Below are 72,089 nucleotides of genomic sequence, written 5' to 3'. Positions count from 1 at the left end.
ATCCTGTAGTTTCCTTGCGTGAGGAGAGCAGAAATATCAACATGCTAATTCTCTGGTTAAGTCCGTCAGAATTCAGATGAAAAGTTAGTGATCAATAAAAGTCATCAGAATTCATCCTCAAGGGGCCATCAATGTCTGTACAAAATTGAATGCAATGCATCTAAGACATATAGATCGAAAAGTGGAGCATTTTATTAATCCCAATGGGATTAATGAAGGAGCCGATGTGGCGAAAAATCAATGCAAAAATGTAAGTGAACATTTTACTTGACGTTCCATCTGTTGCACTCATAAGCGGTATAATTCTTTTATTATTTAGAGATATTTTCCACCCATTTTCCCCCCTTTGTACTTCCTGTCAGAGGAAGTATGTGACTTGGAGACTTCAAGACGCAAAAGACACGAAATGCCTCGTTTTAAAACGAGAACCTCACTCCCCGTAAACTACAGCGATAGCAACAGATAACACCGCAATATGTTTGCGTGCGGTGCAGATGGAAACGATTAGACTCTGATCACGTGAAATCAAAAGACATTTTAAAGTTCATGGACACTTTTTGTCAACTAAATCATTCCAAAGAGTTGAAAAACACATTTACAAGAATGGAAATAAAGTTGAGGTAGTTTCCTCTGATAAATTCACTCCTCTCCCCCTTTTATGTCGAGTTTGGCTGCTTACAGTTGCAGTTCTGCTGTATTTATAGAAGGTAGACTGTGAGTGTGTGTTGCTGTTGTTAAGTGTGTGTCTCCGTATATATAGAATAACCCAACATACATACAGTGTAAACGTGGCTGCAGTATTTCTTCACTCCTGTACATCCTGGAGAGAAACACACAACGCTTTTATGAATCCACTTGGATGTCGAGTGTTTGTTCCTTCACTCGACCACACATCCCTCTGTTTCCTGCAGTGCTGTGCTCAGAGCTCTCATCTGACCCGCGAGAGGATTTGAAACCATGCTATAAATAACGTCATTACAGGCAGTGGTCGGGAGGGGGGGGGTGGGGGGGGATAGTTTTGGAGATATCGCCCGTAGAGATGTCTGCCTTCTCTCCAATATAATGGGCCTGGCACTCGGCTTGTGGTGCTTAATAGGCCCCAAAAAGAAAAAAATACATTTGAAAACTCAAAAGCAATGTCTCTTTCAGTCACTCATATGGATTGACTATGTTGTAATTTTATTATGTTGTTCATTCTGTTCTACCGCACTTCTCCCTCTGAATTTACAGAAATCCTAACCCGGTGACTCAAGGTAATAATCCACAGATTGTTGCGAGTAGAACTTTTAGTGACATGAAACTGCTGACTGCCATATTATATTTAAGAGAAGGCAGACATCTGTCCTATCTGTAGTACACACTGTTCATATCAGGCTAATCGGTTGTAGAGAAAGCAATGACTGCAACTTGGTTAGATATGATCTTTTCAGTTCCCCGGGGGTGAAAAAAAAAAAAAAAAAGGTCCAAAATATATAGCTTTGGGTGCCCAGATTACACCTGGAAAAAATGATAATGAATATTCACCGCTTATCCGGTGGAGCCTGTGACATTTAAAAAGGCTTTCAGTGCCTCCCAACTATGTGCTGACAATAATGTCCAAGAACTAAAACTGTTGGAAAAGCTATTTCCACAGAGATTACTCATCCTTTTTTAATTCACTAATAGGTCGTAAACAATATGGAGGATGATCTCAACACCATAAGCAATGATGACAATATTTATGATGCGTTTATTTGAAGGATCAATGCTTTGATTTTTCATAATTCATGTCTTTATTGGATATTGATAGAGAGACCACGGGAAATGAGGGAGTGAGAGAGAGAGGAAAAGAAACTGACACGCAATAAAGACCCCATGTCAGATTAGAACAATCAATTATATTTAACAAATGCAATTTAAAAAGCTTTTTTGTGGGATAAGGCTATAAAAGTGTGCTGAAAGGACATTAACCTGGTGTACTTTTACAGGAGAGAATAACCCAGTGTCTTCCTTAGACAGGAAGTTTTAGGGTAAAATAGATTCAGTGGCATCATGTGGCCATCAATTCTGTCGTTCAGTCACTTTAAGTATTTTACAGCTCACGCATGATGGTATCAGTCCAATTCTCTATCTTGGCTAGAGACCAGCTGTATAGCAGCACGCCTGCCCGTGAGGTACCAAAGTGAATTTTGCAGGAGCAAATGCTTATCATTTTGATGGGACGAGATATATATATATTAAAAAAAATGCAATTTGTAAGATCAAAAGAATATCTAAATGTGTCCCATTCTGGAGATGGAAAACATTCTGTTCCATCGCCCCCTCCCATTACAGAGGGTATACTGGATGTCTGGCACGGATCTGAATAGAGGGATGCGTTACATCAAGAAGAGGCTGACATCCAGGCAAGAGCCAAGCAAACAGGCAGACATGTGACTCCTTCATCAATGGGTAATGACGGCATCCTTCTGGTGCGAGAGTAGGCCATGCTTGATTCATGAGGACAAGCACCAGTTAAATCTGCAGCCGATTGATATTACGGCCACTAGGGGGCGCATAATAAAGTTGTGATGGTTAATAAGTGAGCAAAACACTTTACAGCAGATACAAAAAGCAGCAGATACAAAAAGCAGCATTCATAGCGCTCATATGAAGCTTAGCGTAGAGTCAGGAAGACTCTCTTTCACAAATCTCTCGTTCTCTCCGTCTCTGCGGCTGATTGTGGACGTTCACTTTTACCATCAACCAACCAGATTCTGCCACGTGTTTTTTTGCATATCCGATCACATAGTTGCTGTCAAAATGTTAAAAACTGCCCTCCTCTCTTCTGCTGTCAGTTGTCGTGAACCGATGTGACCCTCCTCCGGTCTCCATCATATCCCGTACCCAGTCGCATCATTGGATCTTCAGCAACTCCCTTCATGACTATAATTTAATATACTACGATGGACTTGCATGTGTAATACATTATTGTTTCACTCTCATGAAGTCCCTCGTGGATGAATTGGAGTTGTGTTTCCAGCGACTTGATGATTGTTGATCTGATATTCACCATACCTGAAAACTCATAAGGGGTGAAAGAGGTGACATTGCACACCACATCCACGTCGTTTGATGAAACCTGAAGCTTTTAGAACTACGGTCTTTTGATTGTTCTGACCAAAATTCTAAACTGATCTCATTAAAAACAAAGAAACGCGTACGGTAATAATAATAAACATTTTGGACAGAACCAATACGGGATTGAGGTTTCATACCTAGCCCCACCTTTTTAGTAAACAACAAACATTTTAATAACAATAGGTCCTCCGCTCCGACTACGTCAGTATTCGGGGCCCTAATAATAATAATAACAAATATACTTTTTCATTATATACAATATGGTTAAAGTCATTCATGAACCAACTTCCTTTTGTTGGCCTGCTTAGCCATGTGCCTTTCCTCCTCTACCTCCTGCTTCCTTCTCTCTGCAGCAGTAGATGTTGCGTGCTGACATTCAAGCTAACCCTAACCCCCCAATGAAGACGCTGTAGACATCTTAACGCTGATTCAACCAAGACTCGACAACGTCACATCGAAGATGTTTTATTGCTCACAACAGATCACAATCTCAAAACGCTGGCCGGCAAGTTGAACCCCCCCCCCCCTCCCCCTCCGCCTCCCCCTCCCCCCTCCTCCCAAACAAAAACTCTTCGGATCTACACGATTCACGTGGATGACATATTTTGATTTCAAAACGGCGAAGTTTAGAGGTATGATTCATTGTCCTTTCGGCTCTGCTTTGGTCTCCACCAACTCCTGAAATAAATATCAAGCTCTTCAACTGATAAATGTTCTTTTTCTTCCGGTAGCACACGATGGGTTTATATCTGCAGGCTTGTTTGCTGAAAATAAATTGTCTGCACCCGTTTTTCTGGCACATTAGCTGCATAGTTTGGTATTAGTGCTCTCGTCAATTAGATACAAAATATCAATTCATTTTTATAATTTGAGATTCTTCTTTTAAATTGTGGACTGATGATTGCGTTATGAACAGATCAATGTTTTTCACGTCAACACCTTTATGCTGTAGACACATTGTCAAAAACAGAATGTCCTTGCCTTTACTTTTCCCTCAGTGGATACAACAACTTCAACAAGGCAACACATTTGGTGCGACTGTACAATGTAAACTTTCAACTGCCACTGACTCTCACCTCGTCTCTGGAAAATCAATTTCAGGCTCATTACAGAAGGATTTGCCGGACAGAAAAATTGCCCAATCTTTGCAAAGGCATTTGCGGTAAATGAAGTCGTTGACTTGATAGGATCCCATGATTATTGTCAAATGGAATTATCCTATCCCACTGCTGAATGCCCCATCGGCCATTAGGTCCTCCGTGCTGGACTGAAATGACGTCGTTGGCTGGAGACAAATGGTCAGATTTCATTTTCTGCCTGGGTAACGCCCCATCCAATTTCTTTCAGCCTGGAATCCATTTGTTTGCCAGTTTGAGTGCATTCAAGGCTATTAAATCTGCGGCTCACAGGCAGCGCTTCAGGCACCGACTCTGCTCATAATAACAAATTAAAATTTCATTAGGAGAAGCTAATTTCAAGCGGAGAAAATTCCTTTGACAAGTTGGATGGTTTTGGGACATTAAATGGAAACAGGGCGAACATATTAAAACGACCAGGCTGTGTGCACACATCCTCATAGGCCACTGTTACAATAACACAAGTGACATGTTCGTCAGCGCAGATTACTTGAGTCGCTGTCTCGGAAATACGCACGCACAGAATGCCAGGTTATATGAAAAGAATGAGGAATAACGTTAAATAAAAAGAAAAGGAGCAAAAATAGTATTTAAATCTCCAGTGACGAAAAAAAAAAAAAACAGCGATCAGTTTTACTTCCTGCCCACAGCTCGATTTTCATAGGATTTAGCCTCAACGTAACTCAACAAACATTAGCTATGGCCTCATGAAAGGTCATCACCACCCTAACAGAGGAGGAACTTATTCTGCAGAAAAGTGACTTTATCTCAATGAGCTCGTCTTCATTTCCGCACCACTCACCCTGCCTTACTTTCCACTCCAGCAGTCATGGAGTCTGCGTGACCTTTTATACTGTCGTTAAACACCATTGTACAGCACAAACACAGTGAGCCGAGTTGTCATTTCGGCACACACAGCAAATAACTCTGCAGCACATGGCGGCACAGCAAAGCTTTCCAGGCAAACATTGCTCACGGTGTGAAAAAAAGGATGGAGCAAAAGCCTGAAGGGAAAGCAACAGTTTTATTTCTCTGAGTTGCTGCTGACTATTGATTTTTGTTTCTAGGGCCTATATGCCCGTAACCAGCCAGCTAAGATATTTCTCAATAAAGAAATATATCGTGTTCCAAGCGATGTAATGGGTTGATAGCACCGCCCAAACTCTAGATGGATGTGTTGTACATTATTAATTCTATGAGAGAGAAAGTTTGGCAGTGGAAATTGCTTTACTTGGGGGTTGGGGCATGTCAGCTGCAGCATAGTCTCTCATTTCAGATGCAGGTTAAGATTGTTGACAGTGAAAGCTCAGCAATCTTCATTAACTTGTTTTTTGTTCAAGCAAAGCAATTTCCTCTGTCATCTTTGTTCCCTATCACAAACTAACTGTAAATATGATTATTTGAGACCAGAGCACGAGATGAACTAACGATCTAAAAACACATCCATCTAGTATTGTTTTCTCTTCTAGAGAGGCACCCTAGTGCATTTTTTTAAATCAACCATAGGGGCCTCCAAGAGGGCACTTTTGCTGCATTTTTTTTCGTACATTGGGACACCAAGGGGTGTTGTTCTGTAGATGGGTGAAATAAAAAAAGATATCAACTTTAAATCAATTACCGGAAGCATCTCTGATTGGACCACAGCATTTCAGAGACATTTTGTAAGCCTAAACATTAATGGTTTGTCTATATTAGACACAAAAGAACCTTGTTAAGAGAAATAAAGAACATTTCAAATCGTTATTTAATCAGGTACTAGTTTGCAAACAAGGATTTCTTGGTATGCAGTAATCCTGTTCTCATTAGAATTGGTTGATCAGACCAATTGTGAAATCAAAACAGGTAGCTGCATTTTCAAAATTGACAAACCGGAACATAATGCCTACAAAATACAGGTAGGCTTGCAAATACACTATAGCCTAAGTAGCAAGATTATTCAATTCAATTCAATTCAGTTTATTTTGTATAGCCCAATATCACAAATTTGCCTCAGAGGGCTTTACAATCTGTACACATACGACATCCCTGTCCCACATCGGATCAGGAAAAACTCCCCAAAAATAACATTTCACAGGGAAAAAAGGGAGGAAACCAAGAAGTATTCTTAACATCGAAACCAACTGCAACGCTCTGACTTCTTGTCTTAACACTGGAATAAGGAATCAGCTGATGTACCCATGGGCATTAGTAAAGAGTCACTAAACATTGAATATAAGCCATTTTTCCTTGGAACTGAGTGGGACCAAACGTTACAAGAGCGAGGCACGACAGTGACCCCGCTGTCAAAGGAATGGAATGCATGGAATTTCATGGACACATTGCATTGATGTGAATTGTATTTCTTTGTGCACGTGACCAGACGCCCACATTTAGTGAGTGCCTCACATGCTTGGAATGGATGGTACAGTTAATGCTATTTTCCACCAAACAAATAGACACTGGAAAAGTGCCCTTCTGCATCAGTGTGACAGCCAATGTCATACTATTGAAACTCATTACCACATTTTATAGAAGTATAAAAGAAGCTTCTTTTACACTTGACAAAAGCCCAGTAACACCCACGAACATCTTTACACGCTAATTTCGGCCCGTTTTCTTTTGCTTTCGTTCTCATTTCAGCCATAAATGTTGTCCGTCTTCTTCCAAGCAGTGCTCGAACGCAGCGACATTAAAAGAGAAACTAAATTAGTAGCAGATATAAAAAGAAGTCACCAATGTTACCGTTTACTAACCCTGTTTTCAGGTCGATCTGATCTCACCTGAAGCCCTTTTGCCATTTCTCCATGTCATTACCATACATTTTAGGCTTTTCACATATGAGTTATATGCCAAGGCGTTAACGTGAAACAGGTTAAGTTCAGGCAAAAATAACACATAATTAGGTTTCGAAAAAACATCATGGTTGGGCTTTAATATAATGAGGTGTACTAAGTAAAATACGTACAAAAGACAATGAAACAGAAGTACGGAAATATATCAAAACGCAATGTAAAGTATCTTTGGAAAAAAAACTCCAGCCCCTTTGTTGCAAGTAAGGTGTATGCTTCTGAATAAATTACTTTTGATGAAATAAATCGATGGTTTTAATTTAACATTGCCATTTATCTTTCTCAAAAGTAAAATGTGTAGGATTTGGCGGCATCTAGTGGTGAGGTGGCAGATAGTCACCAACTGAAACTGTGTGCAAAGGGGATATGAAAACTACAGTGGATGACGCAAACAACTCAAATGGCCTTATCTTGAGCCACTGTTTGGTTTGTCCTCTCTGATCTACTGTAGAAAAATGGCGGTCGATTGTTGCGTTGCCTCCATGCAACGGTGCATCTAATAGAGGACACATTTCTTTCTTTCTACATTGATAACAAGCCCACTTACTCTACCCTGGAGTTGACATGTGCCTCCTCAAAAGGCATCAGGGCTAAGGGAATGCTGTTAAAGAGACCACAAGATGTGCGATCGGTCAACCTTGGCCACAAGAGACAGCAACTTTGACACATTCAAAGACTCTGCTAAACCCTGGATTACGATCAATGGCAACGTTATTCAACGTCCAATACGAATGCAGTTCCCAAGGATGCTGAGGTGGTTTGCTCCAACATCACCAACAACATCAAGTGAATTGAAGGACAGTAATCTTCACTATAACCAGATCTATTTGTTCGATCCAGCAGACTTTCCACTGCCAACCTTCTATTTGCTAAAGCCATTACTCTCCTCCGAGACTATGAAATGATTGTAAATATGATTACTTTGGGGTATGTAACTAGAGCATGACATGAACTAATAATGTACAACACATCCATCTAGTGTTGGTAACAGGTGAAAACCAACTTTATGAACTATAAATCAATTCCTGGAGGCATCTCTGGTGGGACTGCCATAGTGGAGAGGCATTACTTGAGCCCAAGAATAAACGATTTGTCAATATTGTACACAAAAAGAGCATCTCCCGGGATGATATTAGAAAAGCTCAAACTCTGAGCACTGCAGTCAAAAGTGCATTTTACTAAAGGACTAAAAACGTATCCTCGAACCGTAACTTATAAAAAAGACTCCATTACTCATTTAATGTTTTTAATTGTCTTTAACGTAATCTAATTGCGCATCTAAATGTGAGAGTTTATTAATACCCGATTGAAACTATACTAGAGTTTACATTAAATATTGCTGCTGCCGTCAGTTGTCATTTCAGCACAATCAGATGTGACCCTCATCCACCCGACTCACCCCCAGTTGGCTTCACAGTCTCCTCGTTCATCATCGTATTGCAGCAACTCCCTTCATCACCAGCACCACCTGTCTCTGGACTCCAGGGGGATTCTGCCTTATCTGACCTCAGCATCACTATTATGCTCCTTAAGGTTTGAGTCCAATCCCCAAAGACTTTGCACTCTTCATTTCTTATGCATGGGGTAATACATTATTGTTCAATTCTAATTAAGTTTCTACCGATTACACTTTCATGAACTATGAAACAAGATGTGAAAGTGTTAAAGCTGTAAGACGAAAACACCCAGACCGGGCGAACACCGCGGTAGCGACCTGTCAATCACAAGGTGGCCATGCCCTGAAGCATTCCTTGCTTTATGTTCTATTTTATTCTAAATGGGACCATAATTTGTTAAACGAACTCATAAATTCATGTTCACTATGTTAACTGAGGATATACATCAAGTGAGAAGTGGGGTCCTTTTCTCGTAGACTTCTACACAATCGGATTCAGAGGAGTTGCCCCCCCTGATTAGAAGACTTCAGCACTGGTTTCCCTTTTCAGAACCGGAGGTCCTTCTCCAAAAGGACGCTGTGAGGGGCGCGCCGTGCTCACGCTTCGCTCAACTCAGCAAAAAGCCGTCATGGCGAAGAGCAATCATTGGAAATAATAGGTTTTAAAACACAGTTGCTCGTTGCCATGTGCAAGCTGTAGCTCACATGGCAACTGATCCGGAGCTACGGCATCGTCAAAATCGTCCAGTCCACTCATACCAAAGCGTCATTTGGCTCGACATTTAACTTGCCTCACTGTGTAACCGTGTAGATTGGAGCTTTTCTACAGGGAGGCCTGCACATGAGCTAAAGGATATGACCCGAATACGTCCACCCGGGGTCCCTCGTGCATCGCGCCTGCCACTGCGACGCTGCCACGGCCATGATTTTCCATTAGTGTGTGACAGCGGGGCCGTTTATAGCTCTAAAGCCCTGTGGAGAAGCAGGTTAGCTGTAATTATTCAGCTGATGGGTTATGAGCAGAGCAGGCCTGTCACACCTCTCCCTGGCTCCCTGGACTGAAGGAATCAGAAGCCAGGAGGAGCATTTGGATATTAGTCACACCGGCAGCAAGCGTCTCCTCAGAGAGGGAGAGAAAGAGATGTATTAGTGCTCATGGATTACAAACTCTCTATGGGCATTTAATTCAGCCCTACACCCAAAGGCCTGTGTGTGTGCGATAACCAGTCAGACCTTATCTCTCACCCCATATATTTGACTAATAGCTCTATTAAACTAGTTCACTCGCAGTCTCTTTAGAAATATATTTTTCCGTTAACAGTTGGCTGAAAGCTGCTTGTACCTTTTTTTTAAATTTTTTTTTTATTCATGACAGGCATTGACTTTTTTTTTCATTTCAGTCTCCAGGCTCATATATGTCCATATGTGCCAATATATATGTTCCATTTAATTCTGATTTTCATATCTCACATTAGTATTAGAGATCGGGCTGCACCTTTTGTTAGCTGATAATATCATGATAAAAATAATGGGGGTTGTTGTCACTTACGGTGCTCAGCGGCAGCACAACGGTCAAAATAAACAGAAGGGCTTTATGACTACTAATGACTACTTTTAATGACCATACAGAATATGGGCAGGATTGTATTTGTGTGACAACAGCTTCTCGGCTTCAACAAAATAAAAGAGCAATCGTTGTGGGCAGAACCACGTCTCTCCCATGAAGGAATGCGAACGCAGTCCATCCACGAGAAGACTATTTGTTCAACTCGAGCGTAACTGGGTTAAAGTGCATCAGCCCTGCAGACCGTCTTTGTTATAGTGGGAGCGGCACTGGTTTAAACATTTATTTTTCACCATCACACGAGACATGAGCTTCAAAAACACGGGGGATCTGGGGTTCCCTTTGGTTGCTCCGACAAGGAAAAACATGCTGGAGAAAGCAGGACATGTTGAGCTGCTTCACTGTGGCCCTTCCATCGCATTGGAAATGCCTTCTGCTTGTCCATCAAACCAAAGCACCTTTAGTCCAATTCCTAATTTAACCAGCCTAATTACTATAATTGTTCATAATGCATTATTCAGGGACTTGGCTAATTATGTAAAAAGGGTACTGCAGTTTCGAATTTCATGAATAGACCTCCCCACATTATTATTATTATTTGTATTACTTAAAATGCTAATGTATTGAACGTTCGGAGGAAAGACGGCCCGGCTCACTGTAAAAAAAAAAATTATATTAATATTTTTAAAAAATATCAAAGTGAAGTTCAAGGTCTTGTCAGTATTGGTGAAATAAAATGTCCAAATGGTTGCTTTTGTTTTAAACATGCAACCATTGACCTGATGGAAAGTCAGAACACTGAGGGCATCTTATTCTGGAGCGGTCGATCGAACAGATGCTGGAAACCAATACCAATACCAGTATTGTCTTTACATTCCTCTCCCCGTTCTCTCTTTTGTGTAATCGCTTCATGGTCACGTTCTACAACTCTCTCTCTCTCTTTCTTTCTCTCTCTCTCTCTCTCAGTTCCAGTGCTGCTGGTGTTGTTGCTGCCACCATACGATGTGTGCGATAGCTTCAGTTTTGTTCATCTCTCCTTTGGAGTTCGTAATGAAATCTGGTGTGCTGTTCTATCAAAATCGGAGGGGAAAAAGCCCCGACTATGCTGCAAATCTGTCTCTGCAACAGCGTAACCGAGACGAATTCTCACGCATTTACTTTTCTTCTCTAAAGTATCAACAATTGCGCGGCAATTCTTTCTCTTTCCGCAGAAGGACGACCTTTGCGGACAGTCGAGCGCGCCGCTGTAAATCACGAGGAGGGACACCGAGGCGCTCCTCACTTTTCTCCATTAGTGGGTTTTTGAACGACTGCCTCTGGTCCACTTGTACCAAATCAAAAAAGCCCCGACAAGGACAGCTGCCAGGGGGTCTCGTGTGATTTGCAGCGATGCCATTTCCCCTCTGGCAGCGAATACAGATTCCAAACTATGACAGAGATTAAGCTACATTTCGTCTTTAGATTACGGCAATTAAACTGTCAGAGCTCACAGCTGCAATATTTCAACTGTGGAGACCTGCAGTTCTTCAATGCTGCGTTATGACTTCATTTTATACATCTTAAGGGTGACATCTGGTACAAAACAGGCCCCATTAACAATTCAATGATTCAACGTGTGTGCAGGGTTTCTGTGTAGCGGACGTCGTCGTCTTTGAACATAACATATGAGAAAGACTATTTTGAATATCAATAATTGATCAGAAACCTCGGGACCCTTTTAACCCACCGACTGCAGTAAAGGTCCTTACATTGATCATCTATATACCGTGTGTGCCATCCCGAAGTGAGCTGGCATGCAGTCATCCATTGTGTGTCCCTCTGACTAACAGCATCAGCCAAATGTCTGGAGTATAAATATCACAATGTCTAAATAAAGCGCTGCCCGCAGTAGCAACATGCCAGAGGGGAGTGGAGCAGCCCAGAGGCAACAGCTGGCACACATCTGCTTATGGACCACTTATAAATTATTAGGCAAAATGTCAGTCAGCCAGCTGTGGATTGCATCTGGTGGGTCAGATACTGGTAGGACGCGCGTGTGTGACAGTATGCGTCGTGGCCTTTGTAGGAGGAGTACAGGTACATGTCTGCAAGAGAAAAGGGAAGAACTAAAACAGATGTTATTCCCCATTAACATGCATGAGAGCTATTAGACACTGTGTGTGTGTGTGTGTGTGTGTGTGTGTGTGTGTGTGTGTGTGTGTGTGTGTGTGCGTGGTTCTACTCCTGTGAGCATAGTGTCTTTACCAGTGACAGTGTTTACGTATACGTCTGTGACTACAGAAAAGGGGAGCATGATTTTCCTCGAAAGATTCTTCCTCTCCTTCTAAAAACGAAAAACTATACGCATGGACTACTCATCATAACCGCTAATGAATTCATCTTCAAAAATGTGCACCCTTCCTAAAATGGTTTGAATTTGAATAGGATTTTGAATTTGTTTTTTCGGGATTGACTGCGACCGCCACAAGCACATGTGAATACACTGTTGTAAAATTGTTTGTTTATTGAATGAAAACCGCTGATGTGACGGATCTCTGGTGGTAATGCGACGCCACAGGCTGTCACCGACGACGACCGCAACGCAGACGGCTTTCTTCAGCGACGCCGATGGCTTCTTTAAGCACAGACAATTTCACACTTGAAAGATTTACACCAGAGCAACGGGAAATCCATCCATCTGAAGCCTTTGAGGTGTAAAGTAGTAAAAAAAAAACACAGAGCGTGTCAGCCTCTCCGGTACGGACGCATGTCTGGGAATACAGATGCTGGCAACCTTGGAGGTATGGATGGTGGAATGAATGAAAATACAGGTACGGCGAGCCTCCGGTATAAATATAAATGCTTCAGCCTTTGGAGGTACAGATAGAGGGAAAGTGCCTCTGGCCAAACACACACAATATAACTACAACAAAAATGATGGCACTGTTGCTAAGGGCTAGTAAGTCACCAAGAAACAATGGGAAATAAATGTGACTGGTCAGTATAAATGGAGCACATTTGGGGTTTTAATTAAAAAATCTTGCCTACTCAGTTACTCCTGGTTCTTTTAGGTCTTAAATCATAATTTGACTATTTTGTTGGTCCTGCAGCCACTTCCCCTTAAAAGAGGAGGAAAAGAGGAAAAGGTCAAGTCCAATTTAAGTCAATCTTATCTATACAGCCCAATATCACAAATTTGGCTCGAGGCTTAACAAATCTGTAAAACAGCTTGTTTTGCATTGACACGGTGAAATAGGACCGTGATGTATTCGGATGCATGTCAGTCATATGTTCTCATTTATTTTCCCCCCCAAAAAAGTTAGTATGAGAGAAATTACTTTTTGGGAAAAAAAAAGCACGGGACAAGGAGAACGGTTTCCTGTGTGAAACCAAAATGTTGACTTATTTTAACTTGCGTACTCATGTTAAGTTAAGTACACAGAGGTTTATTTTTGGAAAGACAGTGTGTGCATGTAACCCTTAATACCGACAAGTGGATTCTTAACCAAACACAACTTCCTTTCTAGCTTCTAAGTTGAAAGTTTTTCACCGACAAGTTGATAAAAGCATTTTGAAGAATCCCATTACGTACTGGTGTTTTCACAATCACTTGCACTAAAGTATAGCTTAGAAAATCTCTCACCATCAAGTGGCTCATGGCCAATTACTTTCCAAATTGCATGCAATTATAGCAATTACAATGTTAAAACATTTGAGGTAAAAGGACAAATTGTCGGATTACTAGAAGATTAAGAAAAACGACAGTCCTTTCTGCAGTGCATGTGAGGTAAAGACCACACGGCTTTGGCAGCTGGTAGTTAAGTAGAGTAGAATAAGATGCTTAAGTGAAGCAGGGTCGTCCTTCCATCGTCCTTCAATCAGAGGATCGGCGGTTCGATGTGTCCTCGGGCAAGACACTTAAGCCCAAATTGCTCCCATAGCTGTGCCTACGCTGTATGAATGTGAGTTACGGTGGCACCTTAGCCCCTCCCATCATTGTATGAATGGTTAAAGCGCTTTTAGTGGTCGGAAGACTAGAAAAGCGCTCTACAAGTGCAGTATTTACCAATTTAAATGAGGACAAAAGAGATTCAAGACTCAACATTAACTTCATTATCATCTCTATTCCACATGGCAACAAAAACGACGTTGCATCCGGCTCATATGTGTAGTAAACTATACGAACAAGAGTAAAAGTACGTTAATTACGTTCATCTAATACAAAAGAGAAACAAATTCCAGGTGCAAGTCCTTCAAGTGTGTCCAGTTTTATAAAATCAGTGATTCGGTACATTTAGAGCCACCAACGTACACGGATTTTCAGTCCGAAAAATGTATCGCCCAAAAGCCCATACATCCTGCAGAAAGGCAGATTCCTCCGTGTTCCTGTTCCAAAACATCCATCAAAAACGGTTTTGCTAATTTATCGCCTAAAATCACAAGCTGTGCAAAAGTAACTCTACTTTAATTCTGGATTATTGAGATGAACCCGAATCTTGGCACAGCTGTGTCCGGGTCATTTGACCTACCGATAATGCGTCTGCAATCCTCAGCTGTGTCTGGGCCCTCGATATATTGAAAAGGACAATGATTTAGAGTCGACCTGATTTGGACTAAATTTGAAATGCAGGGCCGACAGTTTCACCTTCTACGACTGTACGTTCTTAGAAATGTTTTCCTTTTATTCCCCCCGAGCGCAGTCGGAGCTTTTTCTTTTTGTTCTTTCCTGTATTAAGTTTTTTTTTTTTTTTTTTTGCACTTCAAGTTGCAGGGAGACACTTTTAGAACAATGATTCTTCTGGGCTCACAAACAATGAGAGCTCTGGAAGGCAACCTGTACGTGGTTGGTGGGGGAGACTATGGAAGGGGAAGAGAAGACCAAATTTAGATGTGGAGGGTTGCTTGATATGTAAATGGGACCCACTGTATGAATCTTTCATTCAGGCTTGGCTGAGGTAGGATGAGCATAGAGAGTGCCAGCAGAGCATGAAATATACATCATAAGTGTGTGTGTGTGTGTGTGTGTGTGTGTGTGTGTGTGTGTGTGTGTGTGTGTGTGTGTGTGTCTGCCGGTCTGTGGCTGCGCACTGTATGTTAATGAATCAGGAGCGTGTGTGTTTTTCCGTGTACTCTGACTTTCTCTCGCTCACGAGCGTGACCTTGCTTCAAGGTCTTCTTCGGTGCAGCAGAGAACTACAGCATCTCCGTAGAAGTGGAGAATTCTTTGCTTCACGCAGATAAGAAGTTGCTCGGATCACACAGTTTACAGCCGGCTAACAAAAAAGTGTAGCGAGAGTCAGCGAGAGTTCACTTCTACTGCACGAAGAATACAGACTTGTATTCATGAACTTTGGAGTGGTAAACAGTCCGCGCAGGTAATAAGACGGGAAGAAGCCAACTGTTAAAAAAAAAAAACTTATTAAAAACAGATTAACACGGCAGATTCTCTCATTGGAGAAAAGTAGCAAATGTTTGGTATTTTTGCTTGATGAACGACTTATACGACTAAAAACTACAGAATTCAGCCACACGGATGCATGAGGGGTAGATTTCGCATGTACAGATGGTTGAATGCTGTGAAATCACTGTTTGAAAACTTCACACGCCAAGTTGTGTCACGGTGAGAATACGACGTCTTCTCACTCAGAAGACAACACAGGTTATGGTCCAGACTCTGGTCATCTCACGCCTAGACTACTGTAACTCCCTCCTGGCAGATCTACCTGCTAAGGCCATTCGACCTCTGCAGCTCATCCACAATGCAGCAGCTCGACTGGTCTTCAACCTAAATTCACCCACACTACTCCGCTCCCTTCACTGGTTACCGGTGGCCGCCCGCATCCGCTTCTAAACATTGGTACTTGCGTACCGTGATCGGGTCCCGTCTACACCCAGGACATGGTCAATCCTCACACCCCAGCTCGTTCACTCCGCTCGGCATCTACCAATCGACTTGTGACTCCGTCACTGCGAGCTAATCACTCGAGAAGATCAAGACTGTTTGCTGTCCTGACTCCTCATTGGTGGAACGAGCTCCCCACTGACATCAGGAAGTCTCTACACCTTCCGTCGGAAACTAAAAACACGTCTTTTCCGACTGTACCTTGAATAATGTTACTTTCTTGATTCTTGTTGTTCTGAGTTTGTACTCATGGTTGAATGCTTTTAAGTCGCTTTGGATAAAAGCGCCAGCTAAATGATATATATATATATATATATATATATATATATATATATATATACACACACATACATACATATACACACACACACACACACACACACAAGTTGTAGATATCCCATGAAATGATTCAGGTGGTTATGCACTTAATCATGAACAAGGAAGTAGGGCAGGAGGGAATGGTGGTGGATGGGTCCAAAAAAAAAAAAAAGCCAGTCCTCCAACTGCACTCCTTTGACCAGTATATCATTCCCCGTGCACCTGTCACGGTACATGAACTGGTAAAACAGGCAGGCGGATTCCTTCATTAAAATCATTGCACATGGAGTTGATGATCCTCCAACATCCACGCGTAATAAAACAAAAAGGTTAGAAGTGAGCAACGACAACGCTATTTACTAATAAATTGCTTATTACTTGGAAAGCGTTTGTTAGCGAGATGCTCTCTAAAATAGTTTTATTATTCTAAATGCAGAGTACTGAATGGGAAGAATAGCAGCAATAGGAATAGATAAATAATGAATAGATAAATAATGCAAAAGACCACATCCCTGCAGAGCTGTGCACATTTTGTTTTCGGTGGCACACTGCCCTCTCATCAAGTCATGGAGGACTATAATTTGATGTGGCACATTTCAGCTCAAGGAACAAGCTAATCAGTCTGGAAGGCGTGCAAAAATAAGTCACTGATTAAAAAAATAAATAAAAGCTATCTATGATAAAAGTTCCTTTTTGCCCAATTTAAATTAGCCTTTTAGTCAATTAGCGCTCAAAGGAGAAAAAAACCTCTTATTTGACTTTGCCTGGTGAGATTTTGGCCCCCCCCCCGAGATTTAGCTCCAACAATGAGATTATTATGTTTGCCCTCCAGAGCATCGTGTTTGCGAGTGGCATAAACAATGCATCTTGCTGTGCCGACTTCTCTGCCTCAGGCGTGCAGCAGCTACCAATCCGCGCTGCCATGTAATCTCAGAGCTGCCATTCAGCAGCTAATAACCTCTGCGACTTGTGAACTCCGCACACACGCACACACACACACACACACACTGCACCGGTGTCCTGATGAGAAACTGTCCGGGCACTGCACACCGAGCTGAGGACCATTATGTGGTTCAGCACTGCAGAACTTGTCACACCAGGCAGAGCCACAGTGCTGCAGATGGGTTTATTTGGATCTGTACTATTCAGAGTGCTCACAGTCTTTTAACAAAAGAGCAGGTGGGGAATTCACAAAACATCCTTTGGCTAAAAGTATGTCCTTATTGGAAAAGTTACCAGTGCTAAAAATAAGGAGTTAGAGTTAGATGCACACCAGAGGTGTCACGGTTTCCTGTTTTTTTTGTGTTTCCCCTGTTCGGTTAAGTTTAGTTTTATTAAAAAATTCCCTGTGCACTGTCCCTCTGTTTCCCCGTGTCTCTCTGCATCTGGGTCCATCCACGTCTACCTTTTTGCCCTCATGTGTAAGTTCTGACAGTACAAACCAAGCAGAAAATGTGGGCCCAATTACACCCTGCTTTGTTTGACATGGCATGGATGAGAGCTCCTTGTAGAGAGGTCAGGGAGGCGGCCTTAAGAGTGGCACGCAAGGAGGTGTCCGAGGTGTCCTCTGTGCTCAGAGGAACTATTTGCCTGATTGGCCCACTAGTTCTCAACCAGCTAGCCACCGACCTGCTGGCCTCCAGACTGCTTCTCAGTCTGCCTCGGCCCCTAAACCTGTTCCTGGGAACCCGCCAGGCTTTGGGAGTGCCTCGTAGTCATGTGGAACGTTAACACTTGACATTGTAGGCCTGTAAGAAGTCCTGGAACTTACATTTTCATAATAATTATAATAATAATAATAATAATAATAATAGGTCTGAACTGACAAAAATAAAGTCAAGGCTACAAAAACAAATATTAAAATGACAATAAATCCAGATTGTTTCAAATAATAGTTATGACCCAGCTTGTTGAAGGATAAAATAGTAACTGATGTTTTACAAAGTATTTTTAAAAGGAGCTCTTTAGTCAAATATAAGTGAAATGGAATAAACAAAAAGAGGCAAAAAGGTCTAAAAGAGCTAATTTTATATAAAGTTCACTTATCTAAAACAAACACTAATGAACAGAAACAAATAATTAAATTTACTGACCAGATTTCAAGAATTCTTTCACCACTGAAACAGTTAAAAAGAAGCCAATGAGTTTGTATTGAACATAAACTAATTTATTCCATCTCATTATCTGTCATTCATTTATTTATTTTTTTAATCTTTTGCTGGATTTGAGCTAGTTCTTCCTGCAAATGGTTCTCCCTGCTGTGTAGCTAAATGAGCCTCCTGAAAATAATGACTCACACCAGACCAATATTCTTCATTTAAGCTTTTATTTTATTTTTGATTTGTTGGTGCTACATGTTATTTAATGTGTCAGCTTTACTTTATTGCTCAAGTTGGCACGGTCTCCCCATCTGAGTGAGGGTTTTCTTGGGATGCGCCAGTCTCCTCCCAGAGTCCAAACACAACTTCAAAAAACACTTTGGGACACAAACGCTGGTCTCTTGGTTGAAAATCCGGAGTTTGTTTCTCCTGAGAAGGCCAACGGGCTGGAAAGTCAAGAATACACACATTTTGAGCAACGGTTTTGGAAACCAAGCTACCAAGTCTGACTGATTTGAAATATAGGAAGATGCATTTCAACAAAATTCTGCACCGTCACATTAAAATCTATATTATTCAGGAGTCTGTATGTCGTATAAAAGAAAATCTCTGAAAGATAAACTAGGCCAATATTTCCATCTGTTAAAACGGTCTTGTTATTTGGTCAAACTTTGAATCGGGATGCATTGGATTCATGCATCCGCTTTGCCAGCGTGATGTCTTGAGCTCGTGGAAGCAAAATATAAGACAACAACTAAATTGATGAAAACGCTGTTCCACTGTAGAGACTCAGGCACCCCCTTTTTCATCGACCACTGAAATGGCTAAACCCCATTGATGAGGACCGACGAGAGCCAAATTACCGGACAACTGTCAGTCAGAGGTGCTGAACAATGGCCCATCCGACACCAAAGCAGTCCAGGGTCAACGCAATCCTCTATAACGGTTATTACGGGAAACAATATTTATTTCTTCGAAAAAAGGGGTCCATCAACACGTGTCAATTTCTGTCACATATGGACACTCTATATTTTTGTAATGACCTTTATTATGCAGCAGACTGTCATCTGCTCTCCTCTCCCGTGCCTCCATCCCTATCCAACCTCATATAAGGAAGAGACACTCATCACCTGATCCCCTGCAGATGAGGCCAATTAGGCCTCTTCCCGGGCACCTGTTCCCTGAACCACTCCCCCACACCCTTCAGCAGCTGAGCCTAACCAGCCACCATACAGTCTTTTCAAAGACTTCACAGGAAACAACTTAGTTAGGATTAGGCAACACAACGACTTGTCACGGGAGAACAGGGTTAGGACCCAAGAGCAGACCACAGGAGACAGGATAGGGATAAGGAACTTTATTCCGTAAGGATGGTTTAGCAATTACGACGTGAGTCCCGAGGATCGACGTCGGAGGTAGGCACAGCTAATCACGGTGTGAGTCCCGAGGCACGACACCGGAGGCAGGCGGGTCGCGGCGTGAGTCCCGAGGATCGACGTCGGAGGTTGGCACAGCTAATCACGGTGTGAGTCCCGAGGCACGACACCGGAGGCAGGTACACTGTGAACAAGGAGAGAGAGAGTTACCGAGCGTAACGAGCCAGTGGACAATCTCATGGAGCGGCAGTGGGAACTACCAGGGCAGAAGACGTAACAGACTGACAACCCAGGCCTGCACGACCAGGGTTGATATGGAGCCGGTGATGATCCAAACGGGAACAGCTGTGCACCACTCGGGAGAGTGGCCACGGGCAGCGTCTGAAGGTACACACCCACACAACGAGCACAAGGCAAAAACACAAACAGGGGATGACAGACACATGAGGTAAGGAGACTTGGGAGAACAGAGGTAAACACACAATGGGTCAGACAGGGATCCTGACACGACTTGGTTATAGGTTTAGGAAAATATTGTAGTTTGGGCTCAGGTAATAACGGAAGTGGCTGTTACTTAAGTACGAAAGTGAGGCCACCAATGCATCAACATTGACTTCTCGTTGACACGGGGCATGAACAACAGCCTCTTGGGCGAGAGAAAAGAATCGTTGAGTCGGGCTCAACTTTTACAAGAGCTCAAAATGATATCTGGCGTTGAAATTCACATTTCTGGCTCACTTAACATGAGCTAGTCTAGTGAATCCCTGTGCGGCATATAAACCGTGCGATAACTTCCAAACTTCTTTTCAGTCGGATCCCACAATGACCCCATATAGGATGCACTCTGGACGCCGTGTCCTCAGAGGTAAATTGTCCATTAACATTTCACTTCATGTTTGAGTCGTTTAGACTTAATATACTATGCTGTGCTGGGGACTCTCCTCATTCATCATACTCCGAAAAACATATTATTGTGTTTGACTTGTGCCTCAATATGAATTATTCAATGAGCTATTCATTACCCCGACTGGACCTGTGCGTAGCGGACGATCCACGACTCGAGCTCTTCTCCTTTCTCCGAGGAGCCGGGAAATCTCTCAGATTAATTGAATTGTGGTTTTGAGACAGTTGGTGTCCTCTTTCCATCTCGTCGTATTAAGGACAGAGACGACTGCACTCGTCTGCCATGATTCGTTTGGACTCGGCGCAGGTTGTCTTAGTTTGCTGCCAAAAGCTGATCACGACCGCAGGTTATGAGTTCGCTGCATGATTGTAATTTGTATGTAAAGTAAAATATATCACCATGCAGACTGACTCACAATTGGGACAAAGTGCCATCAAATTGTTGATTTGAAAAGAAACACTGTCATGCAGAGGGAGGGGGAGGGGGGGGGGGGGGGGGGGGTTCAGTGGCTACTGTCAGTTGTGACAGTAATGCTGCTTTATTTAACCTTTTTGGGGTTTTCTTGACATTGGTTTTATTTATAATGCAAAATCAATTCTGCATCCATCAAGCATATTTTATTTTGTAATTTTTTTTGGCCCAAACTTTCAAGCTCAATATGCATTTGATTCGTAACCCGTGTTGCCCTTTTAATAAACAAACGGTTACGAAATGCAGAAATGACCACAAAACATTGTCATTTGCCCAAATAAGTATTTAAGTTGTTACTTGCGTAACTCACTGTTAGACCTGTTGTGAACAAACAGATCTAAAACCACAACAACAACAACAACAAGGAAAGAAGGAGGGGCTGAATATAAAGTACTATTATCACCAATCATAGACAGAGCATAACAATCCAGTGTATATTAACCATGTTGTACGGCTCATTAATGCAACGTTTTTCGTAATATGTTCGAAAACCATGTTCAATTCTCATGAAATGAGTTAAAGTCCTGACGTTTCAAGCGGATAAAACAATGTTAAGCGTGTTTTCTGAGTTGTTTCAGATGTCTTTGAGTTTCCAGGACCCCCAAACAGAACATTGAACTATCCACTAGTTTGTCATCCTCTCACGACCATTCCCTTTTTTCTTCCTCAATGACCTCCACTAACTTAAGAATAACGTCCCGTGACTCAATGTCAATCACTCTGCCACAGGAAATCGGATCGTATTTCGGCGGACCAGTAATATATGGATGCACGTACCGTGCTGCTATTCGAGGTTAGTTGGCAATACGGCCGATTTATGGAAGCCCATTTCCGCCACTGTAAGAAAAAAATTAGGATCCTGTAAGTCATAATAATGAGACATTGCAATATGACGGGACACACACAAAAAAAAATAATAGAATGACTTTGTCACCACGCCGCGTCCTCGTTCTGTTACACGTCTGTTCCCTCCACCGCAGCAATGTCAGTCAGACTGAAAATGAAAATCCTTTTGCGACTCAAATTGGATTTGCGCTGATGAAGGTCATTTCGCTGGCAACGAAAGGGCAGACTAATTCGCAAAATAAGGATCGATCCTGCAGCTCATTTTCTTCTCCTGTTGATCTACAATATACAGTACACACACCGGGATTGTATTTCTCAGAAGTCCCAAACAATGTTTGACAATCAATGACAAAATACACATCTAATAATTGGTATGAAATCAAAAAGCGTGAAACCTTTTTAATGGGGAGTAATGTTTTCACATGATGTGTGTAAAGACGTACGATGGTGTATATGATATGTGACTAGGAGTCACTCCTCATTTTCAGTGCGTTTTCCTCGGAAATTAATGCTCGTTATATGCATACGTTTCTTTTGAAAATAAACTTCAGTCTTCACAGGAAACAACTTAGTTAGGGTTTAGTCTCAAAACTACTTAAAAGTTACGTGTCCAAGTACTCATTGACTTCTTGTTTCACACCAACAACGGTCTGCTGGGTAAAAAGATCCCTGTTTGTTGGACCAATTCCTCCCATCCGGCCCTGTGGGTATTTGTGTTCTTTTATACTTCCCTATGCATCAATACGTGGACATCACACAAATAATTGTGGGATATCTACGGATTACTGGTGTAATATTTTTGCCGGACGAGATCACAGTTTTTACAGTCGTAATCCATATTCGTTCACTTCTAAGTGACCAGGTGTAATATGATGTAAAAAGTTGTAATATATCCGCAAATGGGTTTTTGTTTTAATAAGAGTTTTTTTTTTTTTTCACGCAACAGTTTCATGATGCAGATATAAAGTTGTGGCGTCATCAACTTTATGTCCTTATGTATACAGAGGGGACTTTCGACATCCACCTGGATGTCGAAAGTCCCCTCTGTGAAGTCGCCGCCGGTCACAATTGTAAAAGTTTGCGGTTTACTTTTAATTATAAAATGTCAGTGGACAGCCACGGGGATTTTTACAGGCATTTAACTTGCCTGTGAATGACTTGCGATTCACTTGTAAAGATATTCACTGCGGCAAAAGCAATCAAGGAGTCTTTTAATAGCGTACATGTTGTATCTAATGTGTGCATGTATAAGAATGTCAGGAGGATGTTTGCTTTACGATAAAGGATGGAGAATGCACAATGATGCTAAAAAACGTCTTTGGAAAATAGATGATCTTGACGTACAGGATATTTTACTTGAAATGTGTGTAATGTTACAGTGAATTCAAGCTAGTGTGACTAAACATATTTTAATTAATGAAGCAAGTGTGAAATTACTACAATGAGGCTGATTCATTTCATAAAAAAAGCCCTTTTTATTTCTGCACCTGGACACCTTCGCTCAGCATCACTGACTGAAGCTGCAAAGTTTTTAAAAAAAATATTCCACTGCTCTGTTATAATCTCCCCTGGGCTGAAGATTCAAAGTTTCTTTTTTCCTCTCAAATGTCATTAAAAAAGGGCAGTTATGGGAGCATCTAGCAGGATGTACAGGCTGGTCTGGAGGGGATTTTAGAAAGGCCTCGATTCCTTTTCTTCTATTCTCTCCATCACGGTCTCGGTCACCCTTAGGGATTTAGTTCACCCAACCCGGCGCTGGCACTGAATACACAGAACAGAACACAGCTGATACTAAGACAGCAATGAGAAATATTAGGGATCTGCTCAGGGCTTATAGCAGCCCCACTGTAGAAAGATATAGCAAAGCAGCATTAGACGTGTGGCTTTTAAACCTGGAACGGGGTAAAGGAGAGGAGCTTGGAGACAGAAAAGGGAGGATAGGAGGAGGCAGATAAAAAGAGATTAAAAAAAAAAAAATACGGGGAGGGTGTGCAAAAATATAGCGAGAACACGAGGAGAAGGAATAAGAGGGGAAAAATACATGAGAGTTGGTTTGTTTAAGTGTGAATACTGGAGCGTGAAATGCAAAAGAAATTCCAATGCACGCAAAGAGTAAAGTGTTATGTTCAAAAGTATTAAAAAAAGAGAGGAAAGGTGTTTGAGGGAGCATATCATTCCCAAGAGATCTCCTAACCTGTGCACTCCAGCCTCCCCTCTCCCGAACATATCCACTATCTTTACAAATAAAAAACAGGATTATATTTTCTTCTTATTGCTCCGCAGTCTTATCAGGTGGCGGCAGCAGAAAAACCTCCAGAAATGAATATATAGAGCTGACGTCAAACAAGACTTTACTTATACAGTACCTTTTTATATATATATATACACACAAGATGCCAATTACATTTATTCTGGATGCGAGATATCTTAATGTGGTGTAAAGGGAGTCATTGTTTCCCCTCCTACACGCCTCCTACCTGCAAGCTTGTGGTCTCTAAATAAAAAGTTTGAACTCCACTTTGAAGTTCAGTTTGGATAATCAAATCCCTTTTGTTTATTCATTTTCCAAATATAATTCCCTGCTAAAAGAGGCGTGTGTGTACATGAAATATGCATGAAACGCAGGACGAGGCAGAGACGGAAAAATAACAGGCTGCAAAAGCCCTTCAGATTGTATCGGTAACCTTGGGAATGAAAAAAATGGAAAAGAGGATGTTAATGAGTGGAGTTAATGCAAAGTGTTTTTGGGGGACAACACTCTTATCCTTTCTTGAATCAAGTGCCTTCATATCACGCCCTCCTTTTCATTAAATTCCTTTTTTTGTTCATTTGTAATATTGTTTAACAGCAGGTCAGTGTAATGTTGCAGTAGCACCCTCTGCTGGTTATGAGCTGTACAGCAGTGGGATTTAGAGGGAGGGCTAAAGTGTTGAGAATAGTTGTGTAAAAGACACCGAATAACTTGGAATGAAGACAAGTCGTTTAATAGGGTCTATTTTCTTTTTTTTTTACATTGCTCCTGGCAGCTGGGTTTGTCAGGCACAGAACCGCCCAGGCGGTGCACAGTATAAGAGAATAAAAAACAAGTAACCAATAAAACTAGAGAATTAGCGGTACTGCCTTAAGCTCCTGTTATCTTTTGATGCTTTGGAAAATCCCTGTGTGTCCCAGTAAGCTCATCTTTCCATCTCAAGGCTTTACTTTTGAAAGCCCTGTTCCTTATTAGTTGTTATACAACACTAAAACGTTCTATATATCATTTTCTAGGAAACAAATATGAAGGTTTTTCCACGTCGGCACAACAGAGATGTTACAGTCGTGCCGAGGCAACGATGTGAAAATATGGAGTATTGACCGAAGTCAGATTAAGGAGCTTTGTTCATCTGCTCCCTGAAAGAGCTGATATTGTCTTCGATGTGCGTCCTCAGCTGTTAGCATGCAAGCTACACAAACACACACACACACACACGCAGTGATGACGTACCACACCCGGTGGTCTGTGGATGTTTAATGTGGCCAGTTTCCTGACACATACTTTATGTAAATGCATGTAGTTCTCCTCAACGGGAGCGATGTTGCATGAGGCTGCGTTCAAGCCTGAAAAGCATAAAAATGCCTGTGGGGCCCCGTGTCACAGAGCGATATGACATCTTTGGGCTCCCAGACTGGCTTGGATCTAATTTTGAGAATGTTAATGTGATTTTCCAACCCAATCTCGTGGCAAGGCGTAGAAATAGGCGTAGAAACATTTCCAGACGTCATAATTATGCACTTAAGGCCAAATTTAATGCCACGTTGTTGCAGTGAAAACGACTCTGTTGGGTTTTTAGAAAAACCTCGTTGTTCGGCTTGAAATAAGCATGTATGTGAACCACAGTCGGGAAATTTACCTCACAAAATAATAAACACCACTCTGGGACACCGGTCTCGAAGTCGGTCTGATGCTGGCAAGTCCGTAGTTAGTTTGAGCCGTATTATATCATTTGTGCAGAGGGCCATATATTCACAAGGATGCGTTTACATCGGCGAACAGACATGGCCTTCTTGTGGCACGAAGAAAATCACTTACAAATTCTCGTGTCGTTTATACGAGTGGGCTGAACACCCACATTGAATTCATCCATCCATCCATCCATTTTCAATACCGCTTATCCTCATTAGGGTCGCGGGGGCGTTGGAGCCTATCCCAGCTGACATAGGGCGAAGGCAGGGGACACCCTGGACAGGCCGCCAGTCCATCGAGGGCACATGTAGGGACATACAACCATTCACTCTCACATTCACACCTATGGGCAATTTAGAGATCAATTAACCTGCAGCATGTCTTTGGACTGTGGGAGGAAGCCGGAGAGCCCGGAGAGAACCCACGCTGCCACGGGGAAAACATGCAAACTCCACACAGAAGGACCGCTCCGACCGGGAATCGAACCCGCGGCCCTCTTGCTGTGAGGCGACAGTGCTAGCCACAACACCACCGTGCAGCCCACATTGAATTCAATTGAATTCAATTTATTTTTGTACGACCCAAAGTCACAAATTTGTCAAGAAAGAATTGCGACCTGTGTACTTTCTCTCTTCGGTACACGTGTAGAATCGTCCGGTTTAGCGTGCATGCTCATCGATAGTCTGTTTTTGGAAGTACCAACACCTAGGAAGCTGAACTCCAATTCATTGTACATTTTCAAATTCAGCCACGAATTACTTTTTTTTTTACCCGATTGGTAAAAGTGGTAAAAGTGAAGGGAGAGAGCGATGCGTTTCGGGCAGCGAGGTGTTAACCGCGTCACATCAGTCCAACGCTGATTCAGTGGAACGATGTGTGTGTGTGTGTGTGTGTGTGTGTGTGTGCGTGTGTCTCAGGCAGACAGACGGGTCTGAGAGGGAGATAATTACCATCTATAGATTCCCTTAAGACTCCTCAGAGAGACAGACAGAGATTAAGTGAAAGACACATGAATAAATTGAAATAGATGAAAGAATTCAAAATGAATGAAGCGAAGATGAATAACCGAGAAGGGCAGAGAGGGAGAGACATCCGTGTTAAGTGCCGAGGTGGTAAGTTTCATTACCCGTTATTAAAAGAGCCACATATTATCCAGGTCAGGGCAGCAGAGAGCTCCTTCCAGCCCGGCTGAGAGTCCTCTGGGCCCTTTTACATTTTTAAATGGGCCGCTCGCAGGTGGCAGGAGACGAAGAGGATGAGGCATCAAAGGCATCGAGGGAGAGGGCGTGCACGAGACTCAGATAGCCAATGTCAGGAAACAAGGAGGCAGCCTGATGGCTTCGGTCAGGAGCGAGAGGAGGACTGACAGCTGCTAATGCTGTTCGTTTGTGGGAAGGTGAAATGGCACATAAGTGGTTTCTGATCTGACGCCCCTATTGACAGGATGGAAATATATATATATATAAAAATGATAAACACCACTTTGGGACAACGGTCTCGAAGATTGGTCTGCTGATGGCAAGTCCGTTGTTTGGTTGAGCCGTCCACCTTCCCACCAGGAGGTGTCATATCGTATTTTATATTATATTACACACACACATATATATGTATATATGTGTATATATACATATATGTATATGTGTGTATATATATATATATATATATATATATATATATATATATATATGTATATATATATACACACATACACACATGTGTATATATGTATATATATATATAAATATGTATGTGTGTATATATATATATATATATATATATGTATACAGTATCACTCCCACCCGGGATCCACTCCACTGGAACGTTACGGGCTTCATGTGTTCAATTGTCCTCGGCAGAGATCGGCACCTTTTTCTGTGATAGCCTGTGCACCAGCCCGAAAAACTTATTTTATTAAGCTTTATTGGCAATTACGTTTCGAAGGAAACCTCTTTAAATGTTATGAATCATAGTCCGACCGCAGTAGTCCATGCGGGGAGGCGTTCGGGGCTGGAGGGTCAAACAGAAACAGGGCATTCACCTGGAGGCCGCTGTTCGTGTCCGTTGTGAAACTAAAAGTCAAATGTTGGCTTATTTAAATTTAAACCGGACATTATTGACGATACAGTACTGCCTTCTCGAACCTTATTGCTTAAATAAACTACAAACAAAAGGTTTCTTCCAAGAATTCCAGCACAGGAACAATGAGGTGGATTAAGAGACAGAGTGCCGCCTGACACAGTAACTCTGTTCCTCCGTCAGCAGGTGTGTGAAACAAGACCAAACATAAATATCCCCACAGTTTGAATGTAGATCTGTCATTTTATTCAATTTACCAAAAGGTTTGACGTGATGATGCTTCATCACTTTGTAGAAACGACCTGTTGAGACCCTTGTGGAGACACAAATGGAGAAGAGTCAAAGTAAGCGCTTGTCCGGTGAAGAGATCAAGATATTTTTCCTCAAGAGTTGGTGTTGAAATACCAGTAACCACAACTTTTTATTTGTATTTTTTTGTGTGCATTTTTGTTAGTTTTGGTACACTTTTGTTATCTGTGTTTTATTTATTTATTTATACTCCAGGGTTGCTCTGATCTAACCGTGTCCCAGTTGTTGTTGGCATACAAAACAGATTCATTTGTAGTCGCTGTTTTTTGTTGTTGTTGTTGGCGGCTTGTGAATGCATTATTGTTACGTGTTTGTGTGTAGACAAAGAAGAGCAGACCGATGGAGGAATCTGCAGACGGTTCACCGAAATAAATCTGTAGACTTCTCTGCAATGCTATATGTTGATGCTGGTGCAGCGGCCGTTGGTGGCTGAGGATGACCCCGCCTCTCAATGCCGGTGATTGGCTGGTACTTGTTACCTTCGTTGGTTTGATGGTTAGGCTGAGAACAACAGGTTTGTAGGGTCGTAGGGTCTTAGGGTCGTAGGTTTGATGCCTTCGCTACAGTCGGAGTCATAATATCGCCTCCTGGTATTGCTGCTTGCAGCGTTGTGGCTATTTGGATTTCCTGCTAAGATATAGTTTAGGATGGTCTTAATTACCTGATTAAATCTGGATTTAAACTAAAAACACATATTTTTCGACTATACCTTGAATAGGGAAGGTAGAGCCCTAGTAGCACTTAAATGTCCCTTACCGATAGCACTTTGTTGTTTAGCACTTTAGTAGCACTTAAATGGCACTTACGGATAGTACTCTGTAGTTTAACGTTATTGAAGAAATTGTACATGCTTGATTCTTGTTGTTCTGAGTTTGGACTCATGGTTTAATGCACTTATTGTAAGTCGCTTTGGATAAAAGCGTCAGCTAAATGACATGTAATGTAATGTAATGTAATTATGAGGCCTGATCTAAACTTCATTTTTTTTTTCTCCAGGTTGTTAGGATTTAACCCCACAACCTCACGTCCTACGATGCTACAGTTTCTCTCTCGCACATACAAGTTCTGAAGTTGAAATGTTACGAGGATTCTAGATTTTGATCCAGGCTTGATTGGAGTGAGGTGTAGGGTGAAAATAAAAACAACAACAAATACAACTCTGCTGCTGTCCAAGATGCCGCAGTCTGCAGCCATCTGCTGTAATGTGACGTGAACTTGGTGCATGCTGGAGGGTGAACGCTACGGCACGCAGGTACAACTGTTGGGCTTTCCAACATTCAATGTCTTTTACATTTTTTGGTCTTAAAAATAAATAGGCATTGCTTTAAAACAGCTGCATTATAATGAAGAAGCCGTATTAAGGCCTATATGACGAGTATTGCCTGGGGACCTCACGCGTGGATAGGTGGCAGGCTGATATATTGGTCTTACCCCAATGTTTTCACCCGCCACACACGCCGCATGCATAGAAAAGAAATGATCTCTCTTTTCTCTGGAAAAAGGCTGCTTTTAATGGCTCATTTTAGAGATAAACTCTTAATTTAAAAAGGTTTGCGAGCAAGCAGATTTTCCCTCGAATAGAGAAAAGAAGCTGGATAAATGTTTACTACAGCAGATTAGCTGTGCTTATTTATGACCACACAGCTGTAATCAGAGCATTGATTTATACCGTTGCTGGAGAGCGAGAGGAAGGTAGATTGCAAGATATTGTGTAGAGTCTCATTTAGCTATCGTTGCGAGTACAAACGCTGAACACTGTCTTGAGAAGATGCGGTGCCCAACGGCCTGCTCTGCACACACAGCAGACTGCAGTCCAATAAAATGAGCTCAGGTCCACATTAAAAACTTAAACTCACTGTATCACGTACAAGACGACTTTATGCGGACCATTAAAAGTCGCACGGATCTTCTCCAATTAAGCACACTTTATTCTTTAAACTTTTTGGCCCATCTTGCTTTCGCAATGTAAATAGTGTGTGGTTTATTTAAATGTGGTGTGACTATCAACTATGTGATTTTATAAGAAAATATTTATTTATATATTATTTTTTTGTTTTTTGACAGCAAAAAAAAATAATCTGCTGAACTTTACAAAAATGACTTTAAATCTCTCACTCAAGCTTTTCAGAATAATATGAAATAAGCAGTAAACTAATTATTAAATGTCAAATGAATGTGCTCCGACATGCGCAAAATGAACGGGTTTTCCTGCAGATATGAACCTACTCAAAGCTCTGTATGTTTGCAAAATAAGATTTAGGATTCCATGAGTCCATAATAAGGCTGTAATAAAGACCACCGAAAGGTGATGTTCCTAGCTTAGTTCGGGGAAGCCAGCGGCGCGTCATGGAGCCTCCACTCTGCAGGTTTCCAATCAAACCAATCACCTGAACAGGTGGTTTCACTGAGTGCTAATCAGTGGGTTGAGTCTCTGTTTGGAATGAACATCTGCAGTTTAGTGTCTCTCTAATGTCGAGAAAAGGTACAATCAGACTGGATTTCTCCTCACAAAATGTAATCATGTGAGCGTAAATATGAACAGACATTACAGGAAATAGGAAGGGTAGGATTGTGAGCAGACATTGTGGGAACTTGCTGGCGGACAGCCGCTCTCCACAAAAGTGAAAAATGGAGAAAAAAAATGTATGTCATTAACCGCTATCGTTGCCCTTTCTTGTCCGCTGCTTGTAATACAGCATCTTTGTCAGGGAATGATCCTTTCACTAAGCGCCGCCGCCCTCCGATGCTACTCCGTCAAGCCGTCAGAGCAACCACGGAGCCCACACTCAATAACTGCACTCCCTGAATAGCTTTTTACCTAATAAAGAAGCTGACGGAAGGGTTTACAATATTTAATGATGTGTGTCTGTCTGTGTGTTATTAAAACGTGTTAAAGAGAAGAAGATGGAAGCTAAAGCCTACAGATCAGTGTAAAAGTGAACCACCACATCACCTGGAGATCGAGACGGAAGCCAATGAAATGAAGGAAAATTAACATTGAAATGTAGGTCTTTATTCACGTTAATATTCCGTGTACCTTAAGAAGCTAGCGTAGCATAGAAGCGCTAATGCTAGCTAATGATGTAGAAACGTAACGTTTTAGGACAATGTAAATCAAGTATCACCATTACACTGTTTGTTGACGAGAGTCTATGAAGATGGTTATCGGACCCTGGTCAGAGCTTGGCCGATGCTTCAGTGCGATTGGCCAGTGAGCTGTTGAGGGGCGTGACTTAGCGGAGGGATCAATCTAACCTTTGGGGTCACGTTATATTAAAGCGCTACACTTTTTACATATTCACAATATGCACATATTACTTTTGAAGGAGTAACACTGGCTCCTACAGAGAGCGTTGCGTTGACTTTTAGCCTCAATCTTGCTCTCGGCCAGCAAGTCTTTTGGAGTTGGTCATCCTTAAAAGTGTTTCTACTGGAGTTTGACAGCTCACAGCATGTTTTGCTGCCAGAAAGAAAATGAATTCCTTTTGTGCAAAAATGAGTCAAGCGTGTCTACCGACGTCTTGATCCCCCCCATTGTTGACCTGTCCCTCCTGCCATGCAGACTCAATAATAACATCATTATTTCATTTTTATTTCTTCCCCTTAGTCATTCTTCTCTCTCTGGTTTAAATTGAGTGACTCTGCTTTGTGAATTTGAAAGATCACAGCACAATGAAGAGAGAATTAGCTCGACGGGAGGAGCCAATTACTGAAATACTTCAAATACAAACAACACTACTGATTGCACGAAAGAATGTCTTAATCACACAGCTGCCTGAATCCACAAAATATGATGTTGAGATGCTCAGCTAAAATGTAGAAAGAGTCATCTGTATGCCTAATGTGTTGTGTTGTTTTTTATTCATCCTCTCAGGACCTTGAATATCTGGAGCAAATCAAGTCGTGGTTGTCAAGACGTTTAACTCCAAATCAAAAGGCGGCGACTTCCCGGTGGTGCAAGAGGAAGTCTGCATCACCAATGAGACGTGAAGATGTTTCAGTCAGCGCCAACATTGCCGTACCATAGAGCTTTGCCACGAGCGTGGCTTACTGATAATGATTCACTTAAAAAGGTGAAATATGTGTTACACTGTCATTATTGTCACCGTCATTGCTCAGAGCGCCTGGTTTGCCCTCGTCTTCTCTTTCTTCTCCTGTGCATTTACTCTGGGGTTGGAAATGAAAGATTAGAAATGAGAAAGTGAGAAATGAGAATAAAGCTCTAATGGCATGAAGAAGTGTGTGTGGGGGGGGGGGGGGGGAGAGAACTCTCTCTTTCTCTCTCTGTGTGTGTCGAGGGTTTTTTCACACAGCGGCAGAGAACAAACAGCAGTGGGAATTTAACTCCCAGAAAAGCTGTCGTAATCACTCAGCGCTAATAACCAGGAAATGAAACTGGACACCACATTAACCCGGAGCTGCTGCAGTGGAGCGTCCGGGTGCTCTCTGTCAAATTGCCCCATTAGTCCTAATGGTCATGGAGGGTTCTGCTTGGACTCCGCCCTCAAACTGTCCATCTACGGGGAGGTGGAGTCGATATCACAAACACCTATCCGGTGTGCGGACAATCCTGTTTTTCCAAAACTTGGACTTTTGTCTGTGTTTATTTTTGGAAATTAAAGATAATGGAAATAAGACAGAATAAAAAATGTTGGTTAAATTTGGTTAATGCCTTTGGTTTACAACGCGTTACCGTGCCCAGCCCTAATGTGTGTATATATATATATATATATATATATATATATATATATATATAGGTATATATCTGTATATATATATATATATATATATATATATATATATATATATGTATATATATATCTATATATGTGTATATATAGATATATATATATGTATATATACATATATATATAATATATTGTATTTTCTGCTTATCAAATTCAATATCAAAACTTTTAAAAGTTGATGAACTTCCAAGCAGTTGTGAGGGATTGCCAACACAAGTATTATTAGCTTTCACGTGACAGATTGGCTGGTGCCATTTTAATTCCTGGTGACATTGTCAGAATGTCAACAGGGATTAGAAATGAATGCAACGGCGAGAAAGACAGAAGTTGGCATTTAGTAAACAGAGGTTGTGTGCCAGCAGGCGGCCGCCCAGACCGAAGACAAACATGGACGTAGATGTCGTCCCTCTGGTTTCTGAAGGAACGTTTGCAAAGCTTGGATTTAGATTCATCAGAGTCGAAATCGGCTTTATGAGCAAAGTGCACGTGCGCATACACGGAATATGTCTCCGGTTTCAAGTGCTCTCCGTACACACGTAGACGTACAGTATCGAAAGTTTTTTTTAAATCCATGTCTTTTGGATGTGCGATATGAAGAAGTTGGGTGTAACAGGGCCGCAAATTATGAAACGGTAATAATGTCTTTGGCGCCGAGATTGTGTTCGCGCTCTAGTTTTCAGACTTTTAACTTGGTTACGTGCTACGGCATTAGCAATCACCAGAACTCCGCGCATCACTTCTGCTCCCACGTTTTGAGTGGAGAGCGGGCTTTCTGCTAATTAATCAACCACATTACTCCCCCACAGAGGAGGCGTTCTCTCTCTAATCTGCAAAAATGACCATCTGCGGTTGTCTCCATTTATTTATTTATTTTTTGCATTGTATCGCCTTGCCTCTATACTTTTGCTTTTTGCTTTTTTTTTTCTGCTCTGTTGATATTCACGGTGCGGCACAAACACACCGACGGGGCATCGGAGGCTCCACAGAGCCGAGTCCGGGTTTGTTTCCATCAGCGCAGCAATCACTGCAAGTGTCATAACATCTCAAAAGTGACAACGGAAAATCAGCTTTAATGAAGCAATGCAAAAAAGACAGAGAGATGTGGAGGAAATGTACCTGACTGACTGATCCTTAATTCACTTTAACGCAGCTGATTGTTGCAAAAGTGTGGCTCATAAGATTTGATGAGATTTATTTTGTGTTAAAACTCTGAATAAAAAAAGCTTGATAGATTTATTTATTTAGTTATAAATATTTAATGTTCGAGAAACACTATTATATATCACTATTTTGAAGTCAGGTTTTCAGTGGCATTTTATTCTTAAGTTATATAATAATACATTATTTAGTCAATTGAAATAAAAAAAACACATTTTAATTTACACTGATATAAAAATTATATGTATTTCACTTTATTTTAGATTTATATAAAAACGATAATTTATTCAAATTTCTGATGTAAAACATGTATTTTGCAATGATATCAAATGTATTTTAGCTTCATTTAAGGTGGTATTAAAAATAAACATTTATTTTTATGTTGAATGAAAACGTTAACCCATATCTGTCCCTGTTTTGACCCCAAAACAGGCAAACACTTCTGCACATGCTCAGAGCTTCAGCCTGTGTTAGGAACCCAGGGAGGAAACCATCTCCAATTTTTCTCCTGAGGTGTTTCATCCCCGGGTCGCTTTCTCTCTAGTGATGAAATTCAATATTTGGCTTTCATAAATGACTGACTGAGCTTCTTATTCTAACTGACTTTCACACTTTTCTCACTAAACCTCTAATTTTCCATTCTGCAGACGTAGCAGAGCTGTACACACACACACACGCACACACACACACACACACACACAAAGGCTTCTTTTGACTGTTTTATTTACCCAAGAGATCCACTGAGTATAAAAAAAAGAAAGCATCAGTCTGTCAGAAGTATCTTTTGTTGTGTATTTCTGGGCCAAATTGGTATCATTTAGGATATTTCTTCTTCAGCCAGAGAATAGAAAAAGAACATGTGGAGGGAAATAGCTTTGACGCGCCACACATTCACAGCGATCACCTCCGTTGTATTGAGACGTAGACAGATATCTCAAAGTCCTTGACACAAGGATGGCTTCTTATAACTGCTATGCCAATGATGCTATTGTGCTATTCTGCTCATCTCCTTCAATGCACTAAGGTGAAGCCTCGCATTACCTGATGGACATAAAGTTGCCTCTTAAAGACCAGTCCATCGCATAGACTGTGTACAAAGTAGTCACCGTGACGTCACCCATTGGTTTGTGGACTTCAGTTTTGAAGCCTCAAGTTTTTGCATTTTGGCCGGCGCCATCTTGGCTTTTTGCAAGCGGAAGTCGCCCTGAGAGGGAGGTGCTAAGTGCAAACGGAACGCTGAATAAGGCGTTTCTAGGCCATCTTAAAAAAGGTTACAGTTAACTCACGTTAGCTGAAAACTCACGGTGAAAGGGTTAAACACAATTCTCAGACCGCACAACGTCGTGGTAGCAACCTGTCAATCACGAGGTAGCCCCGCCCTAAAGCATAACCTGTTTATGGCCTATTTAAGTCTAAATTGACCATAATGTATTAGCTGAACCACATGCTCTATTGAATAAGACTTAAAATTAGAGATTGAGAACCCTAAACTCAGGTTTACAATGTTTACTGAGGGAATAAATCAAGTCATTTTCTCTCAGGCTTATTGCAACTGGAGGTCGAATTAAAAAGTGAGATACATTCATACACATTAAATATATGTCGTCACAACCTACAGGAATGTCAGGGCCAAAGTCAGAGCCGGGAGCCTTGATGTGGAGTTACTGACTTGGCGGTTCAATCAATTCTAGTTTCCTAAATATTTACCCACAGTCACAAAACTCCGAGCCACCATTCCCTCTCTTTCACATTGGTGTTAGCCAGGCTGAATGGCATTTCCTCCGAGGATGAATGAATATCAACAAGACGGAGAGAAAACCGAGGAGGGAGCAGAGGTTTCAAGCTCTGAGAAAATGACTCTCAGACTAACCTTTTTTTTTGGGGGGGGGGGGGGGATATTTAGTCAACGTTTAGGATTGAAAACTGGTTTTCATGGCTGCTTACTACCCTGACAGTCATGTGGGATGTCAGAAAAAAAACTCTGTCTTCTTAAAAACCCCGATTAAGAAAATTGATTTTGTGGTTTCCCTGACACACGGCAGACACTCCGAAGCATTGCAATATGAATATTTTGTCTCAGCTCGTGTTGTGACAGCAGATCTCTGGATGTCACCGGCGCCATGCAGCAGCTGAAGTGAAGTAATGTTCATGCCTGACGGGACAGTCACACTGCTCTGACTGCAGCTGGAAAGGGGTTTTTTTTTGTGGGTTTTTTCACTTGGCAAATCAGGTATTTTTCTGGTCTGACATCACCTGTCATCGTAAAGTATTTTTTTTATCAAAACACTTAAGAGTTTGTTTGAAGCCTGAACAAATATGGAGACCTGAAAATGACACCCACATGGGAGTGTTGAACATGACATGTTGCTTCATTGGAACCATCAAAAACATCCCCGATCCAAAAGTACGTATAGCTATGTTGACACTTTTGACCACATGGCAAAATATGAATGAAATAACTTTAAAAAATACATGTGTATGTAAACTTGTAACGGTGAAAGTATTTGATTGAATGAGAAATGTACTAATTTGATGTTTGTCAATACATATGCATGCATTGCATTCCTGCAGGTAAAACTAAATAAGAGGACCTATACTTTAAATAAATATATATAGCAGAATTTCTTTATTTTTCAATTGTGAAGAAGGCAAATGTGAATTATGTTCTTTAATCTTGTATCTGAAAGATTTTTGTAATTTTTTTAATTAAATAAAATCAACAAGATAATAAAATAAAGAATAACATGAAAGAAAAAGTCAAACCCACTTTCAAATTCCTGTCTGAGAAACTGAACCAAAGACGCGATGATGTCGGATTCTGCAAATGACCTCGATTATTATATCTTTTTTTGTTTTTTTGTTTCCTATTTGGCCGCTTTACAAATCCACACTGAGAATGTGACAAGAGGAGTTATGAAGCGCAGGTCTGCTCGATCAACGTAAATCCCCGCCACATTCAGAGGTTGCAGGGTTCATCCATAATTCATGCGAGAAGACGGCGAACAGATTGAATTGTCACAACTCAGGCTGTTACAGATGAAGGGAGAACGAGAGAGGAACGAGTCTCTCTCTCTCTTACGTGTTGGGCTCATGTTTGGGCAGCAGGGATGCTCAAGTCTCTGCGTCAGCAAATATTGAGCCTGCTTTAAGCTTGCAGGCCAGTGTTTCTGACCCCGACCTTTTGACCTCCGCGTGGAAGAGCGGCGAATGAAAAGAGATTAAGCCTCGTGGATATGTATGTCAGTTTTTGTGTTTTTTTCAATACTAAATCTAACAGTGAACGCTTACTTGCATGTTAATAATTCCAAACCGAGTGTCTCGTGATTTTTAATGTCGCCGTACATTTGGTTCAGAGGTCGGCCGTGCTTTAGTTATGCGGTGGCATTTTTGTTCAAGTTTCTTGTTTAAATATGACACCGCGTCAAAATTCAAATCTCTTATTCCATGTATTTAATCACCATTAATCTTTTAGAAAAAAAAGGTTTTCCCCGATTTGTAATTATATAAAATAAAAGCGACAGCTAAACGAATAAATGGCCATATTTCAGTCTTAACCAGGTTGTCTTAGTCCTTTTTCCACAAATCTGGAATACTCATCAATCTGTTACTATCAAGCTACACTTGTGTCTGGTGTCCTTCTGGTTCATCTTAATCAGTGAGGTCATGTGACTAGCATGCAAAGAACAGGGGGAAAAACATTCATTTTTACAAATTTGCTAATTTAATAAATCACTTTTTTATGACAAAAACAATGTGTCTGCATGTTCTTTCTCTTGTGGTTCTAATAGGATGTTTCCCATACAGCCACCTCCTAACTAATTGGCACTAACCTTCCACACAAAATGTTTTACATGACCCAATGTCATTGGGAAAAATGGACTGTTGTGAAACATGTAAAACACTTAAGTACCTTATTATTATCTGGTTATTCATCCGTTTTTAGAGTGCGCTGACGTTTGTGAAAACGTGCACGGACTGCGTTCACTGCAATCACTGCTTTGCTTTCTGAAATATCAGACCATGCTGATAGACTTTTGAACGCTATGTCTCTAGAGGCAAATTTGTGATATTGAGTTATGTGAATATAATTGACTCGACTTGACAGTAAAAAGGGGGAAGTGTGTATGTGTGTTTTTAGCGGTGTGGAAATGGCCCCATAACTCAAATATCAGTGGCACTTGTGTCACTGATAGGCACAACCAAGGTGCAGAGCAAACGATTTAAATCACAGTTATGGCTGCCGTCACCTAAACATTATTAATATGCATATGCTGGATGCAGCATCTGTCTGCGTGCACAGTCGCCCTTTTTCCAAAATGCCACGAAAGGTCAGGAAGCAATAAGTCAAAGTGTCGCCGCGCTCGACGAGATTGCCTGATTCTTTTTTTTCCCCCGGCACACTTTTTTTGTTGTGCATCATTGGCGCGTTTAGCAGAAAAACAGCAAACGTAAACACAGAAATCAATCTGGACTTAGTCATAAAGGCGTTTAGTGATTTAAGAGCAGGTCGCCGAGCGCGCCGTGACATTTTAATGTACAGCACTGTGGGCTGCGAGAAATAGGTCGGAGGAGGCTCAGGCAGGTTCCCAGACAAATATTGATGCTCTCCGTTTTATTTTATTTAATATTCCAATCAATACGGGGCCAGTGTTTCTGTGTGAGTGATGGCTTCCTGTTGAGGCCCTACAACTCACACTGAAGGCCCGGCTGCTGGAAACATATTGGAAGATGTTTAAATCCAATGATTAGTTGCTCCCGAACAACTCAAAATTGCCAATAATGAATTTATAAATGTGTGGAATTACCTGTGAATTGCATCAGATATGAATGAGTTTGGCTGGATTCCTCACATTTGAAGCGGTTGCAGCATATATATATATATATATATATATATATATATATATATATATATATATATATATATATATATATATATATATATATATATATATATATATATATTGTATGATGAGGGTGTAGTAAGTGTGCTTTTTATTCACACAATCATTTCAAGACCTCAAGACTTGTTGGACCGTGAACGTCTTCCGGGCTTTAATATCACATGGATCATGGCCGTCTCGTTAATGACGTTGTCATGGCGATCGACGGAACCGACTCGGCTCCATCCATCTGCAATAGTACGGACGATATTGCGGATGGATGATGCACTCTCTTTTGAACTACGAATGTGTCGTTTTCAAAATGAATTGTGACAAGCTTAATGTCTGTCCTCACCGCCTGCAGTCTTACCATCGGAGTACACTTATTGTTCCCCACTCTCTGTCTGTCTCCGTCAGAGCAGATGTCTTCATCATGGGTTGAATAGCTGAGGTAATGGATTAGACCTGCAGAGCCGAGAAGTGGTTACTTCCTGTAACGTTGGCAGTTTTTGTCTTCGCTTTTCAAATCCATCATGCTCATATTTCGCTGCATGCTTCTTGCTTTATTGGAGGTGCTTTTCCAGAACCTTTGCAACATTCACAACCGAGTTAGAGCACAAAGGATGTTCATTGTTATTATTATTATTATTGTTATTATACCAAGGTCTACACTAGGTGTCTCTCTCTTCTCTGTGTTTATGACAGGTATGGTGTCAAATATTTTAGGATTATTGCAATTTACCTCTAATCAGCTAAGAAGCTGCTTATAGGGACTCTTAATTAAAATGATAATAATAATAATAATGCATTTAATTTATATAGCGCTTTTCATAATACTCAAAGACACTTCACATAATTAAAACATCCTAAAAGCTAAAAATAAATAAATAAGAATAGCTAAAATACAGGTAAAACAAATAAATAGGGACTTTCTGAGTCGCTCGGGCCCTGATAAGAAAACAAAAACAAAAACAAACAATCACACATTAAAAGCAGTTCTGGACAGGTGGGTTTTGATTTGCGATTTGAATAAGGAAAGATCAGTGCAGTCTCGGATGAGTTTGGGGAGAGAGTTCCAGAGGGAGGGGTCAGATATGGAGAAGGCTCTGTCACCCCACGTCCGGTGCTTGGTCCTATGTGGGATGGACAGGTAGATCGGCATCAGAGGAGCGGAGCTGACGGGATGGAGTGTGGTGGTGGAGCAGGTCGGTGAGGTAGGAGGGGGCCTGATTATGGAGGGCTTTGTGAGTGAGGAGAAGGATTTTGTATTGGATCCGTTGTGGGACGGGGAGCCAGTGAAGGCTCTGGAGAACAGGGGTGATGTGATCACGGGAACGGGAGTGGGTGAGAAAGGCGAGCAGCAGAGTTCTGGATGTACTGGAGTTTGTTTAGGATTTTGGAAGATGTGCCATAAAGAATACTATTGTCCATTTTTTTTTCAGAATGTGAAAGTTCATGTGCTTGCGATGATCGAACTGATTCTCCACGTCTGTTGTTTCAGCCGACGTGGCTCTTTCAAGTCTGAATGCAAGCTGTCGGATCGAGCAGCTCCGAGGTAAAGCAGTCTTTCTCTTTCTTTCTTTTTTCCCCCGACGCCCATGTCATGGTGTTCCGACAGCTTATCAGATCCCCCATCTAGAGAGAAAAAAAAAAAGGTACCCCCACATAAAGCAGACCTGTTTGTCCTTTCGCGTTCCACGGAGTGTCAGAAAATGAGACGCTGGTGGAAATGTTCCATTCCCCTCTGTGACAGGCAGGATAATTGGCTTTCAGTCACATTTACTCCGCTGGAGAAGCAGGTGCATCAGGGGCCGAGGTTTTCATAAAGTGCTACTGTGACATGCTGAATGGGGGGGGGGGGGGGGGGGGGGGGAGTATATGGAAGACCATGTGACTTGCAGTGTTTTCTAAGGCTGAGAGCTTCATTAGTCACTAAACTAGTGGCCATCATGTCACCTGGTGTGTAGAGTAGATCACCAGGTTCACACGGGTAAACAAATTGGTTCCCTAAGACAACATGCATTAGAACACTTCATCATCAAAAATCATCAAACTACGACCGTGACGGTGAGATCATTTCTTCAATAGACAATTTCATGCTGGAAGGCACCTTCTAATGTCTTATCTTTAAAGGCCACGGGTAAATATGTGGTTGGTGTGGCCAGGCTTCCCACGCTGGAGGCAACCTCCATGTCTTAAGGTTGAAGCAAAGGCATAAGTGCATTCTCTCTACTGGCCAGCAGAGGGCGACTCCTCCGGTTGAGAAAATGACTACACGTATTCCCTCAGTAAACATTGTAAACATGAGTTTATGGTTTCAATCTCTAGTTTTAAGTCTTCTTCGATACAGCATGATGTTCATTTATTAAATGATGATCCCATTTAGAGGTAAATAGACTATAAAGCATGTTATGCTTTAGGTTGGGACAATACCAAGTGATTGACAGGTTGCTGCAACAGCGTTGTTGAGTGCAGGAGTTGTCAGTGTTGTCCTTCCACAGCATGTTTTCAGTTCATGAAAGTTAATTGTATCAATTTGGTCACATAAAAATGTCTTAATCAGCATTTGGTTGTACTTGTACAATGGCCACGGCGGTTTGCCGAGGAAGCAGAGACCATCTATGTGTGCACTCTGTATTCATAATTTTTTTCATTTTTTTTTTCATTTTGCCCAAATTCAATCATTGTGCACTTTTGGAACTGGTGCTGCTATAGCCACTATCTTTGGAAAAGAGTTGGTAACACTGGGCTGAGTTTCACAGCCAAAAGCGTTTCCTCCACGGGAACTTTTCTTTGCCCAGAGCCCTCTGATTGGCCTCTCTTGTCATCTCCTCTGTTTTTTTTTTGTTTTATACTTTAATCATCCCTGTGACTGAGTGGGCTAAAACACACTTTTACTAAATGTTAATCTCATCCTCATTTCATCTGACAACACACAAGCTCCGATAGCTTTTAGCCAGCCGTGATTTATTCATTGTTGGGAGTAATATTGCTTTTTAGCGTGGCCCATTTCCTTGAGTCTCACGGGATGTCATATAACGCTCAACTTATCACACCAGCTCTAAGAGAGAGAGAGACAACTTTGAATACATTGAGGGACCACTTTACATGTTATTGCCTCTTGGAGGCATTTCCCTGATGATATAAACCTCTAAATTGCAAAGTGAAAAAACCTGTTAATGTTTCGGCGCTACATCCTCTGCCACTTTTAAAAGTCAATCAGTCATCACACAATCAGTATTCCCCACCACTCATGAGCCATACATGGGTAAGGAGAGACACAACGGGCTATCAGGTCTCCACAGTCTCCTGTCCAAGATACCCATTAAAGAGTCTTTATTGAGCCCAGGACCATTACCAAAAAAAAAAAAAGGTAATCCATTTGCCTCTACTGCTTTTTTTGTATTTTCTCTCCCTCTCGTCCTCTCTGAGCTAGTAGGCGAGCACCACTAGGCAGAGAGTTTGCACACGAGAGCAAATATCACATTAAACGAATGACAACAAACAAAGAGCATCATTAGTAAACCCGCGTATAACGGACAGCTTCACATTTAAGTGGGCTTTTAAAGCTTCCCCTCGCTCGCTGGATTTGCTGACTGGCTTGCTTCCCCAAATTAACTCATAATGTGGCTCGTCCACTCTGCTGTAACAGCCGCCACTCTTCATGGTTTCAGGCTTTCCACAAGGTTTTGGAACCCGACTGCAGGGATTAGTGGAGGAGGGAGGTTGGACTCTGCTGTTGGACCATGAAGGTCTGGCGTTCATCCCAAAGGGATCGGATGGGGTCGAGGTCAGCTTAAAGCGTTTCTTCGTGCACCTGGTTTTGTGCACAGGGGGTCATGTTGAAATAAGAACAGACCGTGCCCATAATGTCTAAAATATCGTTATTTGCTGCAGCATTTATCAGTGTTATGATAAACTCAATTTCATTTTGGAAAAAAACAAGCTTGATCATCACCATTCACATCGAGATTACAGTAGTTCATTGCCTTGTCCAGTGGAAACTATGCATCTCCAGATATGCTGATTTTTTATGTTTCTGACAAACTGAAGGATGAAGTGTTATACTTTCACGTTTTGAGCCAACTCTCCTACAATTTAAAACGGTGCTATTTTTCTGAGCTCATGATAAGTTGATTTTATATGATGCAATGCTGCAGATAAAACTAGCCAACAGTGTATGAAGGTGTTCAAATTAGCACAACCATAAACCTCTATATGCAACATGCACATTAATGCATAAGTCATTTTAGAACTATATTGACATAACTACTATACATTGCAGATGTTTTCATAAAACACCTACGTCCTACGCAACGTGAAATGAACTCCACTACCTACTGCAACCTTTACATGTTGCATGAATTGAAGAATTAGAAATAATAATCAGATAATGTATATAACAATATGACATTGACCGAGTCCTTTCTGCTGCATAATGAGCCATTATACTTTTCAGAGTACATTTCATTGATCACACTGATGTACTTTTACTTGAGTAAGTTCATTTTGATGCTATTGTTTTACTTTGGTAAAGGCTCAGAACCTCTTCCTCCAATGCATAGATCTAATCGAATCAGCAATCCATATTTTACAAAAAATAACTTGATAAGAGGATACTTACAATTAGGGCCACTCGACTGGTTTCACTCATGAAGGTCTAAGGCAGTAACCCTGGGGTTGTGGTTACCTTTTTTGTTAAGCTGGAGACTAAAAAAGACATGCACTTTAAACTTGTGAAGTCTCAAAGAGCAGGGCATTTACTCTAAATTAAAAAATCTAATTTAACGGAATTATCCTTTTAAATTAATCAATATAACAATGTTGTAACACAAAACACTCAGTCGTTTGACTGACAGGCTGCTGTATATGGTAAACATACTATCATTTGTGGACCTTTGTCTCCCCCGTGCGGTTGACGTTGTAATAATCCCGCGCACGTTGAGTCCTGATCAATACCCTGCAGCAGCAAAACAAACCAAACCATTGAAGTTATGTAGGAGTCTTCGAAGTGGTGAACGACTAACTGTAACACGTACATGTTTACAACATGTCTGTTGTATCACCGGTCCGGCCCAAAGAGTCGACCTCATAGCGCAGCTTTCCACTTTGAATGTGGATTTATTGTTATTACGTGCACGTTTAGATCAGTTTAACACGCAGACGACATGTTGACATTCCTCAAAGTGTGTCCGTTTTGAAATGTCATGAACAACGTGGCAGACTATCTGCATGTCGGCTCTGTATTTAAAAGCCCCTTCAACTGACGGCGACGCCACCTTTTCTTTAACTCTTGTTCGTAGTAGAAAACATGACGCCGACTGTAACAGGAAGAACCGCTGAAAGATGGATGAGCCGCACAGCCAATGGAATCGAAAACATCGCACGCTAAGCCCGCCCCCTCGCGGAAACCGGCCAATCGCCGCCACGGACGGCGACTTCCGCCACGGAAACGGATCCCGTCCATTGTATCAGCCGTTCGCGAAAGAGTGCCGCGATTGTTGAGCTAAAAATCTGTTGTTTCTTTCCCTAAAGTTGTTTCGTTTGCTCCCCCGACGGTCGTCGCTTTTGACCCCGGGAACCGCGTTCGCTTTTGTTAGTGTTATGTGAATCTTACGGGGAGGGGGGAGGAAAAGTAGCCGGGGGGGGGGGAGAAACGACGGTTGACGGCGTTACCATAGGAATTTGTCCGTTAGCGGCAGCTCAGCCACCTTGCGGTTCAACTAGCGCTCGAGCTAACCGACGTTAACCGTCGCTGTGCGGATGTAACAGGGTGGGGGGGACGAGGTAGCTCCGGGAATATGTATTTAACCGTGTTCAAATTAAATCGCCGGTGTCTAAAAATAAACACGGTGGCTGTTTAGCTCGCGCACTAGCTGCTACGTAGCAGAGTTAGCTAGCTACCGGATTGTCTTTTCACAAAAGGGCAACAAACGGATTTAGTCGCCAGACTAAATCTTTTACTGTTTTTTTTAATTTTTTTTTAATTTATTATTATTTATTGGTCTCCTGCACTGCGATAGTACAGGATGAATGGATTCAGCACCGAGGAAGACAGCCACGACGGACCGCCGGCGCCGCCGTTTTACGGGCAGAGCTGCTGTCTGATCGAAGACGGGGAGCGCTGCGGCCGGTCGGCCGGCAACGCCTCCTTCAGCAAGAGGATCCAGAAGAGCATCTCGCAGAAGAAGCTCAAGCTCGACATCGACAAGAGCGTGAGTGTCGTGTGTGTGTTGTTGTGATGTCCAGCTGTTAGCATAAACAAAAGGGCACCGTCGTTGTTTGTTCCCTTCATGCTGTGAGGTGTGTTTGTTCTCTGTAGCTGAATCTACCGGGACGACTTGCAGCTCGTTACAACAGTTCGCCTCTGAAAAACACGCCTCCTGCTCTTCTTAAAATGGCTGTTGCCAGCTGTGTTGTTTAGTTAAACGTCGGTGCAGTTAAAAGTGGCACAAACCGGCTTATTTGGTTTGAAACGCCACGACTTTAGCTACAAGTTTCACATTAGTGCATTTAGTTTCACTGATCTCCTATTACATGTAATATCTTTCTTTTTTTTAATGACAAACGTATTTGCGGCCTACCAAACGTTTATTTTGGGCCAGAACATCAGTGAGAGAAACTTGCAAAGACGAATAATAATAACCCGAGGCTGGACCAGCAACCAGGCCCCAGATCCTCCAGGGGGCCTCCGAGTCTGGGAGGGTGGAGGGGCGTCTCATGTATTAACCAGTGCGTAGGAGCCACACTAAATGTTTGCGCACGTCCAAAAGAAGTAAATGCCCATGCGCCACAAAAATAACAAATCAGATTTATAAAGCCAGTGAGCTATTTCCTTTTTCTTTATTTTTTTCTAAATACAAAAATCTACCTGTGAATGTGCGCAGGTGGTTCCGCCTCACTCCACGCCCAACATCCAACCATAAATGGTGAAAAGCACCTAGTGGATGTTAATGCAAAGACATCTGCTGACCAGTGGGTCTTTACACCGTATAATGTTTACTGACAATCAGGCTGATTTTAAGACAAAAGGAAGTTTTGAGAGGCGAACACACTTTATTCATTCATGTTTTCTTCTGGCTTTTATGATTCGGACTGATGATGATGATGATGATGATTGTGCGAGAGCTGTCGCCGGCTTTTTTTCCCCCCACTTTCCACTAATTTACACAATCCTTATGTGCAGGTGGAGACGATTTGCCAGGTGAGGTGACTGGAGAAGGTGTGTGACTGTCACCATGGTGACTCCTCTGCTCCAGTGAGCTCTGATACTGGCACCCGGATAGCTGTTTACAGTTTGTCTGTGTACAGTATGCTGCATCTGTCACTGTGGAATAAACCAGAAATAATCAACAAAGTACTGTTCACGGCAGCGATTTTGCCCACAAAAAAGAAAACACAATATGAAAACTAAGATTGTACTTGGTGATATTTGCCCAGTATCGGACAGTTGTTTAACACTAATTTGAGTTATCTTACAGCTGATGGTGATTTCATCAGCTGACCACGAGTGTCGGTTGTCCGGCACTCTTCTCTGCACTCTTGTTTATGTCTTTTACAATTTGAAATGTGCTCACTGGCACAAATAACCCTGCTGGTTTGACTGTTTGTGATGAAGAGAATATGTAAGTGCAAAGTAACGTGTGCAATTAAATATGTGTGAGAGGCGTCATTATTTGTGTATCGATGCCTCTCGCACGTACTTTCTACAATCTGGCTTCACTTCCCCAGCTGCGTTGCCAGTTTCCTCCGTGTCTGTAAATGTTCGTACGCACGGGTTCAGAGTTTCCGTACAGGTGCGCACATTCTCCCGTCATTCTCTTTCAGGCCCCGTTTTGTGCATTCACAACAGTTATAAGCGAGACCCGCCCCACCCCTCCCCTGAGCTTCCCTGTGTGCTCGTTTGATCTGCAGCAAAGCTGTTTGGGAATACGCGACACTGAACTGATGATCGATCGGCCGATTTGAGCTCTCATTTTTGTCTATTGGATCTACAGTGATTTATAATACAGATACGTATTATAGAGCGTCGTACGAGAAGCTGCACCCGGTAACTGTTTTTTATATTTTTCTTGTACTGTTCAAAATTATTTATTTGTAATGAATATTTTCCGTTGGTCAACTAATTAGTTGATTGATCAATGGTTTCAGTGCTGCAACATACACTGATGTTTTGGGGTGACCCCCGTGTTTATTTATTGATGCAGCGTGCTAAACCCGTTTCCAATGTCGTCCTCAGGTGGCCCTTTTGGACGAATACGTGCATTCCGAACAACACAAAGGAGGCGCTAAAAAAAATACCGTCGCTAAGTTTGAATCCCTGTGTCAAAATCTAGATTCAATATTTTTTTTTTCTTTTTATTCACAAGTTGTTATTATGCAATCATGTTCTTAAGTACACCTGTCTTTAATTGACTCGCCACAAATGTGGGGTCTGGGTAATGTCCCTGTCACATGGAAGCTGCTGTGTGTCTTCTGCCGGATGCGTTTGTAAAGCAACAGGATACTGAATACACAAAGAGCTGCACACCGCCGTGTCCCCGACGCATGCAGGGAAGTCTTAACGAATGTGCTCCTGCTTTGTATAATTATATTCAGGATCTTCTTTTTTTATTTTTTTTAATCTGCCTTTTTTAAGATTTGATGCCCAAACAGTAGAACCAGAGGGAAAAAAAGCTCTGTGTTCTCCCGGTTGTTTGGACGTTTTTACAGGCATGGCGGGATTCATGTCACGACTTGCGTGCGGTGGCCCAGAGGAATCAACGCACATTAACAGCGGGCAGGATTCGATGTTGCATTTTCATCGCCTCTATCCAAAATGTGTCCGTAGCGTCGCTCATCAAACACGGTCGAGTACAGAGGTCTTGTGTCTGTCTTTGATTCGATACTTCCTGTTTTTAAGCCCCGGCTTTGCCCTAGTTTACCTTGGCAAAGATCTTGTGATGAGAAAACATATAACCCTGCCGTGTTTACATTTCAGTGTGAGGCATTTAGTATGTGTCAGGCTGCTCCTTTATAATACTCTCATGTCATTCTAGGTGCGACACCTCTATATCTGCGACTTCCATAAGAACTTCATCCAGAGCGTCCGCAACAAGAGGAAGAGGAAGACCAGTGACGACGGCGGAGAGTCCCCGGATCATGACGTGGAGGTCCCCGAGGTAACGTGGCCTCAAACGTTGCTCGCAATGCAGACATCAGCTCAACGTTCAATAGAGAAAGGGGGACAAAAGAAGACATGATGGCGGGGCCTAGGGAACCTTAAAAAACACCCCGAGTCATGGCGAATGTGTAACCACCATTACTCTGTTTGAGAAACATTTTCATCCTACTCGGTTGTGTTTATTTTATTTTTTAGTGTTCATTCCCGCAATTACCCAATTTCTCCACAGAGATCATTATGGATTCATCTCTCCTCTTTTTTTAAAATTAAAACAGTAAAAGAGGCAGGAACCTCCTTGAGTCTGAAGTAAATCATTGAAAATGTGTTCAGGGTGGATTCCAACAATTCCCTGACTGGCTCGGTCCTCCGTCGTGTTTTTCAGGTCGACCTCTTCCAGCTGCAGGTGAACACGTTGAGACGCTACAAGAGACACTACAAGCTGCAGACCAGGCCCGGACTCAACAAGGCCCAGCTGGCAGAGGTAAAGAGCCAACCGGCGGCCGCAGGAGTCGAGTGCAGATGTGCCACAACTCGTTTACGGCTTCATTCACCGGTTTTAATTGATGTTAATTAGAGATGCGCCGGCTTCAAGCTCACAATTCTTTTCCAATGTCCAAAATAAGCCGTCGAGCAACAATAACTTAAACAGACACCTGTCACGGCCCTCCGTAGCCAGTCCTGCTTAATAGACAGCTAGCTAGCAAGCGGATGCATCGACTTGCATTGTGATACATTACATTTCTACTCAATGATGATATGATGCTGTGTTCAATCGGGAAAAAAAAAACACAGATTAGTCCACTACAGTCTCGTTAGTTTCTTTAAAGACATTTTAATTTAAGTAGCATCCGGGGAGGAAGCTCGTCTTTTTCAGGATTCCTGTGGAAAAGCCGGGCTCACACGGGTCGTATTGTGTAAGCGTTGAAGGCCGTTGGGCCGCCCTCATTAAGCGCCGCGGCCTCTTCTCAACCCTCGGTTCCATGTTACTCATTTCCCGTGATATACGTGGTGTTGCGCGTCCTATCCCGCAGTAATTGGTCATGGAGAGATTGTCGGACCCAATTTGCACAAATCGACAGGTGGACCTCGTGCAGCTGGCTCGGCCCTCCTTTACAACAACCTCCTGTGTGGAGGGGGAGTGGGGTGGGGTCGGGGGGGTAACGGTGCTAACGGTGGGAATGACTGAATGAAACTGGTCTGTACGTTGAATGCTTGCCCAACATTCAGTCGGGTTCAGGCCCCCCTATTCATGAGCCTCCCACGTCATTAATAAAGCAGCAGTCAACAGCCCACAACCAGTTACAGCTGTTTGTTCGCAGCCTCGAAGAGGAAAACAACCGGTAGTAAAGTCTGCATTAAATGTCTCCCTCTGGGAAAATATCCATCTGTTTGCATCTTTAAAGATTGCAGGTTGCCCCGCTCACTCACATTTGGTTCGCGGTTCAACAGAAAGTAAAACAGAAATCCAGCCCACAACATTTGTTTTAAAGGTTACGGTAAACTGGGACCTCACGTGAGATGTTCCCTCAGGGGTGTAGATGAGATGGAGGAAGACTTTCAATGCATTTGCGGGAGGAGTTAAGAGTGTTATGTACTCGTCAACAGAGGAGTGCATACCGTCTTTCTTTTTCTTTCCTTTTTAAGGTATCGAGTACCGATATCCAAAAAGCTTGTTCCGCGTTCGTAGCTCTACGAAAAAGGAGCGCCCTGCAATTCATAAATATCCCCTGAAAGCCAATCTTATGTTATCCACGTATTTAACCAGGAAGTACGAGGACCGAATACGCAACGTTGATTTATTTGTCACGTGACTTCCGTCCTTAAGCAACCATCACTTCTCAAAGTTTTTTCAACCCAAAAACCCCCTCTATTCCCTAAACTCCAACTCGGCCGTTTCGTTGTCAAAAACCTAAACTCGGCTTCCTGTTTGGAACGAGCGGAAATCGGTACGTGTTCCTCGACTAAAATGAGGATTTATCTTGTGGTAAGACATCTTTTCTGACGCTCCGTTGAAGTTCTAAACGCTGTGCGTCTGCTTTGGGAAACTGTGGCACGGGAAGCCGGGACCCAAAGACCGGACAATGAATGGGAATAAATGCTACGCAGATGACCATTTTAACCTCTTCCTCCTCTGCAGACCGTGAGTCGTCACTTCAGGAATATTCCGGTGAACGAGAAGGAGACGCTGACCTACTTTATTTACATGGTGAAGAGCAGCAAGAGCCGCTTGGACCAGAAAGGCGACAGCGGCGTCGGCGTTGGCGGTGGCGTTGGTGTTGGTGGTGGTGGCGTCGGCGGCGGCAGCAAACCGCTGGACTAAACCTCGCAGCGGCGACCGCAGCAGCAACAGTAGCTACAGCGAAAATCAACAATAACCCACAGCTTTCCGCAAAAGCCTGGACACCACCACTAACGACGACAACAACAACAACAACAACCCCAAAGCAGCTCCTCCCGCAGCCCTGCCGCCGTCCCACTCCTCTGTAAGACCAGAACACAAACTCTTGTTGTCCTCAGAGGACATTTAACGCCAACGGAGGAGAATTCAGGGTGGGATGAGTTCACCTTTTTGTCTTTCGCTCATTTTTGCCCTTCTAACATAAAAAAAAAAAAAAAACTGTCTCTGCGCATGTTGTCATCATCCTCTTCCGCAAAAAGCCTGGTCTCTAAAGACTTTCTGAGGACCAGGACTCACTCCGCAGGTGTGGGGGGGGGGTTACGTCGTAAAACTGTCAATATGTACAAAAGAACAGCGTCCGATCTTTCGTAAGTTGGTTGAATGCAATGTACGATACAGCTGCCTTAAGAGTGGGGAACGAGTCGTTTTGGTAACGAGGAGTCATTTGGAATCGAATGAGGAAGAGTGGGATTTAGTGTGAGGTTTTTTTTTTTTTCTTTTATTGTGAATGAATGAGTTGTTGGAAAGGGGGGGCGCTGCCTTCGCTGAAGCTCCCTTCAGAATATCAGGGCTCCACGTCAGTTTAAATGGCACCGAATTCACATGAAAACCTTCATTCTCAATAATGTTTAAAAAACAGATGAAATGCAAGCTGATCTCAGTCCTGATATTTGATCTTTTAGTCGCCCCTTTCCTGCTGGACGTGGTGCATTCAAAGACCGATGGTGGTGAATGATGTAGCATTCGGCTATGACCCACTCTTCTCCTTGCTAACTGTTTTATGTATGTTTGAATACACACACACACACACATTCATTTTCTTTCTGCATTGCAGGTTTCGGTAGCTAAATTCTATTTTTTTTTTTTTTTTCTTTGCATTAATTCAGCATTAAGATGATTTTGTTTTATCATTTCTTTTGTGTGGGTGTGTGTGTGTGTGTGTTTGTGTGAGTAAATATTAGCATAATTTTAATATTTAAGAGCTGTGTTTAGTGGACAAAAGTCTCAAGTCTTCATTTATTTCGTTACATACTTGGATGCGTTTCAAGAAGCTGTAAAGCAAAAAAACGGAAGTCAATGGGTTGTTTTTGTCCTTCTTTCTTTATCTTTTGAGTAATTTTAAACTAAAACACTTGTGGATGCCTTTCTTCATGTCTGCCTGCAGAAATCACAATGTCAGCTGATGAGTTCTAAACAAAAAAGAAGAAGGAAAAACAAAAGGGTGTTTTAAATTGTTTATGCCCAGTTGAAATAATCCCGTCGTGAAGGAGTTTGTGACCATCTCGACTTCTTTTCTATTTTTGTACGTTGACATTGAAGCGCTCTGACTCTGCACTTTGGCGATTTATTGTCTTAACGATTTGAGTATTCGAGTAACCGATTTTTCACAAGTTAGTGAAATGAATGAGATAAAGGAATTCGGTTGGATTGGGTCTTCATATTGGGTTTCCATGATTTTAAGCCCTGATGGGGGAGGGGAGGGGGAGGGAGTAGCACTTTGGGCATTTGCCAGTTAAACATAAAACATTTTTTAGGCGAAGATACCGACGGGCGATACACGTTTATTTCAATTCTTTAAGCACTGCGGGAACCTCCCAGGCCACGAACAACTTGCAGCTCTTCAGCTCCACACTTGGATTTGTTTTTTCCTTCACTGTGGTGACGACATAGTGTGGGCTTTTCTTTCTGCAGCCTCTGACACGCATCGTATTTAAGTTGTTCCACAAATCTGAGTCGTCTACCTTCAAAAGGGTTCTTTTTTTTTACTTTCTTTTTTTTTTTGGGTTATAGTTTTTTTTTTTTTTTTTTTTTTTTAAAAAGCGTCTGTTATATTTTCACTTTTGCTTGTAGGTTTGTTAGTGTCATGTAGATAACACCCAACTTTATTAACATATAGGCCACGCCACATTAACGTAATTGTTGTATTAGAAGAAAAAAAAACATATTTAAATATGGCTGCTTATTGCTCCTGATGATGATGATGATGATGATGATAATAAATGTGTTGTACAGACAGACTCAACAGTTTTGTCTCTATTCTTTTCACAGGTTGCTCAACTGTCGCAGATAGTTTTTCAGCTACACTTTATATATGAATACATATGGCATCAAAATAATCTCTTAAAATAAGGATGAAGGATTATTTATTTTTTTCAATGCAGCGAGGTTGGACGTAGTTGAATCAGGCTGCAGTTTCAGGAATCGGCCGCCAGGTGTCGCTGTGCCTCACGTGAAATGGAGGGCAGCGGTGCAGAGAGGCGGATTTTAAAAACACCTGGAGACTTTTAGAGGGAAAAACATGAAAACAGCATCTTCCAAGCGTTTTGAAGGAGAAAGATGCCCTTTTTTTTCATAGCGAAGAAAACTATTTTCAGCCAAATTTCGTTTTTCTTTAATAAAAAAAAGAGAACATAATTACTAACTTGTGTCCAAGACCTAAATAACTTGTGGTGGAGTCTATCAGACGAGATGAACAATGCAGCCCACTGGGCTATTAGGTTACACACATGACTAACGGAAGGATTAGGTGATTTATTTATTATTTATGTAAAATGTGTTTTATTCTGAATTACCTTAGTTATCCCCCCACCCAGCGGGGAATATGAAAATTACTAGTAGTCAATTTGATATACGTTAGTATCGAAAATGTGTAAGGAAAGTTTAAATTTAAACATGCGTTCTCAGAATTGTATATACAACCATATCAAGTAGAATTTTGACTGAAGTAATGTGAGGAAACGACCGGTGTCTTTTTTTTTTAAGTATCTTGAAATTAAATGTTTTATCATTAGTTAAATTATCTTGAAATGATGTAGTGATCCTTGATTAATTTCATAACATTTTTTTCAGGTGATTTTATTTAATTTTTTTCACATTGATTATAATTAACAGGTAATAGAAGAAGTAAAGACATTACGGTGAATAATGTCTGTCTGATAAAACATCGTTGTAAACGAGAAAAGGAAAACAAAAAAAAAACTTCACTGCAGCTGGAGTGACTTAAAATAATTCATTTATTTACGGAACTAAATATAACTTCACATCCAAAATGTACATTTCCATCAGCATTTCGCACAGAAATAAACCTTGAATCCCTTTTTGAGTTTTGGTGTTGAACATGTCGGAGTGAAAGCGGTGCGTTTACGGAACATTCGGTGTCTCGGAACGGACAGTGACATTAATTTTGAGGTAGATTCAGTAAATTCAATAATTTCCTACAAAAGAAACTTCAACAACAGCCGTTATAGTTAACAGTCAGAACTCCATTTGAGTATTTTTTTTGTGTTACATATCTGACCGGAAATACTGGATTAATAATAGTTTAAATATTCTGCGACGAAACAGTGACCCCCAAAAAAAGAAAAGAAAAGGTTTCCCCTCAAAAAATGTGTTTCATCTGGACTCGGCTTCCAAAAATGGATAGGAAGGATTTCTAGATTATTTTTTTGTTCTATTTTTTAAAATGTAATTTCACTTCCGTTTTTAGCTCGACGTCACATTACAAAGAAGCCTGTCTGGGTTTTTATTGATTTAATTCATAAAAGGTATCACTTTGGATGTCATGCGGTTACTCGTGACGTCATGGTTTGTAATTTGTTTGCAGCTCAAAATTAAGAAACTATATTCAGGCCATACTAAATACTATATATATATATATATATATATATATATATATATATATATATATATATATATATATAAACCTACAACATGCTGGCAACACATGGAAACCATAATACGTGTGCCTGAACGGTTTTATTAAAGTTATAGTTAGAATCAAAATATTGCACGATATTTGAGTGGCACAGCTGCTTTTATGATTGGGTAACAATCTATCAATCAACACCTGTCATCCTCTGGTGACTCACTCTGAGAATTGTATGTTTAAATATTGTGCTGTGCAGCTTGTGTGCCTGTGATTTGTCATAAATTACACACAACAACAACGAAAAAACTCGGGCAAAAGAAAAAAAGTTAGCTGAAAGTTGAAATGAAAATAAATATAATGTTCGCACTTCTGCAACAGACATATACATACTGTGCATTTACACCACATGACATTTGTTACACTGTATTTATTTTCTGCTCCAGCGCCATCAGACGTGGAAAACACCACCACACCACGCCAGATAAAAACACATTTCTAGGAGGGGGGGGGAGACACAGATGTTTTTTTTCTTTTCTTCATTTTTTTTTGACACCACATGGCCACATCTGGTCTACAGCACTGTAAGGGTGGACACATCAAAAAGCAGAAAGACCACACATTTAATACAGTCAGAGGCGTGCGTGTGTGTTCGTGCGTGCGTGTGAAGGGGAGAAGGAGATCAACAAATTGTCCATCGTGCTGTTTCCCTCCGCCGCTCACCTTGTTTGCATGTTGTCCTTTCATTATCTCTCCTTCTTCTTCTTTTTTTTGCGCATCATTGCACGTGCACAGCGGTGTGTTTGGGTTCAGTCAGTCAGTGGTTGTGTTTTTCTTCTTTTTTTTCCTTTACGATTTGAATCCAGAGTCCGAGGAAGGGTTGGAAGGGAGGAAGAGGAGGAGGAGGAGGAGGAGGGAGGGTCACTGGTTGAGCTCCAGAGCCCAGACCTGCTGCGGCCACCCGGTCCGGCCCTTCACCTTCTTCTCGGCTCCTAATGACTCCTGCGGGCCGTCAGTCTGCGACACCGAGAGAACAGCACGTTATCATCACGTACGGGACCCCGGTCGGGTCAGTCTGCGGAACAATTGCATTTCCTGGCGACTTATTCATATCGTAAAGTTTACGCTCTGACTCTGATCTGGAAAGACTCTCCACAACTGTGGCACGTTCTGTTTTTCGTCACATTGTAACCCACGCGATGATTTCTGGGGGCCTTTCGTGACGCAATCGGGGTCGTGACATCAAATACACAGGCTTTCATTAAATGAAACCATGAAAGCTAAATCCCAAATGATTCAACAGATATGTAAAAAAAAAATTATACAACAATATTAAATAATAATGCATATTTCTAAAGTAATATGGGCTAATCGGAAGTGTTTGTGTTATAAACTTAAATATTATTTGTTTATTATAGCACACACAGACGTTATCCATCTCCACACATTGTGAAGAAATATGACTTTAAAGTGTTAAATATATTCATGAGATTGGGCCTGTCGTCATTCTGGTGATTAGCAGCAGCACATATTTCGTAATGTAGCAGTAATAATGTTACCAATACATTACAGTCAAAACGTAACGGAGTTTATGAAGCTAAAAGGGTCCAAACTTATTTTAATGAGGTGACTGTTCCCATTGTAAGACTTGTTATTATAGATGCAACAAAATAACCATAAAGGGCTTCATTTTATACCACAGTCATTTTTGTATCTATTGGCTAAGAATATAATTCAATAATATTTATTAAATTATTAGAACATCCAGATAATAATCCGACTGAGAAAAGTAAAACTGTAAATCATGTTTTATATTCAGCTTTTGTTGGTAAACTTTGGCGTCTCGTTAAATTCCACCTTAACAAAAATTATGTTTCCATTACAATCCAGGCCTCCAGTTTTATTTTTTTCTTTCTTTTTTTAAAAACAATGACTAAGAAAGTCAAACTAACAACTTAATTGTTTTGGGGTTTGCAGTTATTTTGATCAACAAGAAAGTTCCGGAGGCTTCTACTTACCGGCTCCCGTTTCCTTTTCAGATCCCGGTTTTCAAATTTCTTAATCTCGGCCTTAAAGCCCTCCGTCTCCCCGGTGTCTTTGGCCAGGACGTCCATCAGGTAGGCGATGTAACTGGTCGCCAAGCGTAAAGTTTTAATTTTAGACAGTTTTGTGTCCGCGGGGACGTTGGGGATACACTCCCTGAGCTCGGCGAAGGCTGTGTTGATGCTCTCCGTCCGCCTGCGCTCCTTCTTCGGCCCCGACGTCCGCCTCTTCCCCATCCCCGCCTGGAGCCCCTCCAGCCGGGCGTCGTGCGTCGCTCCGGGCGCCCCGTGCTCCGCGGCCGGGTACGGAGCCTGGATCTGGAAGTCCGGGGGCACCTCGCCGTGGTTCACCACCCAGCTCTGGAAGTACGGCGCATCCTGGTGACACCGCTGGACGAACGGGAAGGGTTCGTGCATCAGGTGGTGGTGATGCTGGTAGCCCCCGATGAGGTTCATGTCGAGCGGGATGAAAAATGTGCTCGTTTCCGTGTTTTCCGTCGCCCTCGGTCTCTCTCCGGTAGTGCCCCAAAACGGTCTCTGCTGGGGGATCGACAGCCAACAGAACTCATTCAACACTTAAATATGTATTCCCTTAAATGCATTAATGAGTCAAACCGAACGGAGCCACCGACTTGTACATCGTCGTCATTCTGAAAGCGACTCAAGCCGAGTTGAAAGAGGCCCTGAAAAAAAGTTTATAATTCCAGAGGACAACTCTTGGCGATGAGCTCCGCTTTGTCTTTTTCTTTCTTGCGATGGTTTCCCGGAGAGGCTGCTGCTCTGATTTGCCCAAGAAATTTGACCCCGGTTAAGGTGTGAGGCCCCCAGGTTTATATGATTTGGATGTCAGCGTGGAGAGGAGGCAGCCAATAGAGGAAAGCGCCCAGGATGGGAGGAGAGTCTAGAGACGTTTGCAATAACATGCGCCATGGTGCCATAATCTCAGGGCTACACACAAGCAGCCCATATCTGCTTGTTGTTGGACTTGGTTTCTGGATACGCAGACGTGCACATATGAAAGGGGGGGCGGGGGGGGGGGCGGGGTGTGGTTTAACTGTCTTCAAGTTTTGGAGGAGAAAAAAAGGAGTTTGTTGTCAGTTCGAATGGTTGGAGAGGTTTTACGCAGAGAATTTACGCACCGTATGTTTCGCTGGGCATGTTTATTAGGTGTGATGTTGGTCATTCAATGGTGAAAATAATTCCTTTGTGTTCTTTTATTTGTCAACTTGTGGGCGATCATGCAGGGAATTTAACACAGCACGGAATCTGGAATTCCGTTTGTTTTTGGAGTTGCGCACAATTAAAAAGGCCTCTTTCTTGCTTAATCTGACGATGGAAACTATTTTAATTCACAGACTTGATTAGGCTCAAACATTGAGATCACCCGACTTTACTAAACTGTTCGATGGATGAATTGTCCACTTTTCAATTGAATAATGTGAATTACATTTTTTTTTTTTTGTAGATTGAACACATAACGGCAACATTTTCTTCGTATTAATTAACTTCTCAATGAATCTAATACAATATCCGCCCCATGCCACTGCCGACGTGTTGCTTCAATCCATAAATGTACTCTGAACATATTAGATTATGTGTGTATTTCCGTTCCAGCTCATTCGCCCTTTTGCTTTAAAAAAAAAAAGAAAAAAAAGATCTTCAAGAATTCTTCATGTTTTCTCTAACGCGTAATTGCAGTTTTTGCGTAAACGGGCTCCATTTCGACAGTATCATTATCTCCCTTTCCAGCAATAACACGAGGTGCGTGTCAGCGCGCTCTGGGAATGTAAATGAAACAGCTTGATGAATTATTTGGTGCCTTTTTTGGACAGACACAGTCCGCCGCCCTGTTGTAATCATACCTCAGCAATAGCGGCTTTATCTGCGCATTAATTCCCCACAGCTCCTTACACACTAAACACATCATCCTGTCTCTATCGCCCAAAAAACATTATCCCATTACATTACATGACCTTGACGCTATTTGGAAACCATTTACGGCCCGAGTCTTATCTAAATACAGTCATAAATCAGGAGGTGTCACCGTGCAGCGGGGTTACATGTATTCCATAAAAGCTCTCCTGGCCTGCTCACTGTTTACATGCAGCGCGGCAGTTTTCAGCATATTCCACCCCGCGTTACAATAAATCAATAAATCAGCCACAACGTTATGTTGCGTGTTTTATAGGGATTTACAAAATACTGCACGGACTCAAGATAATATCCCTAAATGCGCACGCATGTACTAAAACACCTTTTTCTATTTCGATTGTATTCACTTATACTCTTAAAATATATCTACAGTATTCCGATGGTCATGGGCCTCAGTATATGATATTTTAGTTGTTTTGGTTCAATATTCCCATCCAAGTTTCAACCACAAAAATATAAAATAATAAAATTAATATATTTTTGAATCTCCTGCTATCACTGTAATACCACATACTGGCTCTGATATGACCAGTATATTATAAATAAAGCTTTACTATAAGGTTGCTCAATAGTTTTGAGACAGTGGAATTAAAGTTATTATGTTGTTCAACTTTACACTTGTTTATTTATATATATATATATATATATATATATATATATATATATATATATATATATATATATATATATATATATATATATATATATATATATCATCATCAGAGGGAAATATGGAACTTCTGCCCCTCCTTTTTTTTGCAGGTCAAAACATGTGACTAACTCATAAACTGCATTGCTGTAGTAAAATGCTGCTCTCACTTTAATGCATCATTAATTTAACACTCTGAAGGAAGCCATTCCCAAGAACACCTATGTGCACATACCGCCGGTGACTCTTTACTTTGGTTCAAATCTTTTAATCTAGTAATTTTGTTAACCTTTTTAATAAATCGCCTTGATTTGTGTAGCAAGTTTCAAAATGAAGTGCTTCACGAGAGGAGCAGACTAAACAGTGACACGCACGAGGGGAAATGATTTGGGACAAAGCAAAAGGATATAAGACCAGTAAAGATGAACCGAATGAATCAAGAGTTAAAAGAGACGGCCCACAGAAAAGCCCAGCAGACAAGCTCGGTGAAGGAAACACGTTTTGTATGCAGAGGTTTATTTACATTTTTCCTCCAATTATTAAAAATCAAAACCACTGAATAATAAACAACAGGGGATCTGAAACGCTGTGGGCCACATGCAGTATTTCTACAACATCCATAAATGGACGTGGAGTGTCCCGGAGGTGCTTCAATACCTTTTGGGTTTATCAGACTTTGTAGTGCGTGTCTGCATCCGGCCTGGTACCTAAAACCTCTGCAACCGCACAGCTGCATTTAAGTGCATTTCTTTTTTTATATGCAGAACTCTGGTGTGCAAAAACATAATGTAACCCAAAAAGCTTTTTGAACTTTATTGCAACTTTTTTGAACTTTAGTTTTACATTTCACGAGGGATGACGTGCTTTATTTGTATTATTATTATTATTATAATTCTTTTTTTTAATTCAAGCTGGTGTTGCTTATGAGCATAATGAAGGCACATCCTCCTCTCCGTCCCTGTTCGCCACTCCGCTGTCAGCATGAAAAACACCATGCAGCCTCCTGAAAGAAAACCTGACAGTGTCGATTAAGACGTCCACTACGCAGAGATGAAATACTACCCTGGTCATACTCCCATCCCCCTCTTCACTCTTTCTCTGTATCACTTTCTCCGTCACTTCTGCCTCCCGGTGACTCACTCTCCTCCAAACCTTTAACCAGAACCTTTCCTCTTTTTGATCTCCTCTTTTCTCCCCTTTCTTGCTATCGCTGGAGGTGCTGAAAGACCTGGGCAGCAGTAATAGTCTCTTCATATTTTGCTTTCAACCCCAATAGACTCCAGTCATCTCTCTCTCTCTTTTTTTCTTCACCCCCGCCCCCCCCCCACCCCCACCCCCACCCACACCCACTCCCCTCTTGCTGCTTTGCCAGGGGAAACATCCAAAATAGGTCACAGGGAGCCATCTTGGCCGTGTTATGAATTCTCCTCATAATTGTTTGTGTCATCATGTAGATTTTTCAATAGACACTGCTTCCCTCCTCTTCAGAGTGCTTACCCTCAACTCTACATGTCCAAACAAATATTCCCTCTGATTCAAAGCCGAGCACGGAAAACGCTGCGTTGCACGCTCGGCCCCCCGAGTGTTTATCACACAGGGGCTCGTACAGTATATATATATATATGTATCCACCTCTGGCGTGCACCGGTCCGCCGACACGCAAAGATAATTAAGACCACTGGGTACAATTAGACATGGCAGGCCCTCCTCATTCTGGGAAATGTGGGCAAACTGGGTCATGGCACGGCGGTCTGGGAGTCCCACGGAGGCCCCGCTGCCTTCTCACCGTCCTCCTCGAGTAGAAGAAGACAAAGTACACGAGGTGGTAAAAAATAAATGAAAAAAAAAGTCTGTTTATATTAGATTTTTATGCATCTTGCTCTATTCTGGCCAGAGGGGTCGTACCGAGGTCAGGTCTCATCTCATCAAGCCAACAGAACATGGTTTTGGAGAAAATCAAATCAAAAATTGGGATAACGAGATCAAATCCTCCGAAAAGCGACTGCTGCTTATCCTCATTCGATTGCGGATTTCAAGAAGTTTCGAGGTTCACCTCCCACAGGGTCTCCTTTTAGAAATTATTTTTTTTAGGATTAAAGAATTGGTTCATACAAATAACAACAACAACAACAACACGTCACATTTGCCTCCAGTGGTAAATAGCCATTAGCAAACTTGCATCTGGCACCATGCATCTCTTTCTTCACCAAATATAAACTGTTCATTGTGTTCTGTGGATTATTCAGATTAACGGGATTTTGTTATTGAAGTGCTCTCTGCACTTATTTATATACATTTGAGATATTTAAAAAAAACTGATAAAGATGCCACTAGAAATGAGGAAGAAAATCTGTCGGGTGTTTTTTTTGGTAATTTGGGTGAACAGACTCAAATCGGTAATTCAATTAACCGCCGTTGTCTCCGATGCTAATGACAAACTAATATCTTTGAGCCGTGTCTGCTTTTTCACAAGTGTTTTTTTGGTGAAACGTGATCTCACATCCAATTAGCAGCTTAATCGACTGCATTGTGTGCCTGCAGCACACGCAATATGCGGTCGGTTGTGTATCTGTTGGTCAAAACAACAAGACTGAACCAAACCTTTTTGTCATTTTGTTGATGTAACGGTTAAAGCTGACGGAGCAGCTGCGTGGATTAATGTTTAATGCACAGAGGATCAAAAGAAAAAGCTGTTTTTTTTGTTCTTTGCATGAATGTAGGAATCCTCTCCACTGGAGCAGACTCGAGACGAGACAGTTTATTGTTTGTCATTTGGGAGCTTTACCAGACCGTTTACTTTTACTACAGCTATTTTCCCCCCCAGTTATTCTCTCACTTTCCAGTCTCATTATCTTAAAAGTTCTCCACCCTATCAGCGACGGCTTTTCTTCTGTCCTCATATATATTTCATTCCCTCCTGTCACGCGGGCCATTGATAAGTGGTCGTCGTCTCTGGTCTCCGTGGACATCTGCGTCTCGGAGCTCCAGAAACTGTCCTTCTAACTGCTGCAATTCTGCCCGTCCTCAGCCAATAAAGATAAGAGCGGGACGGCTGGAATGTGGAGCCGAGAGGTGACAGTGACGGGATGAAGGGACGTAAACGGACATAAACGCCGGCACTTTCCGGAAACCAGCCTTTTAACTTTTCTTTCGTCAAGTCATTCGGGCGCAATATTCAACAGTGATGATCGGGGACTTTTTAAAAAAAATTTTTTAATATATATAAATGAATGTCCGTTGTGCTCTTGATGGTTTTTCACACACGGCTCGTAGAAAGTAAACATCCTTTAGTGTTTTACTTTTCAGCAGCTTCGGTCATTTGTTTGCACTAAATAAAAGAATCGGAGAGCTAAAAGTCATCAGCTTGATAATGTGAAAATAAAAGAAAGAACATCAGCTTTAGCAATTTAGTTGCAGCAATGAAACAAACAAGTCAACCAAATCATAGAACTACAATTAATACACGTTTTCATTGCTGTGTCGATATATAGTAGGATGCGATTCCTCACATCTGAGCAACCAAAATCATCTTTTGAGAATGTTTTTGCCTCATGAGTGACATAAAATGATTGATCGATATATCAAAAAAAGTCATGTCAATTGTTTTTTATGGTATTAATATAAAGGGTGTTACAATGTCAAGGAAACAATACTTAATATGATAATATATACATGATATAAACAAATATTGGATATAATTATTTTGATAAATAACAATGAAGTTAATTTATCTCTTCATTTGTTATATTTTGTTAGGAAAACAAATGTTTGAATACAGCCTTTTATTCACACACACACACACACACACACACACGCACACACACACAAAATATTCCAGTCACACCCACACAGAGATAAATAGAGCTTATTAATTGAACACTGGTATTGGATTGATACTCGGTATCGATATCAAGCCTGTAAAAAATCGGATCAGTGGATCTTTAGTCACGAGGATTGTGAAGCAGAGTTCTCCTTCCATTGGAGGTCAACATAAGTGCTGAGACAATGCATCATAAGATTATTCCTCAATGCTTATTTACGCAATCAATTCACAATTCAAGACAGTTCTTACGTTAAAACATTTTCCAGTTATTCTGTCTCAAAAATGAGGATTTGCTAGCTCTGATTATTTTTCTTCTTCTTTCCGTTTCAAAGTTTCCAACCCTTTCGGGGTGTTTTCTTTTTGTTGTGCATCATCAAGAAAAAAGCAATCCCTTTGTTTTCTATTTCCTCAAGTCTTAAAGACATCATGAAAGCACCAGAGGAGAATTCATATATCCACTTTGATCTTCTCTTTATACTTAACTTGGTCCAAAGCATCAAACCAAGCATCCACCCCCCCTCCTCCACATGCACACACACACACACACACACACACACACACACACACACACACTGCCAGGTCCTGTGTTCTGGACCCGTGGACCACCGGCAGGTCGGGGCTCTAATGATTTCACAGCAGCAGATTTAACAGAGGGTGGCTGCTCTGTGTCAGACGACCCCAGAGGGTTTAGAAAGGCTGACAGTCAAAACACGGACATAAAGGTTTGACCCTGAGAAATCTAGGAGGTGGAGACGGTTCAGGGACCGACTTCTCTAAAAGCATTTTAACACCACAGAGGCTGCAGCACTCCACCAGAAAACTTTACAGAGTGAGTAATACGTGTTACAACCTAGAAGGGAACAACGTTCATAAGTCAGGGAGGTAATGTAGTTCTGATGAGCTCATACGGACCTTTATGCACATTTGTAGACCGTGTTTATTGTTACAAATGAACACGGTTCCAGTTCCATTTATCATTCGTAAATCTCACTTTTGTTGTTTGTTTTGTTACATTTTAGTTTCTCATTTTCTATATTTAGTTTAGTTCTTCTTGGACCTACTCCTGTTATTTAATTTCCCCAGAGCATTGTGTCTTATATTATCTGATCTTAAATGATTGCATCTTGTCTTTTTAAAATTTGTATCTAGTTTTAAACAAAAGTGGAACCAAACGTACACAAAAACACGCACGTTTTGTTAAAAAGAAAAAAGGAGAAAACAAAGAACAACATGGGGAGTATCCATCTCTTAAATAAACTACACAATATACATAAAAATATACACAGGTGTATAATAATATACCCACACATTTATATCAAACTATAATAATGATTCTGCACTTGCTATATTACTACCTTGTTAACACGTGGGTCAGCCATTATAACCAAGTTTCATCAAAGATATAAATTTGAGTTTTTAAACTTTAAATGTTAATTTAAATGTAATTCCAATGCGCATAAGTTGTACACTAAGTCAATCCACTCATTTGTTGTTTTTGCTTCTGACAACCCGTCAGTAGTCATCTCGCAAAGGTATACGATTTTAAAATTAAAAAAACAATCCCAGATGAGTGTTATCTTTTAACATCTTATCTTATCTTGTGATATTCTATCTTATTTTATCTGGTCTCAAATTGAGTGAACTTATCGTGAGTATTTTTCACAGTAAAAGGACAAAGCATTGTTATGTCCATCAAGTGATTTTAATATGGTGAAAAGGTTGAACATTGAAAATGTTGTCATTCTTACGAAAGACATCTGCTTTTCAGCTGTAGGAAATGGTGTTTAACAAATAGAGAATGTTGACCATATATTCTATATAGAATACAGATTATATATTCTATGGAGAATACAGATTATATGTTCTATGTAGAATACAGACGATATGTTCTATGGAGAATACGGACTATGTATTCTATGGAGAATACAGATTATATGTTCTATGGAGAATACGGACCATATATTCTATGGAGAATACAGACTATATGTTCTATGGAGAATATTGACAATATATTCTATGGAGAATACAGACTATATGTTCTATGGAGAATACGGACTATGTATTCTATGGAGAATACAGACTATATGTTCTATGGAGAATACAGACTATATGTTCTATGGAGAATACGGACCATATATTCTATGGAGAATACAGACTATATGTTCCATGGAGAATATTGACCATATATTCTATGGAGAATACAGATTATATATTATATGGAGAATATTGACCATATATTCTATGGAGAATACAGACTATATGTTCTATGGAGAATATTGACCATATATTCTATGGAGAATACAAATTATATGTTCTATGGAGAATACAGACTATATATTCTATGGAGAATACAGACTATATGTTCTATGGAGAATACAGATTATATGTTCTATGGAGAATATGAACTATATATTCTATGGAGAATACAGATTATATGTTCTATGGAGAATATTGATATTCTATGGAGAATACAGACTATATATTCTATGGAGAATACAGACTATATATTCTATGGAGAATACAGACTATATGTTCTATGGAGAATACAGATTATATGTTCTATGGAGAATACAGACTATATATTCTATGGAGAATACAGATTATATGTTCTATGGAGAATATTGATATTCTATGGAGAATACAGACTATATATTCTATGGAGAATACAGATTATATGTTCTATGGAGAATATGGACTATGTATTTTATGGAGAATACAGACTATATATTCTATGGAGAATACAGACGATAATGTATTTTATGGAGAATACAGACTATATATTCTATGGAGAATACAGACGATATGTTCTATGGAGAATACGGACTATACATTCTATGCATAAGATATTGTCATCATCTTGTCAACTGTGACGTTCTACTTATTCAAACTCCTGCTGCCCAACCCAAAAAAATGTTTATTGCAAAAAGCGTTCTTATGGATTCTAGTGAAGATCCCACAGCTTGCAAAGACACCATGGTTATGTCAGATGGGAAATGTGTACCATAGAAAAAATAGTATTTGATGTAATATTGGTGCACAAAAACCTGGTGTCCTAAGTTGAGATATTGCAGCGTAAACCTCATCGAGTGACCTTTTCATACCGTCTGGAAAGATGACTTGAAAAATCTAAAAAACAATAAAAAAAAAGAAAAGTCATTTCATTATCAAGCGACGGCTGTTGCATTTGTGTTCACCCTCATCTGGTTTATTTGAAAGAAAGATAATTAAATAAAATCAACTTGAAAGGAATGTCAAGAGGTCGGCGTTCTTGCAGATATTCCTCCTATAAAGTATGTATGTTGGATAACTTCTGTATCTTTAATTCTATAACATCATCTATAAAGAAGTGCATCAGATGGAGCTGTGTGGACGCTGTTGTGTATAGCAACACTTTGAAACGGTGTTGAGGTCATTGTGCTTGGTAACATAATTGCCCCACAGGCTATTAATGGCGGAGGCAGCTAGTTAAAGTCCCTGCTTGTCCATTCATGCTCCGCTCTCTCCACCTTTCTCTCCCGCTCATTAAAAAACCGTGAATGGGCCACAGATGTGGAGCTCGGCCATTAGTTTTACCTGGAAGGAGCTCTGGGAGAGGTGAAGCTAGGAAGCGAAGTCAAACACCAGGATGAGGGGCTTCGTTTCCCCCCGCCCCCCCCCCAGCCAGGGCCACCCAGGCTAGAAATGTGTTCGCCCACGGCGCTGTGAGGGGACGCGTCCGGTCCGCCGACAGATGTTACCTGCGGCGGGGTTCGGAAACGGCGAGCTCGAGACGCCCTCAAAAGACGGGGCTTCGGGGTATTTTACGACACGCTGAGATAATCTGGAGGATCTGCTCGTTCTGTTTCCAAAGTCCTGCATCAATCTTTGGCCGACAAGCAGATCCTTTACACCTGGTTCTGCTTACGGGATCAATATGTGGAGCATCGTCTCGACTCCTAATCTCCAGCAGAGGTCATTCAGTGTTTTAACAGGTTTTTCTTCTTTTTTTGAAAGAAGAGCCACACATCATTAAATATGGTAATTGTTGGATGATGGGAAAGTCATTTTGGTCCTCAAGGTTTCTACAATATACGGGCAGAGGTAGGTGGTCCTGTGCCTTGTTTGATCTGGGTCGCGGTTTTATGGTCTGAGCCCCTTCGTTCATGCTCCAACACACAATGCTGTTGTAGACAATAGGGTGCTTGTGTTTGGCCATTTCCTGTTTTCAACATGACAATGCCCTCGTGCACATACAGGTACATAAAGGAAAGTGTAGCTCCCAGTTTGGTGTGGAAGATCTTCACCAGCCTCTTTAGCACCATCCAACTCCTCTGGTAGGAACTGGAACGCAGACTGCGAGCCTGGCCCTGTACCCAACGTCAGTGGTCGGCATTACGTAGTTTTGTGGCTGGATGGGAGTAAATCCGTGCAGCCAGCATGAAACCAGAAGACAGAAGGAGGCTGCTATAGCAACGGATTGATGCCCATGTCATCATCACTTGTCAAAGGCTGGACTTCTTGGTCAGTGGGCCTGAGCTTCAAACTATGACGCTCTACGTACTCCAGTGGCGTCAGTTTTAGAACGTGTCGAGGACGGCGTGGCGGTTTCCACTCGTTACAGGCAAAGTGTCTTTTCAAAATAAACTACTCACGTGCGACTAACGATGCGATCGGACTCACTTTTAGTTTTGCACGCGACGCGAACAGCGGACTCCTGGACCAAAGTCCTGTGTTTGTCCTGGCTCTAGATCGGGGCCATTCGCGTTTTCACATTTTCACGTCGCCCACCGAAGTTATTCTACCTGCTTGGCACACGGGAGAAGTTTCAGTTTGTGACCTGCAACCTCATCGGCAGATGCCACCAAATCGTACACAATAGACCTTTATGTCACATCCTAAATCCCCACATATTCTTCAGCCTCACTGATACACTTGAATGAATCAAACATTTCTTTGTCATGTTTCTGTCATGAGAGAAAAGTGCCACTCATAGTGACGAACTCAGAAAATAATGACCGATGTTTTAGCTTTATTAAGCTTTTCTAGCTCTTAGTATTATGCTTTTAAGTATTATTTTTAGCCAAAACAAACTCTCTACAATAGCTGCCCAGCACCTAGCAGCTAAATAGCCAAATACATTTCCTCAGAAGTGGGTGGAGACCAAACTAGAGCTAAAATGATTTTTACATTTTGGACTTACAGTCATCAAGTGGACAGAAATGTGACTTTAAAAGAATGCTAATGTTGCTCTGGGATCACTTTGCATCCTGTTTCAGTGTCAATTAATGTAGCTTCAGCATTTAGAAAACATTTAAAGTGTCACACGCACACATGTATTTAGATTAATGAAAATAAATCAACCTGGTCGTGTCCACATTTTCCACAATGCACATCATTGGGTGATGCATATTCCTCTTCATACGTAGTATGAAAGTTATGTAAGATTACGAGAGAATGTTGTGTTTCAAAGCATCAACGAGACTATTGATTATTGACTGACTATAAAGGAGTGTAATGTAAGATTCTAATTGTACAACTTGTTGAACTATAAGATTAAGAATTGTGCAAAAGAAACGCATGTCGATAGAGACACTGAATTGGGTCTGGAGGAAGCATCAATATCTTTAGTCGTAATAAGTAGTTTTCTGATTTGTACCTTTAACCTGCGACGTGTGTCAGTTTAGTTGCGTGAACTTGCAATGAAAAGACATATTTTGTGTTAGCGTCACCTGCTGTTAACGTTCACTTTCAACAAGTTAAACAGCCTGCAACAGGGGCAGTTTTGACCAGAAAATCAATGCGTGTTCAGGTTACACGTTTGGAGTGCAGCAGCAGTTTGTCTCAGCTGTGTTGAAATTCCCTCCTATCTGTAAAGAGCTTAAAAATAGCCTCACAGCTCTGTGTCCCAGCCGGCATCAGGCCCCATGATAGTGTCAGATCAGCTTGAGGAATGCAGCGACAAGCTCTCAGACTCAGATTGGATGCTTATCACAGCAGCGTGAGCTCTGATTGGATGCTTATCATAACCATATCCTGTTGCCAAGCTGATGGAGTGACCTTTTACAGTATCAGCGCGGGATGCCATCGCAGGGCGAGGCGGCAGCGGCTGGATATTCCACGACACTTTTTTCACACCTCTCGGGATCCTTCTACAAGGGCTTTGCAGCTGCACCATATCATGGAGGTTGAGAGAGGGAACTTTATAATAATCAGGTAGAAATCTTCAAAAATAAAAAATGCGGACGCTATTTTACAGGTGTGACAGAGAAAACGCCTTTATTTAATATATAACCTCCAGGATACTGTCTGCACATGTCAGGGATGTCGGGGTGTTGAGATAGGCCTGCTTTATGGACAGCACTTACAGGAGGTGCACGGATTTTATGTTTATGGTCCGAGCAAATTCGTAAATTTCTGAAAAGTTAGTTTTGACCCCCAAATGGGTTGCACACTTCAGCATCGGTGTGCTTGTCTGAGACTGTTTATGATCTGAAGTTGGAATTCAGACCAGTCGAAAATTTAGAAAACGTTCTTGGGGCAAATCCATCAGCCCCGAATTCACAAAGTCGCAGATGTCTGACATCATGGAAGCACATTGTAAATGGTAAACCATCAGTATTGTATTTAATAATTTAAAAAATGTGTTGCCATGTTAATTGATATCTGTTTGCAATAAAGTTTTCTTCTCTGCACAAAAGTTATTCGGGAAAACTTTTTTTTTTAAATCCTGGAAAAAAAAGTGGATGTTTCACTGCTAAAAGAGCAATTGTGTGTGCACCTGCCACAGAAACATCAGTTGTTCAGCTACGTTTTGGCATTTTTTGCACCGGGAGCGTTTTTGGTGGTCGGAAGTTTGACATTTTCATCTGAATTATACGACCTCCGAGTTGAACGAAGCATTAATCCATGACATGATTTTTCTAAATCAAAACAGGAAAAGAACAAAATCTCCAACTGCAACATAATTAAGCAGTTTTGGATTATTGCGGCAACTTCAACAAATAATCAAGCTATAATAAATAATAATAATAAATAAGTACTTTTCAAGGCCTTCATTCTGAGAAAAAAAAGCAGTGTGTATATGTTCAATGTGTCCTTAAACAACGGTTCATATGATATCTGTAAAAAAGTATTTTGCTATTTTTCCTACGAATGGCCAGCTCCTGCAACGGCAACAAAAGTACTAGTTTGGGTTTTCGGAAAAGATCATCGTTTTAGTTAAAATAACTATGGAACTGTCGTTGCATAACTGAAGTCAGGCGGTACGGAAGTTAAATGAGTAGACTTTTAGTTTCACACGGGACAGAAGCTGTGGTCTCCTGGGTGAAAGTCTTCTGTTTTTAGACCCAACCACCAAACCCCTTCTCCCTCTCACGCTCTTCAATACGTACAAATTGATTCTGCCCTTTATATATGAATTATTGTGCATTACCTTCCTGTTGTGCAGCTCCCAGGAACGTGACACATTGTGACTGTCCCCTATAGGTTTTAGTTTAGTGTACACAACCTGTGAATTGACAACTCGACTTGAATTTTCTTTTTTTTTTATTGCGACGTCATTCATTTCAGTGCATTCTGAGTTTTCTAGTGACCATCAGAGGAACTGTAGGTACAGCACTAGCTTTAATATTCAGCTAAAAGACAACCCGTTTTTCCATGAACCAATCACATATAGCCGTTGAGGTGTCTGTGGATCTTTCTCAGTGCCTAACTCCAGCTGAACCACTTTCTGTTTATTTCTAACAAATTCTTTCTATAATATTTCTATTTCTTGATGTTTAGAGAAACATCTAAAATGAATGTTTTACTCCGATAACGTTATTGCCATTGATCTAAATGTTGAAAGATAGTGACTTACTACTTTAAATTGCACCTCAGACAGAGATGACTGCAGAATTGTAGGGTTTAATTCTCAGGCTGGGACATAAATCTGACCATGAGTGCTTTGTGGCTACCCAGGTCAGTCCTCCTGTGGGAAAAGAGAGATGAGAGGCTCGGGGTCAATCTGGGCTAAGCCCTGCTGGTGCCAGTGGACCCCTTGGTTCCCCCGACAGACCCTGAGACAGTGTTGACATCAAACCCAGGTCAAATACTTTCAAAGTAAGGTGTTTGTCTGCTTGGACTACCACACGATGCAATAATGTTCATGTAGTCAAATCACGCAAACTCTTCAATTATCATTCTTGAAATCTTTTTAAAGGGGAAAACCAAACCCAAGAGCTACACAGAGGGCTGAAACACAATGCATGTTAGAAACCTAAAGGCTTGAAAATGAAGTCTGAAAAAAAAAAGATATAAAACCGCTCGTTCTTTACTGTAAAGAGCAAATTCACAGTATTCTACTCGACGCAGTATATCTATGTAGTCTGTACGACCTCACTCAAGAATATCAGCTGGTTTATCTTCTAAAACAAATTGACCAATGATGTAAAACTGTCTTGTTACGTCTTGCTACGTTTGATATATAGCAGAGTCTTTTCAATCTCACATGGAATGTAATAATTTACAATCAAAAACTAACTAATAAATCTAAAACCTACAAAAAAAAGAAGTCCTGCAGGAAGATGGACGTCGTCATTTCAAAGCCGCCACTTTTAAGCCATCTATTAATCTATCAACCGAAAATAAATCTGCAACTATTTTCACTGATCAATCATTAAAATATTACATTTTCTAGCAGAAAAATGCCAAACAGTAATTGGTTCCAGCATCTCTGTTTTGAGAATATTTGAATTATGTGATAGCTAACTAAATATTCTGGGGATTTAGACTTGTGTTGGACCAAAAGAAGCAATATAAAGCCACTTAAGGGAATTCTGTTGAATATTATTCGCCAATTTCTGACTATTTATCAGAAATAATGATTGGGAGATTGATAAATAATGGAAATAATGGAAATAATAGTTGCAGCCTTACACCCTTATGTGCACAGACAGGAAGTGCAAATAGACCAGAATCCAATGTCGCCATGGGGATTTTTTGTTTTTTAACGCCAGTGTTTGATTTCCTACATTTCCCAAAGCGACCTTTGATCTGTTCAATCCTGCCGTTTGCTTCGGTGGATAATTTCACAAAGTTACATTGCGTTTAGTCGCGACACATCACTTTATCTCAATCAAGCTTAATTGAGCGTGTGTGTGTGTGTGTGTGTGTCAATTAGTCGTGTGTTTACTTTCGTTTGGACCACTGACCACTTCATGTGACCGCCACTTGACAGAGTTTTGAGAGAAAATTGAGAGCTCATGCTCATTCATGAAATTGCCTCCTCCCCCCCCCCCCCCCCCCCCCCCCCTCCAAAAGAAAAAGCTGATGTAGGCGACCTGAACACAACTGATAGGAATAGAACTTAACTCATCGGAGCCGAGTCTAGTCAAACTGAGTTTGCAGGGTTTGGGAGCTCGGCTCAGGCGCGATCGCGCCGCCGT

At 41.4% G+C, this 72,089-nt stretch overlaps 2 protein-coding genes across 8 annotated transcripts; one reads left to right on the top strand and one right to left on the bottom strand.

The window, feature by feature from the left end:
- Positions 1-44,193: 44,193 nt before the first annotated feature.
- LOC117742514 (histone deacetylase complex subunit SAP30L) lies at positions 44,194-52,612 on the top strand. Of its 3 annotated transcripts, none has more exons than XR_004611045.1 (5): positions 44,194-45,247; positions 46,219-46,254; positions 48,071-48,193; positions 48,578-48,676; positions 50,333-52,612. XR_004611045.1 is itself a non-coding variant. In XM_034549959.1 (5 exons), the coding sequence occupies exons 1-5, from the start codon at positions 45,062-45,064 to the stop codon at positions 50,513-50,515; spliced, it is 609 nt and encodes a 202-aa protein (XP_034405850.1). In that variant the 5' UTR covers positions 44,462-45,061; the 3' UTR covers positions 50,516-52,612. The 3 variants fall into 3 exon arrangements, 2 of the variants coding, with proteins under 2 accessions (XP_034405850.1, XP_034405851.1); XM_034549959.1 differs by having other exon boundaries at positions 44,462-45,247; positions 46,219-46,236; XM_034549960.1 differs by lacking the exon at positions 46,219-46,254 and having other exon boundaries at positions 44,462-45,247.
- A 2,178-nt stretch (positions 52,613-54,790) lies between these two features.
- LOC117742965 (heart- and neural crest derivatives-expressed protein 1-like) lies at positions 54,791-57,087 on the bottom strand. Of its 5 annotated transcripts, none has more exons than XM_034550663.1 (2): positions 56,258-57,087; positions 54,791-55,256 (listed from the first exon to the last, which is right to left on the bottom strand). In XM_034550663.1, exons 1-2 carry the CDS (start codon positions 56,735-56,737, stop codon positions 55,161-55,163), a joined length of 576 nt encoding a protein of 191 aa, XP_034406554.1. In that variant the 5' UTR covers positions 56,738-57,087; the 3' UTR covers positions 54,791-55,160. The 5 variants fall into 5 exon arrangements, with proteins under 5 accessions (XP_034406554.1, XP_034406552.1, XP_034406555.1 ...); XM_034550661.1 differs by having other exon boundaries at positions 55,161-55,238; positions 56,231-56,737; XM_034550664.1 differs by having other exon boundaries at positions 55,161-55,241; positions 56,258-56,737.
- Between the last annotated feature and the right edge of the window lie 15,002 nt (positions 57,088-72,089).

The sequence above is a fragment of the Cyclopterus lumpus genome, chromosome 14 (assembly GCF_009769545.1).
Source record: "Cyclopterus lumpus isolate fCycLum1 chromosome 14, fCycLum1.pri, whole genome shotgun sequence".
NCBI classification, from domain to species: domain Eukaryota; kingdom Metazoa; phylum Chordata; class Actinopteri; order Perciformes; family Cyclopteridae; genus Cyclopterus; species Cyclopterus lumpus.
Note: the sequence above shows the minus strand (reverse complement) of the source record. Positions and strands in the feature narration are given on the sequence as shown.

Coding starts and splice junctions, on each gene's coding strand:
- LOC117742965 (XM_034550661.1), bottom strand. CDS start 56,737: ATGAACCTCATCGGGGGCTACCAGCATCACCACCACCTGATGCACGAA. Junction 55,239..56,230: donor GAAGCCTCCGGAACTTTCTT/GTTGATCAAAAT, acceptor GGCCCGCAGGAG/TCATTAGGAGCCGAGAAGAA.
- LOC117742514 (XM_034549959.1), top strand. CDS start 45,062: ATGAATGGATTCAGCACCGAGGAAGACAGCCACGACGGACCGCCGGCG. Junction 48,194..48,577: donor ATGACGTGGAGGTCCCCGAG/GTAACGTGGCCT, acceptor CGTGTTTTTCAG/GTCGACCTCTTCCAGCTGCA. Junction 48,677..50,332: donor ACAAGGCCCAGCTGGCAGAG/GTAAAGAGCCAA, acceptor CCTCCTCTGCAG/ACCGTGAGTCGTCACTTCAG.